The 60,948-nt window shown below is 47.0% G+C and overlaps 17 protein-coding genes and 1 non-coding gene across 21 annotated transcripts in view; 9 read left to right on the top strand and 9 right to left on the bottom strand.

Annotated features, from left to right (window-relative positions):
- The first annotated feature begins 465 nt into the window (after positions 1–465).
- On the top strand, positions 466–2,893 carry LOC9634287. The gene is made up of 5 exons (XM_024670428.1): positions 466–570; positions 636–971; positions 1,026–1,634; positions 1,693–1,875; positions 1,932–2,893. Exons 1-5 carry the CDS (start codon positions 466–468, stop codon positions 2,487–2,489), a joined length of 1,791 nt encoding a protein of 596 aa, XP_024526196.1. The 3' UTR covers positions 2,490–2,893.
- A 594-nt stretch (positions 2,894–3,487) lies between these two features.
- Positions 3,488–4,563, bottom strand: LOC112345016 (NKAP family protein-like). Its single transcript, XM_024670867.1, has one exon. It carries the CDS (start codon positions 4,530–4,532, stop codon positions 3,669–3,671), a length of 864 nt encoding a protein of 287 aa, XP_024526635.1. The 5' UTR covers positions 4,533–4,563; the 3' UTR covers positions 3,488–3,668.
- A 249-nt stretch (positions 4,564–4,812) lies between these two features.
- Positions 4,813–6,325, bottom strand: LOC9635655 (nuclear pore complex protein NUP50A). The gene is made up of 2 exons (XM_024670591.1): positions 6,263–6,325; positions 4,813–6,192 (listed from the first exon to the last, which is right to left on the bottom strand). The coding sequence occupies exon 2, from the start codon at positions 6,190–6,192 to the stop codon at positions 4,918–4,920; it is 1,275 nt and encodes a 424-aa protein (XP_024526359.1). The 5' UTR covers positions 6,263–6,325; the 3' UTR covers positions 4,813–4,917.
- On the top strand, positions 6,314–7,357 carry LOC9635654 (pre-rRNA-processing protein TSR2 homolog). Its single transcript, XM_002965799.2, has 5 exons — positions 6,314–6,526; positions 6,584–6,675; positions 6,737–6,865; positions 6,920–7,118; positions 7,187–7,357. Exons 1-4 carry the CDS (start codon positions 6,352–6,354, stop codon positions 7,103–7,105), a joined length of 582 nt encoding a protein of 193 aa, XP_002965845.2. The 5' UTR covers positions 6,314–6,351; the 3' UTR covers positions 7,106–7,118; positions 7,187–7,357.
- On the bottom strand, positions 7,211–7,888 carry LOC112344937. 2 transcript variants are annotated; one of them, XR_002991888.1, is made up of 2 exons: positions 7,346–7,888; positions 7,211–7,290 (listed from the first exon to the last, which is right to left on the bottom strand). XR_002991888.1 is itself a non-coding variant. In XM_024670592.1 (2 exons), the coding sequence occupies exon 1, from the start codon at positions 7,830–7,832 to the stop codon at positions 7,509–7,511; it is 324 nt and encodes a 107-aa protein (XP_024526360.1). In that variant the 5' UTR covers positions 7,833–7,888; the 3' UTR covers positions 7,211–7,418; positions 7,488–7,508. The 2 variants fall into 2 exon arrangements, 1 of the variants encoding a protein (XP_024526360.1); XM_024670592.1 differs by having other exon boundaries at positions 7,211–7,418; positions 7,488–7,888.
- A 58-nt stretch (positions 7,889–7,946) lies between these two features.
- LOC9635653 lies at positions 7,947–9,556 on the top strand. The gene is made up of 5 exons (XM_002965798.2): positions 7,947–8,184; positions 8,332–8,906; positions 8,960–9,010; positions 9,068–9,301; positions 9,355–9,556. The coding sequence occupies exons 1-5, from the start codon at positions 8,012–8,014 to the stop codon at positions 9,474–9,476; spliced, it is 1,155 nt and encodes a 384-aa protein (XP_002965844.1). The 5' UTR covers positions 7,947–8,011; the 3' UTR covers positions 9,477–9,556.
- Positions 9,557–10,349: 793 nt separating this feature from the next.
- LOC9634285 (josephin-like protein) lies at positions 10,350–11,036 on the bottom strand. The gene is made up of 2 exons (XM_024670645.1): positions 10,941–11,036; positions 10,350–10,877 (listed from the first exon to the last, which is right to left on the bottom strand). The coding sequence occupies exons 1-2, from the start codon at positions 11,025–11,027 to the stop codon at positions 10,404–10,406; spliced, it is 561 nt and encodes a 186-aa protein (XP_024526413.1). The 5' UTR covers positions 11,028–11,036; the 3' UTR covers positions 10,350–10,403.
- LOC112344954 (mitochondrial intermembrane space import and assembly protein 40 homolog) lies at positions 10,997–11,973 on the top strand. Its single transcript, XM_024670646.1, has 4 exons — positions 10,997–11,108; positions 11,299–11,336; positions 11,415–11,540; positions 11,676–11,973. The coding sequence occupies exons 1-4, from the start codon at positions 11,057–11,059 to the stop codon at positions 11,838–11,840; spliced, it is 381 nt and encodes a 126-aa protein (XP_024526414.1). The 5' UTR covers positions 10,997–11,056; the 3' UTR covers positions 11,841–11,973.
- Positions 11,865–13,412, bottom strand: LOC9635652 (heat stress transcription factor B-4). Its single transcript, XM_002965464.2, has 2 exons — positions 12,998–13,412; positions 11,865–12,842 (listed from the first exon to the last, which is right to left on the bottom strand). The coding sequence occupies exons 1-2, from the start codon at positions 13,394–13,396 to the stop codon at positions 12,003–12,005; spliced, it is 1,239 nt and encodes a 412-aa protein (XP_002965510.2). The 5' UTR covers positions 13,397–13,412; the 3' UTR covers positions 11,865–12,002.
- Positions 13,380–14,879, top strand: LOC112344953. Of its 2 annotated transcripts, XM_024670643.1 has the most exons (6): positions 13,380–13,420; positions 13,494–13,596; positions 13,651–13,825; positions 13,889–14,330; positions 14,401–14,440; positions 14,524–14,879. In XM_024670643.1, the coding sequence occupies exons 2-6, from the start codon at positions 13,506–13,508 to the stop codon at positions 14,640–14,642; spliced, it is 867 nt and encodes a 288-aa protein (XP_024526411.1). In that variant the 5' UTR covers positions 13,380–13,420; positions 13,494–13,505; the 3' UTR covers positions 14,643–14,879. The 2 variants fall into 2 exon arrangements, with proteins under 2 accessions (XP_024526411.1, XP_024526412.1); XM_024670644.1 differs by lacking the exon at positions 13,380–13,420 and having other exon boundaries at positions 13,490–13,596; positions 14,508–14,879.
- Positions 14,880–17,647: 2,768 nt separating this feature from the next.
- LOC9635651 lies at positions 17,648–19,426 on the bottom strand. Its single transcript, XM_002965463.2, has 4 exons — positions 19,273–19,426; positions 18,835–19,114; positions 18,534–18,742; positions 17,648–18,478 (listed from the first exon to the last, which is right to left on the bottom strand). The coding sequence occupies exons 1-4, from the start codon at positions 19,285–19,287 to the stop codon at positions 17,900–17,902; spliced, it is 1,083 nt and encodes a 360-aa protein (XP_002965509.1). The 5' UTR covers positions 19,288–19,426; the 3' UTR covers positions 17,648–17,899.
- A 257-nt stretch (positions 19,427–19,683) lies between these two features.
- LOC9634283 (pentatricopeptide repeat-containing protein At2g34400) lies at positions 19,684–21,369 on the top strand. The gene has a single exon (XM_002965795.2). The coding sequence runs from the start codon at positions 19,684–19,686 to the stop codon at positions 21,367–21,369; it is 1,686 nt and encodes a 561-aa protein (XP_002965841.2).
- Positions 21,370–21,438: 69 nt separating this feature from the next.
- LOC112344899 lies at positions 21,439–24,633 on the top strand. The gene is made up of 2 exons (XM_024670444.1): positions 21,439–22,056; positions 22,121–24,633. Exons 1-2 carry the CDS (start codon positions 21,787–21,789, stop codon positions 24,620–24,622), a joined length of 2,772 nt encoding a protein of 923 aa, XP_024526212.1. The 5' UTR covers positions 21,439–21,786; the 3' UTR covers positions 24,623–24,633.
- Positions 24,597–27,360, bottom strand: LOC9635650 (cytosolic endo-beta-N-acetylglucosaminidase 1). Its single transcript, XM_024670427.1, has 11 exons — positions 26,914–27,360; positions 26,721–26,858; positions 26,553–26,662; positions 26,389–26,500; positions 26,223–26,330; positions 26,048–26,160; positions 25,899–25,980; positions 25,765–25,845; positions 25,660–25,706; positions 25,464–25,599; positions 24,597–25,414 (listed from the first exon to the last, which is right to left on the bottom strand). Exons 1-11 carry the CDS (start codon positions 27,358–27,360, stop codon positions 24,641–24,643), a joined length of 2,148 nt encoding a protein of 715 aa, XP_024526195.1. The 3' UTR covers positions 24,597–24,640.
- A 47-nt stretch (positions 27,361–27,407) lies between these two features.
- On the bottom strand, positions 27,408–27,479 carry TRNAT-CGU. Its single transcript has one exon. It is a non-coding gene; the product is annotated as a tRNA-Thr (tRNA).
- Positions 27,480–27,563: 84 nt separating this feature from the next.
- Positions 27,564–30,172, top strand: LOC9635649 (phosphomevalonate kinase, peroxisomal). Its single transcript, XM_024670598.1, has 10 exons — positions 27,564–27,585; positions 27,635–27,782; positions 27,841–27,938; positions 28,000–28,094; positions 28,148–28,200; positions 28,266–28,631; positions 28,692–28,799; positions 28,852–29,076; positions 29,131–29,247; positions 29,300–30,172. The coding sequence occupies exons 1-10, from the start codon at positions 27,578–27,580 to the stop codon at positions 29,576–29,578; spliced, it is 1,497 nt and encodes a 498-aa protein (XP_024526366.1). The 5' UTR covers positions 27,564–27,577; the 3' UTR covers positions 29,579–30,172.
- A 280-nt stretch (positions 30,173–30,452) lies between these two features.
- Positions 30,453–32,758, top strand: LOC9634282 (cytochrome P450 703A2). 2 transcript variants are annotated; one of them, XM_024670597.1, is made up of 4 exons: positions 30,453–31,134; positions 31,200–31,238; positions 31,297–31,711; positions 31,961–32,758. In XM_024670597.1, the coding sequence occupies exons 1-4, from the start codon at positions 30,509–30,511 to the stop codon at positions 32,621–32,623; spliced, it is 1,743 nt and encodes a 580-aa protein (XP_024526365.1). In that variant the 5' UTR covers positions 30,453–30,508; the 3' UTR covers positions 32,624–32,758. The 2 variants fall into 2 exon arrangements, with proteins under 2 accessions (XP_024526365.1, XP_024526364.1); XM_024670596.1 differs by having other exon boundaries at positions 31,197–31,238.
- A 16,647-nt stretch (positions 32,759–49,405) lies between these two features.
- Positions 49,406–60,948, bottom strand: part of LOC9635645 (pentatricopeptide repeat-containing protein At4g22760) — a 16,903-nt gene continuing 5,360 nt past the window's right edge. Inside the window, exon 2 of the mRNA XM_024670687.1 lies at positions 49,406–49,986. The gene's annotated coding sequence lies outside the window, so the exon portion shown is untranslated. The remainder of the gene's footprint in view (positions 49,987–60,948) is intronic.

Below are 60,948 nucleotides of genomic sequence, written 5' to 3'. Positions count from 1 at the left end.
ACCACATTGAAGTTTCTATAGTCAAGTATTTCGTGTTTCTCTTTATTGCAGGCTATCTGGAGTTACTGTGTACAACAATCGCAACACGGGTTTCCAATGCTCCCTCACTCTTCAAAAGTGATATTCTTAATCTGATCTAACGGGGTAAGTGGGGATACAAAGACTCACAGCTGAACGGTCTGCGCTGCGCAATGTCTTTTAAAGGGTGAGGTACGTTTGAGAGGATGCGAGTTGAAATGGTTTCATAACTTAGATATAAATCAGAAGGATGGGTGGTTCACTTCCAGAAGCAGTACAAAACGCGGGATGCGGTTGAAAGAAGGCCGCTGATGATCCTCAGATTCGCGACTTGCTTGAGATCCAGCAAATCTCTTTACATATATTCCTTCGATAATATTCCTCGTCTCTCACGATCTTCTAAATAGATATTTTACATAGTAACCCTGCCCTATTATATTGGCGGCGATGGAAGCTCTAGCATTAGCGTTCTCCTGGTTGCGACGCGCTCCAGCACAGGCAAGCACGCAGGCAAGCACACAGGCAACAGGGTTGAAGGCCCTCCTCCTTGAGGTGTGTACAGCTCGCTCGTTTCTGTCATTTTTTCTTGTTCCTTGACATTTTTCGCGTGCGGGCAGACTCCTGCCGCAACAGCGAACAAGAAAGCGGAGGATTTCCCAGCGCAGCTCGAGGCAGTGATCGCCAGCAGTGACCCAGCATCAAGTGTTCCCGAGTATGGTGCACCTGTACTCGAAGAGGATGACGAGCATGACTTGCAAGAGGTAACTCCAGATGTAGCTAATCTTCTCTTGCAGCCCGTTACTCCAATCGAGCTGGAGGATTCGTCCTCGCCAGCACCACCCTCGCAGCTCGAGGCAGTTATCGCCAGCAGTCACGCGACAGCGTCAAGTGTTCCCGAGTATGATCCACCACCATTACCTGTACTCGAGGATGACAACCATGATTCGCAAGAGGTAACTCGAGAGCTTAGATGGTTTGCTTGGATCCGCACCAACCTTCTCTTGCAGCTAAAGGCGGTCATGGTTGGCGCTGTGGATTCAGTTCGGTATACTTCTCTTGGTGGCAAGACGCTTGCGATTGACGACGACGACGACAACCTGAGCTGGGAGGATATCCAGAGCTACTTTCGGACCTGGACATTCCCGTCGGTGCAGCTACCGTCCAGAGCCGAAATGCATCCGGAGGTGGAGGAACTTAAGAAGCTAGTTGGAGAGTGGACTTGGAAGCTACCGACCACTCTTCAGTCGATAAAAGAAGAAATGTGGAGTAGGCTTTTGAACGCGGGCTTGGAGGAGGACGAGGTGACGTCCCAGGAATTATGGGAAGAACTCAAAAACTTCCTGGGGTGGCATCGATTCCCAGTTATCAGTTCCCGACGGATGCTTCTGGAAGCAGCGCCAGGTCCTCCTATCTTCGTCTCCAACGAGAATGGACCTTCTCTGTTCCGCTTCATAGCTCCACTGCGACCACAACAAGATGGAGAACAAGCTTCAGTCTTTTGGCAGAGGTTGAGAGGCGATGGCACCAGCAGCGTGAGAAAGCACAGGAGGCCTCCAGACAAGAATAGTGAAGGACAAGAGCTTGTGGCAGCAATGGCCGAGGAGTCATCCCACAAGGTATGTCTCTGTTGACAGGAAGCAGATATGTATTTGTACTAAGATCTACACTGAACAGGTGCTAAAGTCTCATGCAGCAGCAGGATCTCGAAAGTTGTTGAGGCAAGCTGATGTTTCATCGACACCCGCTTCAGTCTTTTGGCGGAGCTTGCGAGGTGATGGTGTGGGATTGCACAGGAGGCTTCCATACAAGAATAGTGAAGAACTTGCAGCAGCAATGGCCGAGGAGTCATCCTACAAGGTATGCCTCTGCTGACAGGAACCAGATATATTCGTACTAAGATGGACACTTAACAGGTGCTAAAGTCCCATGCAGCGACAGGATTTCCATCTCAGAAGTTACTGGCTGGCGGCACTGGTGACACTAAGGAGGCTAGCAGCAATGCTTCACCACCACCAGCATCGCCACCATCTTTTATGTGGCGGTGGTTCCCTCGAAGCTTGGGCGAGGATGGTGGGAAGGCCAAGAGGATCAACACTGAAACGTTTCAAGAAGCTGAAGAGACTCCGATATCGAGCTCTCAGAGTTTAGTGTATGACGTCGGGGTGAGCAGCAGCAGTGCCAGTGCCAGTGATTTCATCGAGTTATTTGAAGGAGAAGGCATTAGCAGCAGTGATGCCTTTCTGAACTCGCTGCTCGAAGGCGAAGGTGGCGGCAGCAGCAGCAATGCGTATCTTCAGCTGGCTTCCTCCAATGATCTCAACTTGCAAGCGACGGCTGTGGCGGCAACCCCGCTGCTTCTTCCAATCCTTGCCGGGCTGCTGTTTGCGCTGCTCTTCCTCTTCTTCCTCTACGTCCTCTCGGTGATCAGGAGGAGGTGGGGGAGGAGGAAGAGAGAGCTCCTGCCTCACTGAGTTCCAGCTTTCGATGCAAATGCATCAGGATGTGCAGTGGACGGGATCAAGTTGTCGCAGGCATGGCTAGGTACTTGGATCAAAACTTGAAGGCGGTGGCTTAACACTCCGTGATGATCCCCGTCGGGAGTGATAGAACTTCGGTGGCAGATTTTCATCGGCTGGAGAGAAGGTGGCTCTAACGTCATCAAGGCAAGAAGTGAGCGGAGATATCTTACAAAACAGAGGTTGCTCGGGTCATACACAACTTTCTACACCAATTGATGGTGTAAGTGCAAGCTAGGAAGGAAGATCATATAAGTGTTTGTAGCATTTAAACTTTGCTGATTCAGAAAAACAGTTATTTGTTTTCTTCGAGGCTTGGTGGGAAACAAAAAACGTTGCCAAGACTAGAAGTAACACTATCACTGGCTAATTGGACAGCACCCGAGATGAGTTATTACCTTGTGTGAGAAGCAAAGGAAGCAATAGTTACAATTCCAGTAGCTTTATGCCAGAGGCTGAGAAAGGATGCGTGCGATTCTAGTCTTCGCTCTGGTTATGGCCTGGAAGCCACGAGAGTGAAAGAAACTGTTTCGTCAGCTTTGCTTGACGCTAGATGGAGCTGCGGCCATGAACATCGCCTGAAGAGTGAATGCGCAAACAATGGCCTCCATCGAGCCCCCACACAAAGGTTTTGCCACCGTTTGTAGTGGCAGCCAAGAGCGTTCCATCCTCACTGTATCAAAACAAATCTGTGTGATCAACTTAAGTTCTAGAAAAACTACGCAATGGATCCAGAGAGCCAGCTCGCACCTGAAGTCTAGCCGATCCAATCGCACAGTGTTCGTCAAGCAAAAGCAGATGTCGTGGGAAAAACATCCAAGAACGGACGGCCAGGATTTAAATTTGACCGTTGGAATCGGACGGCCAGAAATGGATAAAAGTTTATTCTCTAAGAACATTTTAAACCTAAGAAAACTGAAAATAAAGCTTATATACATAATCTCGAACAGTTATAGCTTCTAGTTCTTCGAGTAATTCGTAGATTTTCTTCCACATGATGATAAAGGATTAATACACTTGGTGTGATGATCAGAGCCCACTCTTTATCCCTGCCTTAATTGTTCTTGTTCTTGAGAGTTCCTGTTTTAATTGTTCTTGTTCTTGAGAGTTCTTGCTGCTAAATACACACGGACTCTATCCTTCGTCTACTTCTGCCCCGGTACCTTTGCCGAATGGATCGTGAGTCGGGCCAACGTCGGCACCGATATGCCGCTGGACGAGCCGCTGGAGATCCGACATGACCTTCCTCTCGCGCTTGGCCTTCTCCTCGTAGTTAAACATGGCCAGCGCTCGCTTGTCCTCGGCGCTGTACACCTGGTTCTCCTTCCGGATTCGAATCGCGTTCATGCGCTGGTGCCGGCTGCCGCTCATCACGTAGCCCAGCGACTCAAACTTCTGGATCTCGTCCGCCGAGAGACCCACCTCTCCTCTGCGAGGGATTCGCTTCCCCTGCTGGACGTACTGGGCGATGGCGTCTCCCTCTCCCGGCCGCAGCGCTCCTCCGTAGCTTATGTGCCGCTCGGTCTTGGGCGCCGGAGCCGGGCCGACCATGGGCTCGCTCTCCAGAGATCCCATCGCGGCCTTCTTCTGGGCCTCGAGCAGCCCCCGGAACTTGATCGCCTCCTCGTCAATCTCGAGCATCTGCTTGGCGGAGTCCTGTTCTTCCCCCGCTTCATCCCCGCCGCGCGCGTCGTCCGATGGCGCGCCATCGTTGAGCTCCGACGAGGGGGAGGACGACGGAGAGGAAGAGGAGGAGGGCGACGGCGATCTCGCGCGGCGGCGGCGCTTCTTCTTCTTGCTGTGCTTGCTGCTGCTGCTGCTGGACTTGGATTTCCTGTCCCTGCTGCTAGTGGAGGTTTTGTGACGCGAGACTGACCTCGATTTCTCGTGCTCGTTGCGTCGGCGGTGGCGCCGCCTGGAGCGGTGGTCGGATTCGGATTCGGAGTCGTCGCTGCTGCTGCCGCTGCTGCTGGAAATGCTCGGTCGCCTCTTCGCCATAGCCGGAAGCAAACCCTAGCCCTAGCGCAAGTGCAAGAGCTAGAATATTCTCCTTCTAGAGTAAATCGAATCTTTAAAAGCATATTCTTCTTGTAGTATATTCTACCGTATGCTCACAAACCCTAGACAGACAGCTATGACGCCAATTCACATGTGGTATAATCACGTCCACCTTGACGATGCGCAGGGTCACGTTCCAGTTCCAGGGCCAGCGCCACTACCAACGCCGGTATCACCGATGGTAACGATAGTAACGTGGTGGCGGACATGGTCGACATGGTGGCTATCACTTTGTTCTTCCGATTAGTATTTCAATCAAATATCAATGTTTTGAAGTTGATCGATCGATCGCAAGCACACAACAAAATGTAGAAAGATCGCTCGCTCACACCTGTTCTTCTTTTGGCGCTTGTTCCTCGCCACTGTTTCGTTGAGCATCTTCGCTGCCACTTTGATCATCAGCCTTTTGTTCCACCGCCGCCACCTCCTCCGCTTCCTCCGCCGCCTCCGCCACCGGCTTGATCCCCTTGTGCGCCTCAACCAGCCCCAGGAACTCTGGAATCCCGGCCGCGTCTCGCAGCTTCACGGCGTACGTGGTAAGCACAGCCTTGCCATCCTTGGCGGCGCTGGCGGCGGCGGCGGCGCTGTTAACACACGCAAACGTGACGCTCCGCCCGTCCATCTTGCTCATCCTCATGTCCGGGAAGAGGCTGGCGTTGAGCAGCAGCTTCAAGTTCCCCCTGGATCGCATCACCAGCCGGGCCTTCTTCAAATCCTCGGACAAGTTGAGCTTGAGCTCGCCTTTACCCCGCTCCTTCCAGCTCTTGTCCACGAACTCGTACAGGATCCCATCGCCGGAGAACGCCGCCTTTTCGTTCTCCTCCCCCGTCTCGACCGGAACCTCCTGAAGCGACACCGTCGGGTGTCCGCCGCCGCCACCTCCACCGCCGCTGCTGCTCGATGGCGGCGCCGCCGTGTCGCCGCTGCTCGGCGGCGCCTGTCCAAAGAGTGGGAACTTCCCTCCCTCGGCTGGCGTCGCGGTGGTGGTGGTGGTGGAGGAGCCAAAAAAACCAAAACCCATTGCCGGCGAGCTCCCGAAGCTAAACGATGATCCAGTCGTCGAGAAGGAGAAACTCGAGGTGGAGAAGGCCGTGCCGAAAGATCCAAATGCGTTGGCGCTGGAGGAGACTTGATCGAAGGATTTTGGTAGCGCCGCTGCCACTGGAGCTTTCCCTGGATTGCCACCCTCCTTCTCCCCATTCTCGTTTGGAGCCACCTCTTCCTTTGCTTGCTTCTCTTCCTCTTCCTTGGCGTTGCCGTTTCCATTCGCATTCTTTCCTCCATCCTTCGCATTCTCGCCCGGATCTTTCACTGACGAATCCATCACCGGAGCTGGAGCTGGAGTGGAAGAAACCAACGGAGGAGCGGTGCCGGGAGCTACGAGCTGGATGTTTGCGAACAAATTCGGCCCCGATGGCGCCGCTGCCGTGGAAGAACTCCGCCGGACCTTGACAATCTTCCTCGTCGCGAGTACCTCGTCGCTGGCCCTCGCGAATGTCCCTTGCTCCGATGGAGAGGCATCCTCCTCGTCCTCGTCTGCCCGATCGTCCTTGGTAATCTGCCGAAGCGCGCCGCGTTTCTTGTTGGACGCATCGGCCATCTGCAAGAGTGGAGAGGAAGCTAAAGATCCAGACAAGAAGCGCTCGCTCGCCAAGAATCCACCGACATACCTCTTGCCGCTCCGAAAACCCTAGCTCCTCCTTGCCCTAGAACACGGAGCAGCTAGGGTTCTAATTCTGGGTTTAGGGTTCTTGCAAGAATGGCGCGATGGAACGACGAGCGCCTTGGAATGCTGGCCGAAGGGATCCGGCTGTGCTTCTCGCGGTGGACGGCGCTGCAGCTGGCCGTGGAGAATGAGTGGGGCGGCCGCAATTCTGTCCAGAAATCGCAGCAGCTGGTCGAGGATGTAGTTTCCTTCCTCACTCAGACCAAAGGTACGAGGAAATCCTCTCAAATTCGTCTCAAATTCTCAAATTCGGGCAAATTCCCAGGAACGCTCTATATCGACGATCTGGAAGCATTGCTCGAGGACGCAATGAGTGAATCGTTTAACACGGATCTGGAAGATGGAAGTCACGAAGAGGTAAATGGTCGGTCGTAAATTTTGGAAACGCTCGACTCTAGATGGTTTTGTGCGAACACAGGTAGCGGAAATAGTGATGTTCTTGAACGAAGAATGCGGTGTCGGGAACTTCGAGCGCGTAAAGAGCATGGCTTTGTCGGCGAATCCTAGCTCCGGAGCTCAGAAAAAATCGATTTGCAAGGATACAGAGGTTGGGCTTTTCGATCGCCAGAGAAACTTGACAGTGGCAGCGTTTTTCTCGCAGGAAAGCCACGATGACGAGAGTGAAGAGGTCGCAGAGCTCTCATCGACGAGCAACCTTGAGAAAGAACCAGCGAGCATTCCCGAGACAATGGACATCGATAAATCGAACGAAACCGAGGCCGCAGAGGACGATTGGACAGTAGTTCAATCTCGACGAAGTAGAAGAGGAGGAAAACGACCAGCTTGATCATCATGCTGCGGTAAAACTAAAAATCTACTGCGTTTACCAGTTGCGAATTACTCACTGCTCCAAACTTTGCTATCACAGATCGATCGATCGTGCTCACGCGAAGACGAAGAAAAGGAACTTATTCATTCCACCAGTTTTGAGCATCATAGCGGATCTATCGAAGCAAAATGTTTTGGATGATCCTGCTCAAGGAGTTACAGAATGAAAACGAAAGAGAAGAGAATCTAATTATTTCACCAGTTGCGAGAAGCAGGCCCACTGCTCCAAAATTTCTTCTTCACAACGCCACTTAATCGATGAGAGCCCAAGTCTGTCGATGAAGAACACAAAGAGAGAAGAGAAGAATGCCGCATTGGAAAAAAGGAAGAGTTTTCCTCACCTGGAACAGAGCTCTCGATGCTCATTGCACCGAATCAAAAATCTGCTTGAGCCTGGTGGGCAATGGCGGCAGCTTCTTGCCATCCCGGCTCACCTCATCCAGCACGCGCTGCCGGAGGCTCATCAATCCCTGCTTCAATCGCCGGTTCTCCTCCGCCATTCCATCGGACAGGCCGCAAAGCCCCGTCCTGTGCTCATTGAGGAGCTCCTCTGCCTTCTTCATCTTCACCACCAGCATGATTCCTGCCAGCGCCGCCGAAATCGCGCCCAGGATGTGGCCATTGCGGTTGAGTTTGAGGAAAACCCTGGCGCCGATCGTCCTCCGCGGCTCTACGCTCTCGGCCATCGCGACGATCTATCATCGACGAACCCTAACCCTAGAGTGTCCGGAAGTTAACTGTGGCCCTTGGTCGTACAGTTAATCAAAGAATGCTCGATCTTTGGGGGTTTGCGCAGCTGGCAGCGTTTCATTGGGCGGAGGGTTTCTTCTGTGGTTTGAATGGGGGTAGAATGTAGGATACTAGTATGGAGGAGCTTGGCGATGGCGATGGGGAGCTTGGCGCCGGCGATGGCGGTAATTCGCCGATAATCGATCCCCTCATCCAATGCGAGTCGCGGATTCTGGACGATGAGGCGGAGCTGTGCTGCTGCGTGGCGACCGGTTTGCCCCATGCGATCAAGGAGCAGCCGGAAGCAAGGTATGGTCTTTGGCGCCTGGCGCTGAGATTTCGTCTTTCTTGAGCGATGCCTCGCGGTTCTTGCGCGAATCTTGCCACATTTCGACGAATTCTCACCGATCTCTCTCTCTCTCTCTCTCTCTCCTCTCCCTCGCTTCTTTCATCCAGGGCGTACAAGCTGGGCAAGCACAAGTGCTCTTACAATCGCGTGAAGCTGATCATCCGAGACGCGCTTTCCTCGAGCGCGAAGCTGAAAATCTCCGAGGCTGTCCAGATCCCAGTCGGGCCGGCTGACGTCGACGATCGGCTTCGAGAGAGCTGCTTGAAATTCCAGGTCCGTTTCACCCAAGGGAACAGGATAGATCTCTTCATTCTCCTCGTCTACTCGTCGCCGATCGAGGATTACCAGGAAAAATCTACGCAGCAGCAGAGCTACAAATGGATCCCAGTGACCCGCTCCAAGTGCAAGAACTCCAAAAATCCTTGCAAAGGTCCGGTTCTTCGCGGACTCCAGCGCTTTGGCACGCAAAAATCTCCAAGGAACTTGTACGTGGCGATCGACGAAGCCAGCACGCATGTCTGCCCGGTGAAAGGAGAAGCTTCTACTTTTCGATTCTTGCTCGCTGCCTATGACGACCAGCGTCTACTTCTCGGGAGCACAGTGTCCAGCCCGATCAGAGTTTTCTGTAACAACGACACTCCTCTCGGTGCTGCGTCTCTCAAGATCAAGTGTGACATCAAAGGTATAGCTTGCTTGGTGGTTTTCATATCGAACTTACGTAAGTTATTCCATCAGGTGGCTGGCAAGCACGAGAGAAACAGAAGAGAACTAGGACGCCTTTCGCAGGTATGAGGCAGTAGAACAGACTTTTGTGATCGTCTAAGACAATCTTCGTGGACGCAGATTTGACGAATACCTCCGAATGGATAAAGAAATGCAGCAAAACAACGGGCTCCTGCCAAGCGAAGACTGCATTGCCCGATCGAGTCGAGGCTCCCAGCGATGATCGAGAGCTCAGGGATCACGTCGACCGAGAGCCCGAGAAATCCTTGCAGAGGCCGCGGTTTGAGCCTTTCGAGCAGCTCCAGAGCCTTTTCTCGCCCATCCAGATCGACTACCTCCAGAAGCAAAATCCAGGTAATGGTTTCTCTGAAAAACTTTGGCGTGACAGTAGAGTTTGCCGTGTGTAGATTTCCTCTACAACTTCGTGCGCTACTCGAGGGAGTTGTATAACACGTACTACAGAGACACCGCCAAGGAGATCACGCGCCCCACTGCAAAGAGACCTTCCATCCCCAAAACCGAGTTGTAAAGACAACTACCATTGTTTTAGTTAAGCATGGTGGTATTGTCCATACATATTTTAAAAATAAACATTATCCTAGAGCGTTTTATTTTTGCCACAAAAGTATTACTATAAATATGTGGGGTTTGAAGCTTGAGATTTATTCACAAAAAGTCAGCTAGTTCAACATGGCTTCAGCAAAATCTATCTTCTTTCTTTGCTTCTTCGCTTTTGTTTTGGCCGGATGTGTTCTTGGGAAGAATTCTCCTCCGACTCCAGCTCCTGGTGCTCCTGAACATGTCACTTTGACAGATCCTGATGGAAGTAAGATTGTTTCTTATAATTTTCTCTTTCAGAGCAATTTTCCCACAAATAACTTTTCGGTTTTTTGTTTTTTAGATCCTGTTGAAGCATGGCGAAGATGCTTTAGTGGTCATGATGGAAAGACTCAATGTTTTTACTGGGATTGCCATGCTCCTCTTGCTCCTCCTCCAACAAGCTCTTAATCTGTTTTCTTAAAATCAGTTTTCTTATATATGTTGTTAAACGTCTAAATCTTGTTAACCAAATCCTATAATTTTGGTTTTAAAAGTTTTAGGGTTAGAGATGGTGGCAGAGTTATTTCGGCCAGCAATCAAATATTTTGGTTTGGGCGTCCCTCTCGTTCTCTTTGCAGGATATCTTTCATCAATGGAGCGTGAATTGGCGAATCACCGGAACGGTCAGTGTGCCGCGCTGGCCCGAGAAGAAAACCAGGTGATCAAGGAAGGCCTCGCCATTCTGAGAAAGAGAGTGATCCAAGAGGCGGAGCGCGATGGCGAGGATTTGCCCCCTCTGGGCACCAGGATCGACCGAGTCTTCAATGCGATTCTCACGGAAGAAGGCTGGAGCGAAGAAGTATGATCGATCGAATCGGCCGCGTCGGTTTGGATCTGGGCAACAGCCTAGAATCTCCTATTCATCCCCTTGTTCTTCCTTTCTAAAAACGAAGAAGAGCTCGGCTCCTTGATCGCGTAGGGAGTTTAGGAAATCTCTGACCTCGCCGGCGCCGCGCATTGCCACTGGCATCGGCAAATCGCTGTCGAGGTTGTACCAAGATCCGTGGACGCGGCGCAGAGCGATCCAGTGGCGGCTCCTCCACAGTCCCAAGAACCTCTGGCTGCTGGTGTTGGCGATGAGGCCCGCGAGATTGGGGCGGGATAGATCGTCGTCGGCGATGGCGCTGCGTCGATCGTGCCAGCGCGCCTCCAGTCCCCGGCTCGACAAGGCGGCGATGAGGACATTGGCATCGTAGTTCCCTGTCAAGGGATTTCTGTGCTGCTTGGCCGGCAAGAAGAAGAGATTTCGCGTGCTCCAGGGTGTGGCGTGCTGCTCCTCCAGAGAATCGGCTATGGCGTCGAGGATCTGCCGAGTGAATCGATCGTGGCCCTAGTAGCGGCGAGAGAGGGGAAGAGAAGAAATATTATAGGGTTCTTGCTTGGCATTGCTTACCTGGAGAAGATTGTTGAGCGCGTGGAGAAGGCAGAGCTGGAGGCGCTGGCGCTCGTGATAGATCGCCATTGCTGAATCGTCCGCCATAGCATTGCCCTAAGAGCTCGAGCCTAGCGATGGGGATGGAGCAGCAGGGAAACGAAGAGGCGGATCAAGGTGTTGCGCAAGGTATTTGCTCTCGCGATCGTGATTCCTGTCTGTCGTGTGATATTTCGTGGATCGAGAGTGCTTTCTTGTGATCGGTGAGTGGTTTCTGGTGATCTTTCGTGTTCTTGCGTGCTTGTCACTCTTTTTTCATTAGAAGATACAGGCTTTTCCTTTAGTTAAGAACTATAGACTAAAACTTTTTCTCTCGCAGAAGCTACTGTCCAACCGGAGAACGAGAAGGAGCCAGAGGTTCGTGATGCTTTTTTTCTTGCCTTTCGAAAATGCCGTGACTAGAGATTCTCACATTCTTCGTGTTGATTGATCCAGTCTCTCGACGACATGGCGCGCAAAGCTCTGGAATGTCCCTGCGTCGCTGATCTCCGTGAGGGCCCCTGTGGAAAGCAATTTAGCGAGGCTTTCGTGTGCTACTTCAAGAGCACGGCCGAAGAGAAGGTACGTAGCTCCATGCTCATATCCAAAGCTGTGCATGGCAGAAGCAAGCGAGGGAAAAAGAAATGGAAAAGAAAACGAGAGAGAATGCATCGCATCGTCTTCGTGCCTTTTTTCATTGTCAATTTTTATGTCCAGGGGTCAGACTGCATTGAGCCTTATCTAGCCATGCAAGCGTGCATGGAAGCAACCCCAGAGTTGTTTGCAAAGCATGATCCAGATGATGGAAGTGATCCCAACGTAGGTGAAAGACCACCATCTAGAAGAAGAAGATCCAAAACTCCTGCAAGCAAACAAGTATGATCACGTAGATCACATACAAGACTGGGCGATTGATTTGCTGCCTGTGGCAGATTTTTCTTTGCTCTTTTTTGTTCTTTCCTTCTAACGACTTTCGTTACAATCAGCTAAATCGTCGCGTACTTTTTTGCATCAACGGGTATTGGGTAATTATCACCTGGGAAGTCAGATGAATATTTTCTCACTGACAGATTTGCAAACTTTTAACCAACAGGGATCCGTGCCGAGCTGGAGTGAAATATCCGGCCGCGGGCTCTTTAGCCGTGCCTGAGACGACGAGTCGCTGCTCGGGGAGTGTGGCCTCTTCTTCCCGTTGAGAGGCACTCCAAACAGCTTGGGCGAATCATCGGACGAGCTCGATGAAGTGACTTTGGAAGAAGCATCGGTCGTAGAGGACGAGAGCTCCTTGGCCTTGCTCTCCAGCAAGCACAGTGTTGGGACCTTCGGTGGAGTGTCTTTCACGTAAGGCGTAGAAGCGGAAGTCGGCCTGGTGGCAGCCATTGAAACGATGGAAGAGAGGCGGCTGCTGTGTGCGACTCTGGTGGCAGGCCTGCGATCCTCGACAATTTCCTCGAATCTTGGAGAAGCCGGTGGCGGTGGCAGCAGTGGTGGGAGGGTGTTGTACTTGAGCCACTTGATGCAGCTGAGATCCTGCTGGAGGGGCATCCGAGCTTGGTTCTGCACGAACAGGAGGACTTCGTCGTTGAGCCTTCGGAGGCGGGAGAGCTCCGACATTAGAATGCAGTTGTCCCGGCGCAGTCGCTCGTTCTCGTCGCAGATGGACACTGCTGCTGTGAAGTGTGGAGCCCGTGGGGATGGGACTGGAGAGGTGGTGGTGACGTGCGACCAGAGGATATCTTCTGCAGTGCTGGTTTGTCGGATTGGTTGCATCGTGTTCGGCTGCCCGGTCTTCCTCCGGTGAATTTCGCAGAGGAGGTCCTGTTGTCCCTTGCGGAAGTACTCGTTTGCGAACTCCCATCTGTCCGAGACGATCTTTCGAAATCCCTGCGAGTCGACAAGAACGAAGTTCAGTGCGCAACATCATTGACAAAATGCTGAAGCTGAGTACTGCAAGTGATCGACAACTGGCGAAGAACTAAGGGACTGAACTCCAAAGAACTATGGAGGAGGTGTGGAAAGAAAACGTATGGGAGACTCACGTAGGTGTTGAGCTGCCGGACGAAACTGGAGAAGTTATTGTGCTTGAAGTAATTCGGCAAGATATCCTTGGCGAATTCCGGGGGTCGCCAGACGACGAACGTGGTACCGTCTTCGCTCCAGGAGACGACGTCGTCCGTGCTGGAATCGTCAACGAGATGGAATGTCTTGGTGAGGAAGGGAGCTGGCACCGAGCGGTGCGAGTCCACTGCTAGCAGTCCGCCTTCGCTTGTGTCGAAGGAGAGTTCCATCCTTGCTCGAAGGCAGAACGATGGAAGACGGAAATTCTGCGGCTGCTGCTGCTGATGATGATGCTGCTGCTTCTCCAGCTTTAGATTGGAGGAGTCCAGGACTTGAACTTGCTGATTTTCTTGGACAGTACCAAGGAACTCGAGGCGCATCAATTCGGACAAAGAACGCCACGGGTGAGTGAACTTTCTTTTCTTCTCCCCCTTTCAGACTGATATAAGTTTCTAACTAGCTAACTCCCTGCAGCAGTGGCAGCAGTGAATGGCGAAGTGCGCAAAGATTCACATTACGAGCGGAAGAATGGTGTCCGTAGAAACGCCTGATTCTGCCACACATGCGAGAGCTCTGCCAGGTTCGTCTTGCCTTCGAGCGCGGTAGCTAACTCTCGCAGAAAGAATCCCCGCAGCACGCTTCAGTACAAAGAAGGGAGATGCTGCGAGCCAAGATTTGCGAGACGCGAAGCAATCGTCCAAAGCTTTTCTCCGCGGCCACACTCACGCACGAAAACGAATGAAGAAGAAGGAGAAGAAGGAACAGGAGTACCTAAGAAGGAGAAGGAGAAGAAGAACTCTTCTATACAGGTGCTCCCAACACACACGCTAGACTTTAAAAAAAACTTCCACTAACTTAGTTCGTTCTTCCAGACGCGTGCGGCGAGCTGCGGCGGCTCATGTGGCCAGTGCGAGGGAAACGCGTCCGGCGGCGCCCGTCACGGACCGTCCGCGGACTTGTGAAGGACAGGCGTGGTCCCCCCGGCATTTTTATTTCCTGCCACCGCGCGGTGGAATATGTGCCGGCATCTCCCACGCAGCCAAAGTTTTCGAGGTATGGGGGAATGTTGTCGTTGAATTATGTGCGTGGCGAAGCATCCGTGATGATGCTGCTTTTCGGGACTCGGCTGTGTTGCTCGTGATGAGCTTACTAATTCCATTGATTGCAGGGAAAAGCGGAGATGGAGGGGGGATGATTTGCGAGCAACGCTTTCATATGACTTTCATAAATGCGGCGACGAGTCGTGATCATCCTGGAGCGCAGGCGCGCAGGAGTGAGTTGCCAGATCTCCTTCCTCCTGGCAGACGAAAGAAGGTTTTGTCTTAGAAGCTGAGACGAGTTGTTTTCAAGCCGACTGATCAAAGGCCGCTCGCTGTTCTTACAGGCGTGTGAATTATCTCCGGCGTGGAATCTCACATTTAAAGGTTCGATCTCTCTATCATCTCCAGTTTTATTCGCGAGAATCTTATCAAACAATTTACGTCCGGTCAGTCTCTCGCGCGCGCAGGGGGTGGCGTTAAACTTGCGTGCATGGAAAGAAAGTGGAAAGAGGGTTCATGCATTGAACTATCGATGCACGAGAGAGGGTGTGAATTTCCTTGTACCCGAACCGGCGTGAGGGATTGAGCAAAGACAAAAGAAGGAGAAGAAGAAGATGAGAAAGCATTAAAAAATCGATCGAGCGAGAGGAAGAGAATTTTCAGTCCTTTCGGCTCGAGAACCTTGCCTGCTGCTCTCACTTGAAGAAGATGAAAGAGAGAAGCAAAAAAACTGTGGACTCCCCAGGAGGAACTGACAAGATTCGTCCTCGAAAGAGAGAGCTTTTGCGCGGCACAAAACTTTGTAAAATCCTATAATATCTTCTCCGATGCAAACGATCCAAGGATCCAAAAGATCCAATCCGATCATCCATGGCTCCAGCCACGACAAAGTCACATGAGAAAAGTCTATAGTGTGTTGTTTGTCCAGAAGGAAAAATCTATAGAAAACAAAGATGGTAGAAGAAGTTGAGTGAAAGGTCTTGATAATTGCAGCATAAAAGGCCAAAGACGGCGAGGTTAGTAGCATGTTCTGCGGAATCAAGGTGTCTTGTTGTGCTCGTTGTTTTGCTGTGATTATTCCCTGTAGATTCCATGCGTACTTGCATGGCACCCCGTGAGCTTTGGGAAAAGATGCCCCTTGCAAGAGTACACGGACAAAAGCGCAAGATTTAGAATAGTATACGTTTCTTGGCTGCGGGAAATCTCCTATTCTAAAATACCAACTTTAGGATTCGTTGTTTTTGTCCACGTCCTTGTCTTAAGAAGCTTGCACTTGTCTTGTTGTACGTTCGCATTCCAAATCGCAAACAAACGAGCTCGGGTTTTAATCTTTGCTTCTTCTCTGGGGGAGTAAAATTTATAAAAACCAACAACGTCGTGGGCTGATGCCTCGAGAGTTGTAAGCCTCAAAGAAGCTGGTTTTGTTTATTCCCCCCAAAAAGCTCTCTCTCAGTCTCTCTGTGTGTGTGTGTGTGAGGTATGTTTGCAATTGTCGCCACTTGATTCATTCCTTGTGAATCCTGCGCTGGATTTACTACAAGATTAAGTCGCTGTACATTCCTCCTGCGCGCGGCCTTGGAGAATCTTACCCTTTGAGACAAAAAAATAGAAAAACGAGAGAAGAAAGATGGAAAGAACAAAATAAAGGATAAGGGGATCCATCCATCCACAAGAGGAGGGCTCTGCGACTGCCATGTTTCTAGGTCACGAGAGTGCGTGGGGTGGCGTACAATTGGACTGGAACAATGCCTGTGCCAAACGAGCACAGCAAACAAATGTGTTTCCAGGAAGAAAGGGATGGGCCGAGTTTCTCGAGTGGTCCAGCACGGGCATTTTGCCTCGTCTTCCCTCCAGGTGGATGCTTCTACTTGGATGTTCATAACGTTCTTGTCTGGATTACAAGGCAGCTTTTGTTAACAGCAGCATTAGAGAGTAAGAATACGTGTTTTGACAGCGACGAATTGCATTGAATCAGACCACCACTCTTGGTCCCTCTAATCAACAATTTGAAACTGTAATACTCTTGATCCTTCTAATCTACAATTTGAAGTTGCAAAAAAGAGAGGATGTAATCGTACAAAACTTTTGGTGTAAAAGTCACAGGCTCCATTATTGTTCACCTTCTACTGTATACACGTCCACACCTGTATTTCTCAGAGCTTCATTTTCTCTCGCTCTCGGTGCGCTTTTTGCAATAAGAAAGAGTGTCTTACAAATGTGTAAGGTGTTTTTGGTTAGTATTACATCAAACTTAGTGTCGGTCGGGTTTCATGGACGCGGCTATCGAGAAGGTTGAGGAAGTGCTTTGATTATTTCAGGAGGTCGTAACCATACTCCGCTCAGGCGTTCTACGTCTCTTGAATGGCAACTCGGGGGTTGGGAAAGTTTGCTTTCCTCTGGTACTTCATCCTAAGGATGGGAATCGATGAGCCCAACTCGGTTTTAATACTCGAGTCGGGGTGGCTGATTTGGGAGTCATGCGTCCGCATCATCGACATAAAGCAGTATCCATTCAACGCCATCGTTGCTGACGTGTAAGCTTCCATCTTATCAACGAGAAGTACAACTACGGGCGAGTCATCGGACAGCGGGCTCTCCTTGCCGCATCTCCCGACGTGAATAACACGAAAGAAGCTATGAAACACCGCCAGACTTATGTTCGCTACATGGCTCCATGGGACAGGGACGAGTATGACGCACTTGTGCTATCCTGGAAGCAGCGGGCCGAGAGACTTCCGGAAGAACACAAATCAGCGATATTCAGAAGGGTCAGCGCTGCAAACATGGTCTACGATTGGTTTGGAGGCATTCCTCGGTCTGGGACTGGGAAAGTGAAGCAGCTGACAGAAGAAAACATTGGCCAGGACGTGGCCATTGCTCTTGGGAATACGAAGTTGCAGCATATAGATGTAGATGCCATATTGCCAAAGCATTCAAGTTTCCAGAGATGTACTTGGTTCTCAAAGTTCCACTTCACATTCTGCTTGGAGAATGTGGCGGTCTTGTATGTTCACCATCAACAAGGTCAGAAAGTTTCGTCGGGCTAGCCACGAGTTTTCAGACTCGTACTCCGTGCTATGGGGTTTCATGTTACGTGATTGCCCAGGCAGTGTCGCCCAGCCCCAGTGCTTCGAGGAATCCGAGATGGACACGGCCGAGCTGCGGGAGCTCGTACCAGGAGAAATCCTTACGTTCAACTGGTTAGCTTTAGAAGAACTTAAATGTGTACATTCATAAACCGATTTCTTTGTTTACTTGACAGGGTGGGAACGCTGATCGGTATCTGTGGAGGCCTCTGCGCAAAAACAATGCAGATTTTGACTTTGTGTTAGCACCACAGACGCTGGGGAAGATTACACACGACCCTCCTTCGCTTGAGTATTTGGCCAAGGCTCTTAGAGCGCGGGAGGAGGAGTTTGGGAAGAAAGTTCTGGATGTTCTGCTGTTTCTAATACCCTCGGAAAACTTTAGCCAGTTAGGGTTCCAACATTACCGGACGTCGAGAAAGCAGCAATCAAACGAGAACGTGGATTTGTTCCAAGACATTTGCTAAACATTAAGTTATTAGCATTATTGCGGTTATGACCATTGTTTAGAATCTTATGCTATTTCCCTGAGAGAAATTTATTTAAATTTGAATTAGAATAAATACAGTTTTCAAGTTGGCTCTTATTGTTGCTTAAAGAAGAAAAAAAAGAAAAAAGTAAAAAGAGGTCTACTAGCTGTCCTTCGTCAGTTCATGATCTCTCCCTTGATTACTTCAAGAGAAAGAGAGAGAGAAAGAGAGGGAGAGAGAGAGAGAGAGAGAGAGAGAGAGAGAGAGAGAGAGAGATCTCACATCCATCACGTACACTGGATTGGAGCTTCCAGTCCTGCCGCCGCTGCTCCAGCGCTCGCGAATGCCGAGCTCACGTGAAACGCCGAGTGCCTTACGGGCTGCTCCAGCTTGAGCGACAGGATCGATGGCCCTCCCGTCGCTGCGAGTTCTCTGTCCTCCATAATTCTCACTGGCCCCGTCGAGATTGATGCCACTGGCTTCACAACGTTGGACTTGAGCGGGCCGAGGGCCTCGTTTTGCTGCTGCTCCGAGGACATAGCACTTGCCTGCGACCTTAAATCTAGCCAAAGCGCTGGAGCTGGCGCATCGATGGCGATGCCTCGAGTGGCAGCAACAGCGCCAGTGCCGGTGCCTGGCACTGGCTCTTCATTCGTTGCCACTGGATCATCCTTGTCCTCCTCGAAGTTAGCGCCGTTGCTCGGGTTACCGCCCTCCTGTGATGGGAAGAACACCTTCTCTTCCATTATCTTCTCCAGCGGCGGCGCCACTGGGATCGCAACGCGGTCGTGTCCCAGTCCCAGCTCCAGAAAGGACGTTTGCAAGCTCACGTTTTTAGCGAGCGCCGAGTCTGGCAAGCTCAAATCCTGAAGAGAAGGAAGTAAGAGTAAGAAACCAAAGAGCGTATTTGAAAGAACTTACTTGTCCAGGGGAGATATCAAACAAGCTCGAGCGCCTCTTTCTCTTGCTTAAGTTGCTCTGTCTAATGAAATACTTCTGTGCATGCGAGGCAACCTGCGTCGGGGTCCTAGTCGTGACGAAGGTCTTCGAAATGCCCCTCCAGTCACCCTTTCCTAGCTTCTGTAAGCCTAGTAAAAACAACCTGTGCTCGTCTTCTGTCCATGGAACTCCTGTAGGAAAAAAAAAAAAAAACAAACAAACAAATTGGCCAGGAAGTCAGCCTAGAACAAAGAAAGATCGAAGTTTTCTTCCAACCACGCACCTTTCCTTCTTGCGCGAGCATTGGAATTCGTCTGGACGAGGCCATCTGAGACGTAGCCATCGGTGGTATCCAGATGCTCTTGCATGCCAATGTTGTTGGAGGAGGCGGTCGCATAGTGAGAGAGGTTGCTCAAGCTGACGCTCTTCCTCATGCCCTCGCTGCTCAAAAGGTCCACTCCAAACAATCGCACACCCCTGCTCGGCCGCAAATTCTCGTGGTCGGAATTGGAGCAGCTGCAGCTGCTCATCTCGTCGGGCATTTCCAGCGCCATACAAACGGGCTGCCGCCAAAAAAGTCGAAGAGGAAAGGAATTAGAAACCACAGAAATTCAGCACACAGCAGCAACGCAAGCACACGCACGAATCAAATCACACTTCAAGTGGCCGCCAGCGAAATGGACCTAAAATCTGGGAGAGGAGAGGAGAGATTTTCACAAACCGAATCGCCAGGCATTCTGTTGCTCGCAAGAGCGTCGGCAAGCGGCCGATCTCTAGCTCCCTTCCAGCGCTGCCGCCCTCGCCTTCTCTAGAAATCTGTGCCCAAAAGCCCTAATGCCCTCTCCTCTCCCTTCTCTCTCTCTCTTCACTCTGTATGGCACAGGGTCGCCGGCATTAAGACCATCCGCGTGGAATTGTGGTGGAATATTCCTCATCCAATCCAACGGCATTGAGAGCGACACGTGACGCCAGTTTCTTCAGAGGATATTCTCTAAGATTCGCTCGTCTCTCTCCCATGCAAAACCCTAGCGGGGATTTTTCTTGTTCTACGTCGCTCGCTTCTCCTCCTCCGTCGGCGACATGGACGCGGATTCTTGGAATGCTTGTGGATCGTGGCCGATCGAGGGAGGCGATGGCGCTCTTCCGCCAGATGCAGCTCGAAGGGATCGCTCCCGACCGCCGGATGTTCGTGGCGCTCGGGAATGCGGCCGCGGCAGCCCGGGATTTGGAGCAGGGCCGGGTAATCCACAGGTGTGCGCAGGAATCCGGGTATTGCCGCGATTCACAGCTCGCGACGGCGATCCTTAACATGTATGGCAAATGCGGTGATATTCGCAGCGCGCGCGTTGTGTTCGATGCAATCGCGGCGCCCGGCGTGGTTGCCTGGACCGCTCTCATCTCCGCGCGCTCGGAATCCAGGGAAATATCGCCCGGCAGTAGCGAAGGAGCGATCCATCTCTTTCGATCGATGCAGCTCCAGGGAGTAGCGCCGAATGCCGTGACATTCCTGGCTGCTCTGTCCAACTGCAACGATCTCCGCCTTGGGATATGGATCCACTCCCTCTACGACGACTCAAGATCAAGAACAGGGATCGAGCTGGAGGAAATCGACGTCGTAGTGGGCACCGCGCTAGTGGCGATGTATGGAAGGGTCGGTTCCTTGAGTAGCGCCTCAAGCGTCTTCCTGGTCATGCCCGAGAAGAACACTGTCACTTGGAACACTATGATCGCAGCATATGCCCAAAATGGGCATCACAAAGAGGCACTTGGAGTTTACTGGAGAATGCTCCTCGATGGACAGCACAGGCCGAGCAAAGTTACGTTCCTGGGTGTCTTCCAGGCCTGTCAATCTCCCCAGTTTCTCGTTCACGGCAGGTCGATCCACTCCCAGTCGACCGAAAAGGGATTGAGCCACGACACCGCAGTCGCCACCACCATCGTCAGCATGTATGGAAAATGTGGGAACTTGGATGGCGCTCGAGAAGTCTTTGCTGGAATCCAGAACAGGGACTCCGCTTGCTGGACAGCGATGATCGGTGCCTGTGCAGACAATGGTGACTCGGCTTCCAGCGTGATGCTCTTCAGGAAGATGGAGCATGAAGGAAATCCCGTGAGGAAAGTCACTCTTGTGGCTCTTCTCAACGCTTGTGCTGCCGACTCATCGTTCCTGGAAGTTGGTCGAGCTCTTCACAAGCGGGTGGTGGTTTTGGGAGCTATCTCAGACACCTTGGTGGCGAATGCGTTGCTGAGCATGTATGGGAAGTCTGGGAAGCTGAAACAGGCCTGGGAGATCTTCCTCGCAATCTCTTCTTCCGTGGCTTGGGATTCGTCGGCAATGCTCGTGACTTGGAACACTTTGATAGCAGCCTTCGCAGTACACAGCGACCCTGCCAGCACTCTCGAGCTCTTTCAGATGATGCTGCTGGAAGGCATTGGAGCTGACGGTAGAACTTTCATGGGAATGCTCGACGGTTGCACCCATACTGGCCGTGTCGAGCAAGGCTGCTACTACTTCGGCCTCATGAGGGACCACTGGATAGTTCCCGAGAAGGAGCACTACGGCTGCCTTGCGGACCTGCTGGGACGGGCGGGGTGGCTGCTCGAGGCCGAGGAGTTCATCAAGAAAATGCCCGCGTCGGTGGTGGACGACTTCAAATGGATGTCTCTGCTGGGGGCTTGCAAGATGCACGGCGACGTCTCGAGAGCGGAGCGTGCCGCGAAACAAGCGGTGCAACTCAACTCGCGAAACTCGGCTGCTGCGTACGTTGCACTCTCGAGTGTGTACGTCGCTAATTCTACAAAGCTCCATCGACCATGATCCGGAGAGGGAGATGTCCGTTACCAAGTGAGCTCGCGGTTGGGTTTAGAAACTTCTTGCGGACGGGAACAGGGTCTTCTTTCGGCTCAAGATAAGGTCCCTGTCACCCAGAAGGCCTCGGCGTTAATGTCGAGGTGGTGGACTCCACTATTCATCTCGATGTGAACTCCACGCAAGGCTACTGCCAAGTCCGGATCTGAAGCAAGCATGAGCGTACCTGGCTGCGACGAGGACGCTCGGCTCACCAAACACAAATATTCAAATCTGGAGGTATAAAGCGTTCCAACACGGGCTTGGAAAATCGGGTGCCTCACTGCCAGGACCACTGAAAAGCCAAGAGGAATGTTGCTGTTGCGGACTGCTCAGGCGTGAGCTGTGGCTTTTTCTGCACTCCAGCTTTTCAGTTGCGGAGAGAGAATGGATCTGCCAGCCAAAGTTCTGATGCAAATAGCAAGGCGGAAGCTGATGATCAAGGCCATGCCTTCTTCGTATTCGGGCTCCTCCTTGTATGATTCTGCCACGTCCAGCGAGAGTAGCTCTATCAGAATCGTGGAGCAAGCAATTCAGGTACTGGAAAGGCTCATCAGGCTGTGTAACAGCAGCACCGCTGGGAGCTCTTCGATCGTTGGCGCGAGCACCGCGAGTTTGAGGTTCAATCACGCACAGTGCAGATTCCTCGACCTGCAGGTACTGTTGAGTTGATACTGTTTTGCCTCCTGGCTAACTTTTCCTCTCTTGTCCTTTCTTGAAGAGCTTCCATGACAATCTGAGGAACTTGGTTGACGAGATGGCGAGCTTGGACTCGACTTCATGCGAGCAATGCAGAACAGCGGCCGTGGAAATAGCCAAAGTCACTCGCGACGCTGAGGTTCTAGTGTCCTACTGGGTGTCGTCCGGGCAGGAGGACGCTGAGGACTCGTGGCTGATGAAAGCAATCGTCTATGCGGCGGACGATGGGATCTTCGTTGCGCAGCAGTACCAGCACCAGCAATGGTGTGTGTCAGTGATGGAAGTTGTCCTCGCGCAGTTCAGAGCAGGGAGAGACGATTCCTTCAAGCACCAGAAAAAGAGGCTAGGTACCGGCAGCTATCAGCACCACATCCCATACTGGATGATAGAAAGAACTTTCGAGATAGCAGAGGAAACACTCAATGCGGAAGCAGACCGTGGATTGATCCTGGCAATGCGGCTGGACCGCAGAAATCTGCTAGACAAGCTCCGGAAGATGAAGCAAAAGCACGACGGCTTCTTTTTCAGGGGCCTGGCTGTTTTTAGTTCGAAGAGCAGGAAGGAGAATCGGGTGGCGGAGATTACCAGCTATCTCATAGCCAAGCTGGATACCGAAGACGACGGGTTTGAGTCCTACATCGAGAGGATTCACCAGAGAGAATCCTGGGCATTGGATAATATCACCAGCAGAAGAACGGAGAATTTGCTACTCGGTACAGGTTTCTTTGGCATCGTTTACAAGTCCGAGTTTCTTGGATTTCCTGCCGCGCTGAAAGTAACGGCTTTTCTCAGCCGAGAGTCCTTCTGGAACGAAGTGTCGGTGCTCGCGAGTCTCCGCCATCCTCGCCTGGCTCAGCTTCTCTTTGCGAGCATAACAAACGACGACGAGGAATTTGGAGAATGCCGGTTATGGACAGAGCTGCTGAGGAAAGATCTGGACAGCGTTTTAAATCTCGGCCAAGGTCCTGTTCCACTCCCAGTAGCCGTCGAGATCATGCTCCAAGTAGCGGAAGGAATGGCTTTTCTACACAGGAGAGGGGTTCTCCACCGGTGTCTCAACGCTTTCAACGTGTTACTCGTTCCCAGCACGACCGACTCGAGGCGGCGGAGAAGATCTTCGAGCAGCAAACACGAGCTGGACGAGTTCATCCAAGTGAAAATCACCGACTATGGATTGCCAAAGACGAGGCTGGCAGGATCCTCGTGGTTGCAGAGCGTAGCTTCTGACGACGACGACCAGGAAACCTTCGAGAGTCAGCAGCAGCGGCATGATGTGCCACCGTTCTGGCAAGCTCCGGAAGTCTTTGAGCAGCAGGAAGCCAGTTCCTCCGGCGAGGCTACGTTCACGAAGAAGTCCGACGTCTACAGCTTCGGTATGCTCTGCTTCCAGATACTTTCGAGCCGCAGGCCATTCTCCGATTACGATCAACTCACGACCGAGTCGCAGCTCTTTCAACTGGTGAGCGTCGAGAGAGGCAGGCCCGACATCCTTGGGCATTCTCCGGCGTTCCTGGCGGTGCTTGCTCGTAGATGCTGGAGCCACGAACCAGAGCAGAGGCTGTCCTTCACACAGGTTTGCCTGGCGCTGAGGAGCCTTAAGGCGATCATCGCGAGAAGGCAGTCATGGCAGCACCAAGATATCCTTCCTCTTACGATGTCCGACTTTAGCCAGCTCGCCAGCCACCTTGGAGTGAAGTTCCTCGTCGACGTCATTCTCATGCACAACGAGAAACAGCAGCGACAACGAGAAGCTGGCGAAGGACTCTTCATATCGATGCTTGAGAAGGAGAAAGGACCGGGTTTCTGGCCGTTTCCAATGGACAGCTTCGTGCTCTGGCTGGCGAGCTCCGTGGAGCAACTAGAACACGAAGATGGATTCGGCGCGGCCGCAGAGATCGCAGGGGACTTGATGGCGAACTGGATCGGTCCCGGCCACGAGTTTGAGCAGGCGGTCTTCTGGTACTACAAGGCCTCGTCTTGCGCGGGAGGAGGATCAGCGAGGTGGAAGCTCGCAATGTGCCTGGAGAGCGGCCTCGGGATAGCCAGAGACGAGAAGCGAGCGCTTGGGCTCTACAAGCAGGCCGCTCGAGAAGGATGCGCGAGCGCTCACGTAGAGCTCGGGAGGTGCTACCAGTCGGGAAGAGGCGTGGAGGCCAGCGATCCAGACAAGGCCGTGGCTCACTTTGCGAAAGCTCTGGAGATTCTCGAGAAGACGAAGAAGGAACAGAGTAGCGACGGTGGCGACGGATCTTCGCTCGACTGCGTGGAGCTTTTGATGAGGATGCTGGCGATGGCGGGCCGGGAAGAGGACAGTGTCTGGGCCGCGGACAAGCTCCAAGAGATTGCTGCGAGGAGCAGGCTTGGAAGGGTCGTTGTAGCGGGACCGGATTGTTGCAACGTGAGAGAGCTGGTTGGCATGCTCGGCGACTGGCAGATCAAGGAGGTGTCGAGGAGACGAGCCAAAATGGTGCTGGAGAGGCTGGCGGTCGAAGACGATATCCTCCAGCAGGCGCTACTCGCCTAGAGTACTTTATTTTTTTTTTCAAAGGACTTCGACAGTGAGCGTGAGAGCTTCATTCCAGCCCTGGTGAAAACCAGCAGCGTTGCGAGGCTGGAGGCGGAAAACCAAGCTGGAAGTCTCGTGAGGAACTAGAAGCGAATCCACGTAGAAGGCGTCGACGAAAGCAGCTCCAAGGTACTTGGCTTTGCTCGTCGTCTCTTTTCCCACCATCTCGACGTATGTGTTGCAGCGATCGGCCTGGAAACCACCTCCAAACTCCCACTTGAGCGTGAGGCTGACGAGCTTATTGCCATCGGGGCTTGTGGACCACTTGAGATCGTCGGCTCGGAAGCTCGAAACTGTCGGTGGCGCTGGCGGTTCTGCTGTGATCCTCAGGTGGCCCAAGTGAAGCTCGTATGGTTGAGTAGCGTCCGGCAAGAACTTCCGCGTCAGTGAAGACGAGGTAAGCCGAAAAGAGGTCTGTGTATCGGAGGAGCTTTCGGCCGCCAGAGTGCCTGTGATCTCTTCGAAGTCCAGAGGAGCGTTCCTGGTGGTGCTCATGCCGTAGATATTGGTTACCACGGAGCTTTGTTCCACCTCGATCTGGTACTCACTCACATTCCAGGCGTCATCCGAGGTACCGGAGCTCTTCGTCACTGTCCGGTGTGGCTCAAAGGCACTGAAACTGGAGGAGCTTTGATTCGTCTTCTTCTCTGAGGTGCCGCTGTGCTCGTTCGAGAGAAACACTACGCGAATTCCTCCAGGGCCTTGCAACTTAAGAACGAGGTAAAAGATTGCGTTTTCCTTGGACATGACCTGCAGCGCAACACTGTTAAGATGAGCTTGCGAGGCTTGAGAACGCTACCGAGAAGTCAATGGAGAGAGTAGGATTTGCGAGAACCAGGTGTGGATCATACAGCTTAGTGATGCGAACGTCGGAAGCTTTGAGCTTTCCGAGGAAACGGAGGCTCGATCCACCGCTGTAAACTCGATCCACTGATCTGAAAATAAGAATGTGAACAATCTTTGGGATAACTTCGTTTTCTCAGCGAAACTTTTACCTTACAGTAACTTCAAACTCTGGATCTAGCGCTCCAAGCAAAAGCGGCTACCAAAACCAAGATTGTTATTGTCACAAGCAAAAACAATAGAAGAGGAAACCATACTTGAAGAGCTTGGCATGAAATATTACTCCAGGGAGAGTCTGATACCTGGTCACCATCTACATAGACGGCTTTCCCGAAACCCTGGCAAAACAAACGTCATGAAAACTTTGCTCGCAATGATTTTTACTACTTACCTGGCTGAAATCCGAGAAGAAAGGCAGCGTGACAGGATATCTGTGTGATACGGGCCAGGCATTGTGTATAGAAGCCCAAAACCTTCCACAAGAAGGTTCCGAATGAGAAACAAAAAGAGAGGAAAAGACCGAGTTAAACTCGTAGGTACCTGATTTGTGCGTCTTCGAAAGTTGGCCCAATATTTTTCTCGTAGACCCACCCGGGACCAAACAATGCTGCCGAAACACCGGCCTCCAGCGCTACTTTCAAGGCAACGTTGCTCTAGACAAGCAAAAGTTACCAGAGTTGGTCTCTTGAAACGCAATGCAAACATTGTTGCTTACCTGAAATCCTCCTCCTCCGAAAGTGTTTCTCCCGAAAACGTCCACTCCCATGTAAACGTCGGAGGCTCGATCGCCAGCCACTTTCGCCGATTTCGCTGCGTAGTCCCTCTGGAACAAGGCATAAGAATGAGATATTTCACGATTTGCTTAGAAGTATGATATACACCTTCCATGTGTAGTTAATGAAAATCCCATCGCAAGCATCAAAGAAGCGCTTGTTCTTCTCTGTTAGCATGTCTTGCCATTGTAGTTCTCCATCCACAGTAACTGCATCATACCTTGTTCATGGAAAGTGAGTACCAAAGAAAGCAAGAAAACTATCAATCTAACCATATCACCAGCGAGCCCGGAACAAGGTCGTGCATGACTTTGGTGAGCTCCGATACAAACACCACGAGAGTGTCGATTTGCTCCACCGGAACAGTGTTTTCAATGTTTAGCTGAAACAACCAAAAACGTTTCTATAAGACAAAGGGGAAGAAAAGTTTGTTTGCTCACCAGCCATCCATCAAATCCAAACTCCCGAGCAACTTTTGCTAGCCGAGACGCATACATTCTTGCCGAATCCTTGGATTCCAGAAGCAACTTGCAAGTTTGAGCCCCTTGATCCCACTCCGTGATGAAAGTTCCCAAGACCTGCGATATAATCTCGTCAGAAAAATGGATGCCAAAGAATGGTGAAGTTTCTTACCTGGACTCCATGCCTGTGACCAGCGTTGATCCAACAGGGAGGAGGAATAGTGATCAAGGAGTGCGAGAAATACACGAAAACATCAATGCATTGCCAGTGCCAGAGCGAGTAAGCATTGTAATTGCCATCGCCTTGCACGAATCTATCATCCTGGTAGCCTCCTTTCATGTCGTGGCACACCAACAGCTTGGATTTCCTCTCCTTCTTCCCTCCCTGCAGCGCCAGCGGCACCGAGCATTGCTGGAATGGGAAATGGAAGCTCTGGAACACGGAATCATCCCTGAGCTGATCCAAAGAAGTGAGCGGGAAAGAGATCGGCAATGCCGGCTGCTTCAGATCCATTGCCGCCACAAGAGAAGCTGCCGCCACTCGAGCGCGATCTATCCCTAGCTTTCGCCTGAGCTTCCGCACTAGCGCCTTCCACAGTCTCTTCCACTGAAGAAACATTGAGAAAGTCCACTAAATATGAGCCCTAGAAATATTTAGAACAGTTTTGCTTCCAGTGAGGATCGAACTCACGACCTCTCGCTTACGAAGCGAGCGCACTACCACTATGCTATGAAAGCCTTAATAACAAGTGGCTGCTTAATTACTTTGTTATTATGATAAGTAGACAACGAATCTATAGAACCCTAGAACAGAGGTTTCTTTCTTTTCTCGCGTCATGACAATGTAAGCGCCTTGTGACTTCGCCTCGATCTCATTCACATTTCCATTCCAGAGTCTCGGCTCCAGGCAAGGTTTTGATCGCCGGCGGATATTTGGTGCTGGAGCGGCCGAATCCGGGGCTTGTTCTCTCCACATCGGCTAGATTCTATGCCACTGTGAAGCCGCTGCACTCGATCAGCGATGGCGCCAGCAAATTCTGGGTAAGATTTCTCGAAATCTTGCTGTTGGGACGGTGATCTGATCGTTGTGAGCTCGCAGTCGTTCATCGATGTGAGGGTTTCTTCTCCACAGATGGATTCCGAGAGATCATACAAGCTCCTACTTCGGACTTGCAAGCTAGACATGCCTTCTACGAAGTACACGTTTCTATTTTCTTTGATTTGTTCTCGAGTAGTACTCGGATTTTTGCTGTTCCAGGAAGAACTTTGTGGAAAATGCGATCGAGTATGGAGTTGCTGCGGCACTGGCTGCAGCGAATAATCGTGATGCTGTTTACGAACGTCTTCTCCAAGGTATGAATTTTCATGATTTTCAGAAAAAATCTCTATTGTAAGTTGTATGCCAGGACTAGACATAGAAATCAAAGGCAGCAACGATTTCTACTCGTTCAGAAATGAGGTATTTCTTTTTCTGATGAAAGTTTAGTTTAGTTTTTTATTTTCTGTTCTCTTTCTCGAATGCAGCTAGAGGCAAGAAAGCTTCCTTTGACGGCAGCATCCCTGGCATCGCTACCACAGTTCCATGCTATCACACGCAACATTGAAACATCTGGTGGAACGTCGCCTGAGGTGGCTAAGAGTGGCCTTGGCTCTTCAGCGGCCATGACTACAGCCATTGTTGCGGGGATTTTGGAGTACTTGGGTGTTATTCAGCTCGGTTCCGGGTCTGTTGAGTATCTCGACGTAGTACACGCGGCTTCTCAAGCAGCACACTGCCATGCACAAGGGAAAATTGGCAGTGGTTTTGATGTCAGCGCAGCGGTCTATGGAAGCCAGAAATACGTGCGCTTCTCACCGGGAGTGCTAAGTCCAGCAATGGATCCCGTTGACGTAAGCTTTTTGATTTTAAGAGTTATAGAGTTTGAGTTCAACTCTTGTTTCGCTTTCCAGGACAATGGAAAACCAAAGTCGCTGGAGAAGGCAATGAAGTCAGTACTGGACATGAAAAACTGGAATTCGCAAAGATCTAACTTTGCTCTACCTCCAATGCTTTTTCTGGTTTGTCCTTCGAGCACAATGAGATAAATTCTAGTGCTGTTCAATTTTTCAGGTACTGGGCGAGTCTGGACGTGGTGGATCACACACACCGTCAATGGTAGGGGCTGTCAACGCTTGGCGCGAGAAGCACCCGAATGCGGAGGCCTGTTGGAGGACCCTAGCAAAAGCAAACGAAAACGTGGAGGCGGACCTTTTGCGTTTAAAAGAATTACACGAAACGGATTCGGAAGCTTATACACTTGTACTTGAAGCTTGCAGCAGTTGCGGAGAAGCCAAGGTGAACCACCTTATTTCTACAACTTTCTACTTACTGCCTTTTCTTTTTATGCAGTGGAATGGGCTCAAAGATTCGGACAAGGACGTTGTGTCAGCTCTTCTGAAACTCCGTCAAGATTTCAGCATTGTAAGGTCTCTTTTAAGACAGATGGGAGAAGAGGCTAAAGTACCGGTATGTCAATCCTTTTCTTTCAGACAGAGCTTTCATTTTTGTTTTCAAACAGCTTGAACCAGGCCCACAAAGTGAGTTGCTAGACGAGACAATGGAACTTCCGGGAGTACTCTTTGCTGGAGTCCCTGGAGCTGGGGGTTGGGATGCGGTTTTTGCAATCACCATCGGCAAAAATTCCAGACGTAAGGTAGAGCAGAGATGGAGCGAGAGGTCTGTCCTTACACTGACAGTCGAGGAGGACCCTCGCGGTGTTTGTGTGGAGGAGAAAGAACCAACTGTCCAGGATGGTACCGGGTTAGAGAATCAAGTGGCATCAATTCTACTCAAGTGAAAGAGAGGGTCCGAGGTGGTCGGCAGCAAAAACAAGTGGCTCGTTTTCTATACAAGCAACACAGGATTTGTGCGTCGCGGCATTCTTTCAGCACAGACGTAGCAGCAGGATGGATTAGAGTTTCCGGAAACGCGTCTTGAGATCAAGCGAGAATGTTGCCTGTGGTGCCGAGAACAACGTTGAATCAGCCAGTACACCAGTCATCTTTGAGCGGCGGTGCTATATAAGTTAAAAAGAGGCTCGCAGCACCCGCTTTACGTGAGAGGCTCCAGGGCATGCAAAGTTAAGAAGAAGAGGGGGTACAAGGCTATCGGCTGCGTGATTCCATTTGGTTATTGTCATTCATGGGCTAAAATGAGCATCCGACGGTAGCCAGGGCAGGCGTGCAATGACAGGCCAAGTTGGTATGTTTGTCAGAGGAAGACATTGCAACTCTCGAAAGTAGGAAGGAGTAACAATTCAGCGGCTTGGGAAGACTGAGAAAAAGAGGAAAAGAGATGGCGGGCGCTCGGACTTGAAATGGCGGTGCTGCGGCTTGTTCGAGCTACCCTGCATCGCATCTTATCTACTGACGATGTGAGCTGGTTGAAAACTCTCATTTAGTCGGCGTCACTCGGGTTGTTCGCCTGGTCAATCTCTTTAGAGCTACTCGTTCACTCGCCTTCGGCCTGGTCGTTGCTGCTTTTACGTCGCTAAAGTCAGCAGTGAAAAGCAGGAAAAATCCAGCGGATTTTATAAATTGGTGGAGTGGTCGCTCTTCAGAATCGGTGGCAATTCTGGAAAACTTCGAGGTTTTGGACAGATGCCAGTTTTGCTACCAGCAACAGTGACGTGAGGGAGGACGTTTTCAAGGACTGCAAGCCAAAAGAAAAGGTTTCAATCGGAGAGGACGTACGTCAGGGGACTTGGACGAGAAAGGAAGTCAGGAGAATGGACTTGGCTATGGGCTTCTTCCAAGATCCTGTCCTTCGTACAGACGTGGTGCTATATCTTCCAGCCTTCGGACATTTGCAATACCTGGTGCTGCTCGGCCTTCTGCTTCTGGCATACTTCTCGGCGCTCAAGCACAACAGATTAAGATTCGTGAGCAGCAGCAGCAGCAAGGATGATTCGTGCTCGAATAAGAATTCGAATTTGGCTGGGCTGACGCTGCCTCCAGGGCCAATGCCGTGGCCCATCGTCGGGAACCTGTTGCAGACGAGTCCGATTCCTCACGAGAGAATGCTGGCCATGAACAAACGCTACGGTCCGCTCGTGTTTCTCAAGTTGGGACGAGTTCCAGCGGTCGTGACCGATGATCCAGCTATCGTCAAGGCCATTCTCAAGAACCAGGATGCGGTTTTTGCGTCCCGGCCAGCCAGCATCGCGTCGCAACACTTCACCTACGGTGGCAACGACATCGCGTTCGCTCCTTACGGAGCACATTGGCGAGCCATGCGCCGGATTTGCACCCTGGAGCTCCTGGCTCCCAGAAGGCTCGAATTGTTCAAGCAGGGACGAGAGGAAGAGATTGCTCTCATGGCTCGAGCGGTGTGGACGACGAGCATAAGAAAAAGGTTCGTAGCTTTTCTTTTCTCTGATGAAAAACATAATTGTTTTTTTATAAAAAATTTGTCAGCAGCGACACCAGTCACGCGGATACAACCAAGGCGATCAACAGGTTTGTAAAACTTTGTAAGTTTTCTTGTGGAGTTCCTATCTAAAGTTTTGAGTATCAGGACGGATTCGATCACCGAAAACAACATAGTCGAGCTACGCCACCTGTTTGGTTCACTCGCGAGCAACAATCTCGCTCGGATGCTTCTGGGCAAACGATTTTTCGGGCCTGGAGTCACCGGGCCTCGAGATGGAAGCGAACACCGATCTCTTATCTACGATGCCTTCGCGCTCGTCAACGCGTTCAACCTGGCCGACTACTTGCCTTTCCTGAGGTGGCTGGACGTGCAAGGCTACGAGAAAAAGATCAAGGACATAATGAACAGAACGGATAGACTGTACGATGCCGTGATCGAAGAACACCGCCGCAAAAGAACGAGCGCGGAGAAAGACGGTGATTCCACCACCAACAAGTTCGTCGACGTGCTGCTGGCGCAGAAAGGATTGAGCCACACGGTGATCAAGGCGATTCTTGTGGTAAGTCATTCTTCTTTCTTTCTTTGCTTTATTGTCGTCCTTTTGGACATTTTTTTGCCTTTGTCGTGTTGGGTTTCCAGTTGTTTCTTGTTCTTTGCTTGAGTATCTTCCTTCCCTTTAGTATTTGTTCTCACATCTTTTTGCTTGTTCTTTGCGTCTTCCTTGTTCTCACACCTTTTTGCCTTTGTCTCCTTCACTTTTCCCAGTCCCTCCAGTTGTGCCTGATCGTCCCGTGACTTTGCTTTGCAGGACATGGCAGCGGCAGGCACCGACACCACCTCCATCACGAGCGAGTGGACAATGGCCGAGCTGGTCCGCCACCCAGCGGTACTCTCCAAGGTCCGGGACGAGATCGAGCGCGTGGTCGGGGGCCGGCACCGCGCGGTACGCGAGTCGGACCTCAAGCACCTCACGTACCTCCGTGCGGTGGTCAAGGAGGTCCTCCGCCTACACCCCGTCGGCGCCTTCCTCATACCCCACGTTACGGTCCAGGACACGGAGCTGGCCGGCTACTTCATCCCCAAGAACACCCGTGCGCTCATCAACACGTACTCTCTGGGAAGAAACCCCGCGGTGTGGGACAACCCGCTCGAGTTCCGGCCAGAGAGGTTCTTGGGCGACGAGGAATCTACCACGAGAAGCGATCGAGAGGTCGAGGCGGCGGCGTCCTCGTCGCTGTTTGATCCAGAGTACCGGATGGTGCCGTTTGGAGCTGGAAGGAGAGGCTGCCCCGGGGCTGCTCTGGGGACATGCATGATCATGTATGGAGTGTCCACTCTGGTGCACGGATTCGAGTGGGCGACCCCGGAGGGACGAGAGATCGACGTGAGCCCGGCGTATAACAGTGTGATTTTGGACAAGCCGCTCAAGCTCGTCCCAACGCCTCGGCTAGCCGAGCACGTCTACCACTGACCGGCTTCGTACGACACCGGGGGGCTACGTGCCGTACGCGTTTCATCTGGAAGAGAGTGCTGCTTGGCGAAAAAACGTTGTTCTCGTCTAGATCGTAAATGGAGAAGCTCCTTAGGCAGCATTTTTTATTTCAAATAGTGGCCGTTGATGGTAGGGCTCCATTCCTGGTCGTCCGATTAACATTTAAAATTGGAGCTTTTGACTGCCTGAGTTGAACTTCACGTACGAAGTGGCTCTCTGGATCCATTGCGTAGTTCTTCTAGAACTTCATGTTGATCACATAGATACAGTGAGGATGATAAACGATGGCAAAATCTTTGTGTGGGGGCTTGATGAAGGCCATTGTTTGTGCGTTCTCTCTGGACAAGTCTAGCTTTGGGCCGGTCTTGCTGTGCCTCTCCAGTTCCCGGCACGGCACTCGTATGGCATCAATAAGCTCGCGTTTCTGACCGGAACATGTCCTGAGAGATATCAATGTTTCGGTTACGAAAGCTGGGCTGGTGAAGTAGCCACTGCCGGAGGAGAGCTTCAGCGCGGTCACTCCGGAGGGACTTGCCAGCGTTGAAGGGGCCTTACCTGGAAATGCGTTGGTCAGGGCTGGAGTGATTGGGCTCTCTGTTCAAGGCAGTCCTTGAGATTTGGAAACATCTTTTGGCGTCCTCCAGGAGTTGTGTCGTCGAGCTTCGAACATACGGTGTTCGTGGCATCTTCACCTCCTCAAGCTCGATATCTAGATGAGGGGCAGCCGTGCGTGGAAGTCCTCAGCACTGGGAACTCCAAGGAGGCATGAGCGTGGCGGAAGTGGAACGGATCTAGCACGATTGGTGTGTGCAGGGAGCACTCTTTTTCCTTTTCTCTGTTTTGTTCCAGTGCTCTTTACTATAATATATCTAACGCTTGAAACTAACCAAAACCAAACTAGACCTAGAAGTGAGTGGAGATATCTTACAAAACAGAGGTTGCTGGTGGTTCTGGAGCTTTCTCTGGTCATACACAACTTTCTATACCGATTGATGGTGTAAATGCAAGCTAGGAAGAAAGATCATATACTGAGTGTTTGTAGAATTTAAACATTGCTGATTCAGAAAAACAGTTTTTTGTTTTCTTCGAGGCTTGGTGGGAACCAAAAAAAGTTGCAAGACTAGAAGTAACACTTGGATGGCAAGATGAGTTACTACCCTATGTGAGATGTAAATGGAAGAAAGCATAGTTACATTGCTTGTGAAAGGATTCGTGCAAAGCCTTTTCTAGTGCATCTCTTCCCGTCTCCAATCTTTGCTCACTTGGTTATGGCCTGAAAGACAAACGAAAGGAAGAACAACTCTTAACCAGTGAGTGAGTTTTGTCCACCACAGAAAAAGAAGCTCTTGGGATGGTCTGCGCACTTCAGAAGTTTTGACATTACCTTTTCAGCAACAAAGTAAAAATCATGATCGACCATAAAACACTTTTATACTTTCTTAATAAAACCTTCCTTAACAACAAAATTGCCCAATAGTTCTTACTCCTTCAAAAATATAATTTCAAGATTATCTATAAACCTAGCAAATAACACAAACAAGCTGACCATCTTAGCCATATTACGATAAGTGAACAACCAAAGTATAAAATGGATAACTTCCCCGACTTCAACATCTTGCAAATCCATACTTCATCAACCTAGATACATGACATCTACCACTACCTAATAACAATGAAAATACCAAATTAATACACTACTTCTGACCAGCACAAGCAATTTTTTTTAAGGATAAAACTATATTCAATCATGGGAGGAAGACCGTACAAGAAAAGATGAGATAATATATTATGAAGATATGTATAGCATGAAGAAAGTCAAGATTTACTTGAAGAAGCTCATTATAAATAAGCAAAAAAACACTTTGCAAAAGAAATCACAACTCAAAAGATTTTACAAGCTAAACTTTAGTGGCCAACACTCTAGAATAATTCAGCAAAATTTTGTTAAGAATATGATATTTATTAAAGAACCAAGCATGTGCCAAAAATGCAAAATCAAGGACTTCATCCAACAACTTCTCTCAAACCACTTCAATAATTTTGTAGAATCATTTACAACAAGTTCCAAGTGAAACAAATACATTTTCATAACTACTAATTACATGATAAAGTGGGTTGAAGCTCAATTAATAAAGGTTGTAACAAAGAAAAACACAGTAAAGTTCATCTATGAAAATATCATCACAACGAACAGTTTACCTCAAGAACTTGTTATAAATCGAGAAACACACTTCATTAACAAGACTATCAACATTTTGACTCAAGAATTCACAATCAAATATAAGGCTTTAACACCATACTATCCTCAAGGAAATGGTCAAGCCTACAAACAAGACCCTCAAAAATATACTCAATAGGATCATGAAGATGAATTGAAAAGATTGGGACAATCATATCCACAATGCCTTTATTAAACTATTTAGAAGGTTTTAACAAATTTAACATTATTCAAGCTCGCCTACAGTTTGACACCTCTTAAGTACATCGTTTTTTCATTGCGAATGGCAATACACTACGCAATCAACCAAGAAGAATTAATCAACAATGATAGAATAGTTTGACAAAAAACAACTACAAGCAATTTGAACACTTAGCCATTCAAGCTAAAAAAAAACCATGATAGAAAAAGACAACTCAAGAAAAGTGAAAAATTCAAGGTTAAAGATCAAGTTGTATAGTTTCAAGGAAACATAAAGAAAATTAGCTCAAAGATACAATCAAGATGGGAAAGACCATTCCTTATTCAACAATCCAAAGCTTTAGAAATGGTAACACTCAACAAAAAATATCTCCAAACCATTAACCTCAATAATATTAAGAAATATTGATCAATCAACACTAACTTTATCAACAAAATTCTAAGAAGAAGTGAAGATTACAACTTTGAAAATCAAGAATCCAACATTGAAGAAAATCATAAACATGACACTTAACAATTCAAGAACTTATAACATAAAACTCAAGCCTTCAACAAAAAGACAAAATCAAATTAAAGAAATTTGAAGAAATCAAATTCAAGAAATCAAGCTCAACAACTAAACTCAAAAAATCAACTCAAAGAACAACTTCAATGATCAAACATAAGGAGACAATTTCAAGAAGATTCTTGAAAATCAAACTTGAAAACTCAAAAAGTATTTTCAAAGTTCAAATTCAAGAAATCAAGAAAAGATATCACTATAACTGACAATCATTACAATCCACTAAGATTCAATAATAAATATGCATAAGATCAAGAGAAAAAACGCTCCAACAAAAAAACAACATCAAGAAAGAGAAAATTCAAACTAGAGATTCAAACCACTCAACACTTGGTCAAATTTAGAGAAAGGGTAAAATTTTTGACCCTAGTGCTTCCAACTACAGTATTGCATACCAAGATAGAAAAACGAAAATATGAAAGTCGGACATGCAAGTGTGCAAAAGAGTTCATTTTTAATCCCAAGGCACTCAGCACAATTGGGATGAGTGTCCTCTCACCTTACAATCCTACTTGGAAGAGGATTAAAGAGCTTGATATATGGTTAATTCTCAAAGATCATAGAAAAGTTGTATGACATCAACATCACTAAGAAACTTCTCCTAACATACAAGGAAGACTTCATTCACACCAACGATTACAAATTGTCTTGAGCACTAAGTACTTTGCATGAACAACTTTATAAGTTCTTAAGTTTCTTTTGAACACCAAATACTTCATATAAACATTCAAACTTCTATAAGTTCCTAAGTTTAGACTTTTCGGGAGGTCACCCAGCCCAATACTATTTAAACTCAAAAATGTTTAACCTAAAATATCCCAAAACCCTTAACTAATTGGAAAAAGGGGTGCACTTTTATTATGGGCCCTTTTCCTTTATATTTAAACCCTATAGATTGTTTCTCAAATCATTTTCTTTGGTTGCTTACAATTTCCCACCGGTGAAGAGTGACTGACATTGATTCCATGCATGAAGGAACTCCACTAAAGTGTATCAAGGTACTTGAGAACTACAATAGTGGAAATTTTTTACAAATGAGCAACGTGATTGACAAAGCTAAGTTGCAATTCAAGGTTTTGATCTCCACACTAAAGATGTGTAAGTCCAAAACTTTTGCCAGTAAAGCAATCATGATTCTCTAAGATGACTTGTAGTAGAAGACACAGTGCTACCTTTGTGACAAGCTCATCAAGGAACTTCATATCACAATGATAATAATCCAAGACAACCTCAAATGCAAAACACTCGTCCCTTCATTGCAGCATTCATTCTGAAACTCAACATTACCATTCTGCTACAAATCAAAGAGATAGCAACAAATGATAGCAACAAAAGACTAAAGAAAGCCACAAACACATAGATATCATACATATGAAGAAAAGGGGAATGTGCTTAAAAAAAATGAAATGATTTCCTATTGGCAATAAATTATCATTAGGATCCGCCCCCACAAAATAAAGAAGATCATCCTTAAGGCAATATTGAAAATATAAATGCCAAAATGACAAGTCACAATAAATAATGTAAAATTCTCAAACTTATTACGAACCCTTCAGATAACTCAACCTCACCAAACCCTTAGGACCCAATAAATTTGTTACATTAGGCTTGGCTTGGGGTGACTTTTGACTTACAGGGGAATATTAAGGTAAGCTATATATGACATGTTTATTACACTTTCATATAACCTAATAAAAAGCATCACATGATTGGGGAAAATTCTAGATAACTACACTCCCTTCCAACTTTTTTATGCATTAATGTTGTGCATCCAATCTAGCTCAAGCAACTAGCGTTAAAGGCTTAGATTCCACTTTGCAGCTCCAACTAACTCTTGGAAGGAGACTAGAGAGCATGCAACCCTACACAATTAACTGTACCATCTTGATTGTATCTTTAAACTGATTTTCTCTATATTTCTTTGAAACTATAGAACTTGATCTCTAACCTTGAATTCATCAATTTCTTAAGTTGTCCTTTTCTATCATAATTGGCTTTTCTTATAGCTTGAATGGCTTTAAGTGTCCAAATTGCTTGTAGTTGTTTTTTGTCAAACTTTTCTATCATTGTTGAGTAATTCTTCTTGATTGATTTTGTAGTGTATTGCCATTCGCAATGAAGGAACAATGTACTTAAGTGGTGTCAAGCTGTAGGCGAGTTTGAATGATGTCAAATTTATTAAAACCTTGTAAGTAGTTCGATAAAGGCATTGTAAATATAATTGTCCCAGTCTTTTCGATTCATCTTTATGATCCTCTTGAGTATATTTTTGAGGGTTTTGTTTGTAGGCTTGACCATTTCCTTGAGGATAGTATGGTGTTAAAACCTTATGTTTGATTGTGAATTCTTGAATCAAAATGTTGATAGTCTTATTAATGAAGTGTGTTTCTCGATTTATAACAAGTTCTCGAGGTAAACTGTTCTTTGTGATAATATTTTCATAGATGAACTTTACTGTGTTTTTCTCTGTTACAACCTTTATTAATTGAGCTTCAACCTACTTTGTCATGTAATTAATAGTTATGAGGATGTATTTATTTCACTTGGAACTTGTTGTAAATGATTCTACAAAATTGTTGAAGTGGTTTGAGAGAAGTTGTTGGATGAAGTCCTTGATTTTGGCACATGCTTGGTTCTTTAATAAATATCATATTCTTAACAAAATTTTGCTGAATTATTCTAGAGTGTTGGCCACCAAAGTTTAGCTTATAAAATCTTTTAAGTTGTGATTTCTTTTGCAAAGTGTCTTTTTGCTTATTTATAATGAGCTTCTTCAAGTAAATCTTGACTTTCTTCATGCTATACACATCTTCATAATACATTATCTCATCTTTTCTTGTACGGTCTTCCTCCCATGATTGAATATAGTTTTATCATTAAAATAAATTGCTTATGTTGGTTGGAAGTAATGTATTAGTTTGGTATTTTTATTGTTGTCAGGTAGTGGTAGATGTCATGTGTCTAGATTGATGAAGTATGGATTTGCAAGATGTTGGAGTCAGGGAAGTTATTCATGTTATACTTTGGTTGTTCACTTGTCGTAATATAGCTAAGGTGGTCAGCTTATTTGTGTTATTTGCTAGGCTTATAGATGATCTTGAAATTATATTCTTGAAGGAGTAAGAACTATCGGGCAATTTTATTATTAAGGATGGTTTTGTTAAAAAAGTATAAAAGTGTTTTATGGTTGATCATGATCTGAGAAGGTAATGTCAAAACTTCTAGAGTGCATAGACCATTCCAAGAGCTTCTTTTTTTGTGGTGGTGTAGTTCATCTAAGCTGAATTGAGTCTTTGACTGGTGTAGTAGATTGGTCGATTTTGTAGTCTTCTTATTATCATGAAAGAATCACTCTGATTGCATAGTTTTAATTTGAATATTACTCCAGTTTCATTGAACAAGTATTGAAGCTCTTGTTAGTGAATTCTTAAGTGTGTTGAAAAGTTTTTAACATTTCTGAGTCCATTTGTAGACTTGATTCTTCTGTAAAAGCTCGATGAGTGGTTTGGTGATCTTTGTATAGTTTTTGATAAATTGTCGATAGTATCCTATTTTGCCAAAGAAAGTTCAAAGTTCAGCAATGTTTATTGGATGTTGTATATTAGTGATAATGAGAGTCTGTTTTTGTTAATAAAGACACTTTCTTTGCAAATGATATGTCCAAGTGGAACTCCAGACTTCGGGGAAGAAATTGCATTTCTCAAGATTCAAGGCAATGTTGTTTTCTTGATATCTGATAAAGCATTTCTCGAGATAGTAAAGATGGTGTTCTTTACTGTTGAAAACATTAAAGTTGTCCATGTAAACTCACATGAATTCGGTAAGGTATTCTCTAAAAGTGTCAATGATAACTCTCTAGAAAGTAAATAGTGTGTTAGAAAGATCAAATAACATACATAGATATATATAAGTGCCTTATGGAGTGATGAAAGCTATTTTGTACTAATTTTTAGGTGCAATGTCAATTTAGTTGTATCCTTAGAAGCCGTTAAGGAATGAGGACATTTTGTATCTCACGACTATATCTAGAATCTTACTAGAGAAGGAAATTGAGAATATATTTTTGTAGTGCACCCTATCTCTCTCTCCTTAAGCCAACTGGAAAAAGGGGCAATTGCTTGATGAGAGAGCCTTTAGTGGCTATTTTATACCCATTTACCTTAAGGCTCCAAGGACCCACGGTAACAGTATATTCAAGTCTCATCCTATGATCACTTGCACTATACTCACCCCCCTTTTAGAGATGTCAATGTCCTCATTGACTATTAACTAATAACCCTTACTGAACCAAGGGCAACCAACACCTCCATTAAATCTACTAATCATTCCATTAGGCAACTAGTCATCCACCCGTACCGTAGTCCCAAAATCATTCTATTGTGAAGATTAGCTATTCTATGTGAGATAACTAGTCATCCACCTGTACCGCAGTCCCATGGTGGATACCTTCATCTGTGGATTCAAATTTAGGGGTAGGAATATACTTTGCTCAAGGGTATATTATATTTTTAAATAGCCACTAATCAATAGGAATCAAACTCATGCCATTTGCTCTAATACCACATCTATCTCTCTCCCCTTAAACCAACTGAAAAATGGGCAATTGTTTGATGAGGGAGCCTTTAGTGGTTATTTTATCCTTATTTATCCCCCAAGGTTCTAATGATCTACGGTAACAGTATATCCAAATCTCATCCCATGATCAGATGCGTTATAGTTTTTTTCCGTATGGTGTCATTGAGCTTTTTGTAGTTGAGATAAATCATGAGTTTATTATTCTTCTTAAAAACAATGACTAGTGATGATAACCATTCTAGATTTTGGATTAAGTAGATGAAACCGACTTGCTCAAGTTTGTCGAGTGCTTCTTTGACTTTCAATTGCATGTTGAGGTTCATTTGGTATGTTAATTGTTTCCATGGTACAGTCTAAAAAAGAAATTCAATTTGATATATATAGATCTTAAAAGGGATTCCTCTTAAATTTGTGTAAGACCAAGCAAAAACATCTTTATACTTGTCTAGAATGTTAATTGCTCTACCTCTAAAGATCTGATCTAAATCTCTAGTGATAATGGTTCATCTTTGGTTCCTAAGCTGATTTCTTCAGTTGGTCCTTCAAGATTGAGAATTGGTTTGAGTTAAAAGCCTTCTTGTCGAAAAGTTAGTTCTTCCTTAAAGTTGATTTATTGCTAAATTAGTTGGTCAGGTTTAATTCCTGGTCAGTCATACTATTTCTTGATCTCTGTTGATATAATCTTAAATGTTGAATTTTCTCAAGTTAGGAGTTTTCCTTGAGTTCAGTTTATTGAGTTTCAAGTTTCGTTAAGCGAATTGAATTAAGTTTTGGAATAACTCAATTGAGATCAACTTTAACAAGGGACTTTAATTCTAAGTCTGCTTTTATGATTTGTGCTTCTTTATAGTTGTTAATGCCTTCATTCCAATCGTAATGTTAAATAATAGTTGGTCAGAATTTCTTTAAAATTTTCTCTGTTGTACTTGTGGAGATTCAAGGGACTTTTTGATGCTTTCCAAAGGCAATTGTGTTCTTCTGCCAGTACTTTATAGGAACAATGTTTTTTATCTATCTTGAGTATGATGAAAATCATTTTGAACTCTTGATTGTTAATCTTGATTAAAATGTTGTGAATGGTTCCAAATGGTTGTACACTTTTATCATTAGCCATTTTGACTTTAAAGGATGCTAGTTAAATTGGTCTAAGTCCCATCACTTTGTATACTAAACATTTAATAATGTTGACACTTGCACTCCCATTGATGATTGTTTGAGGAATTTTGTTGTTTCTTATCTTGATTGGTATGTATGGGACATCTTTGTCAAAGTTGCTAAGTTAAATAGTAGATTCATGGATTGAAGTGTTGTCAATCTTTTTCTTTACTTAAGCTGATTATGTTTGTGCTAATACTTGACAAATTTTGAGTAATTGTTTCTTCAAGTATAAGGCAATCTGCAAAAGAGCTCATCCCAATGCCTCGGCTAGCCGAGCACGTCTACCACTGACTAACTCCATACAACATCGAGGGCCACGTGCTGTACATGTTTCATATGAAACAGAGTGCTGCTTGGTGAAAAAATGTTGTCATCTAGATCGTAAATGGAGAAGCTCCTTTGGCAGTGCTTTTTATGTTTAATTGGTGGCCGTTGATGGTAGGGTTCCATTCCTGGTCGTCCGACTAACATTTAAAATTGGAGCTTTTGACTGCCTGAGTTACTTCACGTACGATGGATCCTCTTCTAGAACTTCATGTTGATCACATAGATACAGTGAGGATGGTGAACGATGGCAAAATGTGTGCGATGAAGGCCAGTGTTTGCGTGTTCTCTCTTGCCAGGAGGCCGCAGCTCCATCTAGCGTCAAGTAAAGCTGACAAAACTCGCTCACCAGTTAAGAGCTCTTCTTCCTTTCGTTCGTCTTTCAGGCCATAACCAAGTGAGCAAAGACTGGAGACGGGAAGAGACGCACGAGAGAAGGCTTTGCACGAATCCTTTCACAAGCAATGTAACTGTGCTTTCTTCCATTTACATCTCACACAGGGTAGTAACTCATCTTGCCGTCCAAGTGTTACTTCTAGTCTTGCAACTTTTTTTGCTTCCCACCAAGCCTCGAAGAAAACAAATAACTGTTTTTCTGAATCAGCAATGTTTAAATTCTACAAACACTCAGTATATGATCTTTCTTCCTAGCTTGCACTTACACCATCAATCGGTATAGAAAGCTGTGTATGACCAGACAAAGCTCCGGAACCACCAGCAACCTCTGTTTTGTAAGATATCTCTGCTCACTTCTTGCCTTGATGACGCTAGAGCCACCTTCTCTCCAGCCGATGAAAACCTGCCACCGAAGTTTTATCACTCCCGATGGGGATCGTCACCTTCAAGTTTTGATCCAAGTACCTAGCCATGCCTGCGACAACTTGATCCCATCCACTGCACATCCTGATGCATTTGCATCGAAAGCTGGAACTCAGTGAGGCAGGAGCCCTCTCTTCCTCCTCCCCACCTCCTCCTGATCACCTAGAGGAAGTAGAGAAAGAAGAGGAAGAGCAGCGCAACCAGCAGCCCGGCAAGGATTGGAAGAAGCAGCAGGGTTGCCGCCACAGCCGTCGCTTGCAAGTTGAGATCATTGGAGGAAGCCAGCTGAAGATACGCATTGCTGCTGCTGCTGCCACCTTCGCCTTCCAACAGTGACTTCAGGAAGGCATCACTGCTGCTAATGCCTTCTCCTTCAAATAACTCAATGAAATCACTGGCACTGCCGCTGCTCACCCCGACGTCATACACTAAACTCTGAGAGCTCGATATTGAAGTCTCTTCAGCTTCTTGAAACGTTTCGGTGTTGATCCTCTTGGCCTTCCCACCATCCTCGCCCAAGCTTCGAGGGAACCACCGCCACATAAAAGGTGGTGGCGATGCTGGTGGTGGTGAAGCATTGCTGCTAACCTTCTTAGTGTCACCAGTGCCGCCAGCCAGTAACTTCTGAGATGGAAATCCTGTGGCTGCATGGGACTTTAGTACCTGTTCAATGTACATCCAGCATATAGTACGAATATATCTGCTTCCTGTCAGCAGAGGCATACCTTTTAGGATGACTTGTCGGCCATTGCTGCTGCAAGTTCTTCACTATTCTTGTATGGAAGCCTCCTGTGCATTCCCACACCATCACCTCGCAAGCTCTGCCAAAAGACTGAAGCTGGTGTCGATGAAACATCAGCTTGCCTCAACAACTTTCGAGATCCTGCTGCTGCATGAGGCTTTAGCACCTGTTCAGTGTAGATCTTATTACGAATACATATCTAATTCCTGTCAACAGAGACATACCTTGTAGGATGACTCCTCGGCCATTGCTGCCACAAGTTCTTGTCCTTCACTATTCTTGTCTGGAGGCCTCCTGTGCTTTCTCACGCTGCTGGTGCCATCGCCTCTCAACCTCTGCCAAAAGACTGAAGCTTGTTCTTCTCCATCTTGTTGTGTGCACAGTGGAGCTGTGCAGCGATCCACCCAGCGGAACAGAGAAGGTCCATTCTCGTTGGAGACGAAGATAGGAGGACCTGGCGCTGCCTCCAGAAGCATCCATCGGGAACTGATAACTGGGAATCGATGCCACCCCAGGAAGTTTTTTAGTTCTTTCCATAATTCCTGGGACGTCCTCCAAGCCGCGTTCAAAAGCCTATTCCACATTTCTTCTTTTATCGACTGAAGAGTGGTCAGTAGCTTCCAAGTCCACTTTCCAACTAGCTTCTTAAGTTCCTCCACCTCCAGATGCAATTCGGCTCTGGACGGTAGCTGCACCGACGGGAATGTCCAGGTCTGAAAGAAGCTCTGGATATCCTCCCAGCTCAGGTTGTCATCGTTGTCGTCGGTGTCGTCTGCAAGTGTCTTGCCACCAAGAGAAGTATACCAAACTGAATCCACAATGCCAACCATGACCACCTCTAGCTGCAAGAGAAGGTTGGTGCGGTTCCAGGCAAACCATCTAAGCTCTCGAGTTACCTCTTGCGAATCATGGTTGTGTACAGGTAACGGTGGTGGATCATACTCGGGAACACTTGACGCTGCCGCGTGACTGCTGGCGAGAACTGCCTCGAGCTGCGAGGGTGGTGCTGGCGAGGACGAATCCTCCAGCTCGATTGGAGTAACCGGCTGCAAGAGAAGATTAGCTACATCTGGAGTTTCTTGCAAGTCATGCTCGTCATCCTCTTCGAGTACAGGTGCATCATACTCGGGAACACTTGATGCTGGGTCACTGCTGCTGATGATCACTGCCTCGAGCTGCGCTGGGAAATCCTCCGCTTTCTTGTCCGCTGTTGCGGCAGGAGTCTGCCCGCATGCGAAAAATGTCAAGGAACAAGAAAAAATGACAGAAATGAGCGAGTTGTACACACCTCAAGGAGGAGGACCTTCAATCCTGTTGCCTGTGTGCTTGCCTGTGCTGGAGGGCGTCGCAACCAGGAGAACGCCAATGCTAGAGCTTCCATCGCCGCTAATATAATAGGGAAGGGTTACTATGTAAAGTATCGATTTAGAAGATCGTGGAATATTATCGAAGGAATATATGTAAAGAGATTTGCTTCAAGCAGCTCGCGAATCTGAGGATCATCAGCTGCCTTCTTTCAACCAGAAACCCGCGTTTTGTACTGCTTTTTGGGTCTGTAAAACAAGTGAGCGAGGGTATGAAACCATTTCAGCTGGGCATCCTCCAAACGTACCTTACCCTTTAAAAGACATCGTGCAGTTGTAGACAAGTTAGATTCACTTCTACATTTCTAAAGTGGCTGGTGAGGTAGCGTTGGAAATCCATTATGTTGCGATTATGGTACACAGTGAATAACTCCAGAGAGCCTGCAATAAAGAGAAACATGAAATATTTGACTATAGAAGCTTCAATGTGGTGTGGCTGGTGGAAAAACTAGAACAAATTAACTGGCAGCATCCCTCTCAAATTCCTTTGCACGATGGAGGGTGTGTAGTTGCAACTTTTAGTCAAACAATGTTCCGGAAGGAGCCCCAGAACCTTATCCAGCTCTGCCTTATTAGTTGTGATGGGGAAGTGTCACGCAAGGGGGTATCGCCCGCTCATCTATGAAGATTCCATGGCTTTATGATCACGATAGCAACCTCTCTTCTTGATTGCGAGTTGGTATAAATCGAGTACCGATCTCTTCAGTGAAGGCTTCGCCTAGCTTTGTCTTACTTACGATGGAATGTACTCTTCGCATCTGCAACTGACAAGGTCAAGGGTTCATCAGCCAAGATCACTACTACAATCAAGCCATAAACCCGAGCAAGAAGAAACAAGTGGACAACGGAAACTCAACTTTCAAGCCAATAATTTGCCAAGATCAAGCCAAGATTATTGCCAAGAGAAGTTATAGAACAAAGAGAGGCCAAGAGCACTGAAACCAAGAAGAGCTAGGAAGACCAAGAACAAGGTAAAGTCTACAACTTCTGAAGAGCTTGAAGATTGTATGAAGCATGGAGTAGCGAGCATCATTAGCAAAGCTCACAAACCCTTGCATTATGCATCCATCAGTCTCACGCTTCAAGTGAGAGACTATCAACAGATAAATAAATAGATAGAGTAAATGTACTCCTACATGGATCGCGTTCAGTGATTTCAGGAAAAATGGGTTTGATGTTTTGGCCGATAAAGGGCAGTGAAGAGAGGGAAAAGAAAGCATAGAAAATAGCTGTCATATGTATGCAAGTTTAGGATTGCTCGCTCGGCTTGCGAGCAGCAGCAATGAGCCCAAGGTGTGTTTGTTCAAATTGCGTTTCCCAAGGCAGCAAAAGGATTTGAATTTTTCTCTCACGCAAAAGCTCAAAATTCAATTAGACAATTAGGGCTAGGGTAGGTTCTGATGGGACGGAATGCTTATCTGAGCGTTGTGAACACTGTTGTGCGGAGGCTAGACCTTCGATTGTGTCGTGTGTGGGATCAAGCCTGCAAGGCCGCAGATGTCGACATGTTCATCGCCAGAGTCGAGGTGATCGATGACTGTTATGATCCCTTTCCCCTCCTTAGTATTATAGAGGGCCCCTATTCTGGTATCACTTACGCCGACCTCCGCTCTCGCGTGGATAGCTTGGATGAGAAAACGCACCGAGATCTCGTGAAAGCAGTACGCGCTAAAGTCAAGCGGGACGTCAAGCGGCAGATGCAAATGCCCAAGTTTAGCAATTCGCTGGCGAAGCTCATCCGGAGATCACCGTGGAAACAAGGGTTGACACCGTCCAATGTGTTTTCCAAATCCACTCCAGGTGCTAGAGAGTTTAAGGAGCGAATGGCATGCTGGGCGGAGCAGGATTTGTTCAGATGTGCAAGCGACATTGATAGGACGAGGGAAGTGATGCTGCGGTTTGAAGCCCGGATGGTTGAGGAGCTCGAGGAGCTCGAGGAGCTCGAGGACGGCTTGCTGTGCAGCAAGCTGTTGCAAGAGAGGCCAGGGGAAATGGATTTCTCGGCGAACAGCTGCTACGAGCCCGACGTGTATCACCAGCTAGTGGAGTGGATCGAGGGTGCAAAGGAGTACCATCGCGAGATCGAGATTAAAGATTACACGGTTTGGGAACCGGATTGCTGCGTGAATCTCTTCAGGTTTGAGGTGGCGCACATTGAGCAGCTGCTGCGGGATTACAAGGCGCAGGAGGGAGCAGCGCAGGAGATCGTGGCGAGGAGGTGTGAGCCCATTGATTTTGAGGAAGAGAGGGATGTTTAGACACATGAGGAGTAGCCGCCGCCAGTTATATGCTGATGGACTTGCTCTACCGGATCAGTTTCGGTGGAGAGAGATGATCGATGATTCATGATACAGAGATTTATAAGATGTTGAGCGCGTTTTTGGTCAAGAGCAGTATCGAACACACGCCATGCAACAAGCTAGAAGCTATAAAATTTCTCGCCTTGAGGTAAAGAAGTACACAAGTAGTGTGTTCCTCCATGCTTGGGAGGGACTGTCATTTGCAATAATCTTCTAGGTGCTTGTGGTAGCGACATTGCTAGATGAATTGAGCTTGGATTGTGACGTCAAGAATTAATGTGGTGCATGATCACTACGTCTAGGCCGTCTGAAGCAATGACCAATCTCCATTTGAGAAATGTGCCAATACCTGCTGCAGATCATGGCTCAATGGAGCTGGAGCCCGAAGCTCTACAAAGATGCCCTGTCAAGTGGGATCTGGCAAATGCGCAGAGTCTCTTCCAGGCGATCATCCAAGATCCGAATCACAGGTAACTTCGAACACTCGTGAGTTCAAAGAAACAAACAAATTCACCATAAGACGGAAAGCTGCAATGTGAGTGAAAAAAAAAAGCTTGCCTTTGATCATGTTTTCTGACATAGCCAGAGGAAGGCTTTGGGGATCGAAGGATGTCGTCCTTTGGAATCCACCTGCTCACTTGGCAAGCTCAATATCTCACGCAAAGCGTTTGAGCACAGCCCACGACACTGTAAGAATTTGCTCTCCATACAAGAGAGTTATTGAAGAGAAGCACCATGGCACTGGCATTTTCTGAGTTTGGAATGCACGCATACCAACCTTTCGTTTCAACGAAAGAGGAAGATCGACGTTGTCCCGGATACATCCAAGAGGAAGAAAGGAAGCAATATTCGGTCAAGCTAACGCTAGCCTTCTTGGCTTCTCCTCACTGCAAAACAGGCAACACGGGAAGGTTTTGAAGAGCGAGTAGCTCAAAGAGAAGAACGAATGCGAAATCCTTTTCACTCAAGACGAGGGCTCACGCGTCGAACTGGGACGAGGAGGCAGAACTCGTAAAGTATATATGCTCTCTATGACATGATCCTAAGTGGCAGTAGCGCCACCTCACTGATCCAGGTGTACTGCTTATTATGTATATTTGGCTATGGCGCTTCGACGTTCATGCTCTCCGCAAGAGAGACAGTGTCGCAGCCACCACAGGTTAACTGTCAGCTTGTTATCTTGTGAAGAGATATGCGAAAGCTACAACGGATGGATGACTCAAGAATTCGACTGAGGAGGCGGTGGCCAATTGTCCCGAGAGATCGGCCTCTTGCGCCACTATGGAGAGGTGACGCAGTTCATGAAAGACTACGAGAACAACAGTGGACTATATCACGTTGGACACGGTATTCTCGAGTCGGTTTCCAGCAGGCCAGCACGAGCTTCTTCTCGAGCTGGATAAGTATACCAGGCACTGGGAATGGCAGGAGTTCCAGGTCCAATCTCTGCCTGGTCGAGTTATACTTCGATGTTGCGTCTTCTTCTTCCGAGCCAGGCAAGCTCCTCGATCACTGCACCTTATGCCGGGTTCTCGAGTGGTCGGCTCTGAAGTTGACTGGGACCAGGAAAATAATGCTCTAAGAAGCAGCAGCATCGAAAGGGATGCCGGGTGGACTTTCTGGGCTTGCTTTCATTCGGTCTACCGGTGTGCTCGCTGGCAATCAAAGAAAGGATTTAGTATCAAGATGGACAAAAGGATATTGTTGGAAATGGGCAAGTGCACCGATGCTGTGCAATCGCACGAGTTCAAAGTGCTCGGGATGTTTATATCGAGCCCTGCCAACTTTGCCATCTTGCGCTGGAGTTTTCCTGAAACCCGACGACGATCCTTCGCTATCACCAGGAAGCGCTTGCAGCGGAGACGACGAGGAGCTGAGAACTTGGAGCCCCGAGGAAAGTCAGGAGCTTTCAGGGTGTGCCGCTGCTCTCAAGCAAGAAGACGTCAAGCAGGACGTCAAGCGGCTGATGTAAATGCCCAAGTTTGGCCGAGCTCGTCCGTGGAAAGTTGGAGCTTATGGAGCAGGATTTGTTTATGCGCAAGAGATGAATCACATCGGGGAAGGGAAGTGATGCTGCGGTTTGAAGCCACTGTAATAGTCCTGCTGCTGCTGCTGCTACTGCTCTGATGTTTGCACGGGAGTGTCCGGCTGGGGAGCTTCGAGCACCATGTGCATGCTGCGGGAGAGGCCATGGGAAATGGATTTCTCGGCGAACAGCTGCTACGAGCCCGACGTGTATAACCAGCTGGTGGAGTGGACCAAGGAATACGGTCGCGGGCGTGTGGAGGTTTCATGGGAACCGTGGAGCAGCGCAGAAGATCGTGGTGAGGAGGTGCGAGCCCAGGCGATTTGAGGATGTGTCGCCGCGGTATATGCTGATGGACTTATGTTGATAGGCAGCGCAATTATGATGAACTTGGCATTCTAGCTCCCTCCATGTCTAGAACGTTGGTTGCAAACTTGTCCACGTGGAGAGGTCTAGCGGTTATGGTGAGGTCTGAGGTCTAGTTTGGTTTTGGTTAGTTTCAAGCGTTAGATATATTATAGTAAGGAGCACCGGAACAAAACAGAGAAAAGGAAAAAGAGTGCTCCAATCGTGCTAGATCCGTTCCAGTTCTGCCACGCTCATGCCTCCTTGGAGTTCCCAGCGCTGAGGACTTCCACGCGCGGCTGCCCCTCATCTAGATATCGAGCTCGAGGAGGTGAAGATGCCACGAACACCGTACGTTCGAAGCTCGACGACACAACTCCTGGAGGACGCCAAAAGATGTTTCCAAATCTCAAGGACTGCCTTGAACAGAGAGCCCGATCACTCCAGCCCTGACCAACGCATTTCCAGGCAAGCGCCCCTTCAACACTGGCAAGTCCCTCCGGAGTGACCGCGCTGAAGCTCTCCTCCGGCAGTGGCTACTTCACCAGCCCAGCTTTCGTAACCGAAACATTGATATCTCTCAGGACATGTTCCGGTCAGAAACGCGAGCTTATTGATGCCATACGAGTGCCGTGCCGGGAACTGGAGAGGCACAGTGAGACCGGCCCAAAGCTAGACTTGTCCAGACGATAATAACCACGCATGCACCTGAGCTGGTGTCAGCGCTGCCTGTTTCGCAAAAACTTACAACGTAGGCTAGTTCCTTCGCAGCTCGCGTAGCTTCCACTGGAACGCCTGAAACACCTCGAGTGCCCTGGCAGCATGCTAGATGGGTGAGGCTTTCTTCGGTCAGTGAAGATCCTTCTATCATGGTCCGAATTAGCTTGAAAAGCTGGACATTGCCATAAGTCAAGAGGGAAGTGAACACAAGAAGCATAGAAACTGTCTTGTATTTGCCCAATGCCAAAAAAAGAAGCTTCCTTCCATTTTCCTCATTGAAGAAGTTCCCATGCTGCCCACCTCTTGCCTTTCTGGTACAGAGAAACAGCATCAAAGATGGATGCTGGAGAAGGAGGAGGCGGAGCAAGCTGATACATCACAGCCGGGATCTTGTCTTCAATCTCTAGCACTTTCCCGTAATGCCCCTTGTGGGCATATGCTTCCAGCTCAGGAAGTTCCTAGCTGGACACTGCAGAAATGCCTCTCGAGCGCACTCGACTCGGCCAAGCATGCCGTAGTCTCTGATGATGCAGTTCCACACCCACGTCTTCTCGTCTTCCATTCGCTTCTTTGAAATCTCTTTGCCAGCAGTTGCCGCCGTGGGCAAGTGCGTGCCCATAGGCAAGTGCGCTCGGGAAGAAAAGAGCCTTGGAGACTCTCGGCACTGCTTCATGCGGGAAACGCCTGCGATGCGATACATTTCTTTCCCCTTGGTCTCTCTTCAATCGATTAGGGTTTTTGGGAGCTCCCGTAGAGCGACGACTCTCTGCGTGACGCCTGTATGCGATCTATCAACGAGAGTAGAAGCCGATTGGAGCCTTCGGCCCGCACAAAAGAAGCGCAGGTTAGAAGCTGCTTTCTCTCTGCGCAGGAGTCCCATCTCCCGAAGCTCTACCAAGATGCTGCAAAGCGGGGACCTTCCAGGCGATCACCCAAGATCCTTTGTCGATCAAGTCACAGGTGACTTCAAACACTTGGTGAAAGCTTTGCTTTCGAAATTTCTTCTTTGAGTTCTTACTTGCGATGGGGTTTTTTTCTGCAACACTGTAAGAATATATAGTGTTCTTCCTATCAGGGAGTTGCAAGGCGCATGGAGAAACTCGTCGAAGTTTTGATCGCCATTGGAGACGAGACAGGCTGCATCTCAGTCGTGAAACGTTTCCATCCTTCGCACACTCGCGCGCTTCATACCAAGAGAGTTATTGAAGGCAAGCACCATGGCACCGGCATTTCGGGGATGGACAGTTTGGAACCGGCACATCCCAACCTTTCGTTTCAGCGGAAGAGGAAGCTCGACGTTGTCCCGGATACATCCAAGAGGAAAAGAGGAAGCAGTACTTGAGGAGCCGTCTTGGCTTTTCCTTATCAAGGCTACTCTGGAGTCACTGCAAAACAGGCAGGAATGGAAGGTTTTGAAGAGTGAGGAGCTCAACGAGAAGAACGGCTGCTATCTTGCCAATTCTCGCGTTCTCTTCTCGGTGCAAGGTCCCGATGGAGCAGCAGCGAGACTTCTGCCAAGCTGACAGATGATCTTCTTCTCAGAAGTCGAAGACAGCCATGCACACGAACGTCGAAGCACTCGGCTACGGAGCCTGATCAAAGGCGAGGAGGCGGTGGCCGATTGTCCCAAGAGCTTGACACAACCTTTCATCATCGACAGCTCGCGTTTAGAGGTCGAAGTCGATCCCGAGGCTTCAGGTATCGCGCCCTGCGTAGACGGCTGCTTGGCATATCCGGCTTCTGAGAGCTCGGTCTCAGCTAGTGAGGTGACGCAGTTTATGCAAGACAGTGGACTATATCACGTTGGATACGGTATTCTCGAGCGCGTTTCCAGCAGTGGTATAGACTGGAAGGAGCAAAGCGAGCTTCTTCTCGAGCTGGAAATGTGTACCAGGCACTGGGGTTTTTCCTGGCCGAATTATACCTGGATGCTGCGTCTTCTTCTGCCGAGCGAGGCAAGCTCCTCGATCATGCAACTACAACATATGCCCGGTTATCAAGTGGTCGGCGATTGGGACCAGGAAAGTAACGCTCTACCAAACAGCATGCCGGCTGGATTTTCTGGGTTCGGTTTCATTGCGTTACTGCATGCTCGGAAGTGCCTTTGCTTGCTTCAAGCACAACACACGGCAATAGTTTTGCCTCACTGTAAGATGTGGCTGAGCAGCAGCTGTACGAGTTTGAAGTTGGAGATTGCTGACGGTGGCCAAGCTGGACATAGAAGAGAAGTATCCGGAGCTCATCCACATATGCATCTCGAGGGAATATCCCCATATATCCGCACTCTGAATGTTGTGAAAAAAGGCACGTTAGAGCAATACGCTACTCCACCCATTAGGAAGAAGAGGGGACTTGTTAGAAGTGTTTTGATATGAATAAAACTCATAGATGCATGAGCTTTTTTTGAGACTTTACATGATGGGGCTGCGTGGTGAAGCAAAAATGAAGAACTAGATAACCTCTATGTGTATGTTGCTGCTGTTATATGTAATAGCATTGAAGATGAACCCTGTTGAAGGGATTAGGCAAGATGTGGCCATCTATCACTTGAACGTAAAATAAACTTTGCACCAGTGATGCTTTTCACCTGAAATGGGCCGCTCCAAGCTGGTTCTAGCTTTGGTTGATGGGTTCAGATATTTTAAAGCCAGATGAGATCCCTGTCTGAAAAGTTGAGCCATGTGTCTTCCTTTGCTGACAAATGAGTTATTGCTGGTATAGTCAATTGTGCAGGGCTGCATGCTCTCTAGTCTCCTTAAGCTCCAAGAGCTGGTTGGAGTTGCAAAGTGAAATTTAGGCCTTCAATGCTAGTTGCCTAAGCTAGATTGGATGCATAACATTAATGCATAAAGAAGTTGGAAGGGAGTGTAGTTATCTAGATTTCTCCCCAATCATGTGATGTTTTCTATTAGGTTATATGAAAGTGTATACTCACACTATAAACATGTCATATATGACTTACCTCAACACTTCAAAGGTCACCCCAAAGCTAAGCCTAATGTGACAAATTTATTGAGTCCTAGTGAGGTTGAGTTGTCTAAAGGCTTTATAATAAGTTTGAGAATTTTGCATTATTTATTGATGATTTGTTATATAAGTATTTACATTTTCAATATTGCCTTAATGATGATTTTCTTTATTTTGTGGGGACGGATCCTAATGATAATTTACTGTTAATGGGAAATTGTCTCATATTCTTTAAGCACATTCCCCTTTTCTTTGTGTTTATGATGTCTCTGTGTTTGTGGCTTTCCTTAGTCTTTTGTTGCTATTATTTATTTCTATCTCTTTGATTTGTAGTAGAATGGTGGTGTTGAGTTTCAGAATGAATGCTACAATGAAGGGACGAGTGTTTTGCATTTGAGGCTGTCTTGGATTATTATCATTGTGATATGAAGTTCCTTGATGAGCTTGTCACAGAGGTAGCACTGTGTCTTTTACTACAAATCTTCATAGAGAATCATGATTGCTTTACTAGCAAAAGTTTTGGACTTTCACATCTCTAGTGTGGAGATCAAAACCTTGAATTGCAACTTAGCTTTGTCAATCACGTTGTTCATTTGCAGAAAATTTCCACCTTGATACACTTTAGTGGAGTTCCTTCATGCATGGAATCAATGTCAGTCACTCTTCACTAGTGGAAAGTTATAAGCAATTAAAGAAAACAATTTTAGAAAAATCCATGGGTTTAAATATTGTCCTTCTCATCTTGATTGTATCTTTGAGTTGATTTTTTTTATATTTCCTTGAAATTATAAAACTTGATCTCTAACCTTGAATTCTTCACTTTTCTTGAGTTGTCTTTTTTTGTCATGGTTGGCTTTTCTTTTAGCTTGAATGGTTTTAAGTGTCCAAATTGCTTATAGTTATTTTTTGTTAAGCTTTTCTATCATTGGTCATTGATTCTTCTTGGTTGATCGCATAGAGTATTGCCATTTGTAATGAAAGAATGATGTACTTAAGTGGTGTCAAGCTGTAAGCAAGCTTAAATGATGTCAAATTTGTTAAAAGCTTATAAATAGTTTGATAAGGGCATTGTGGATACAATTGTCCCAGTCTTTTTTATTCATCTTCATGATCCCTTTTGAATATATTTTGTAAGGTCTTGTTTGTAGGTTTGACCATTTCCTTGAGGATAGTATAGTGTTAAAGCTTTATGCTTGATTGTGAATTCTTGAGTAAGAATATTGGTAGTTTTGTTAATGAAGTGTGTTTCTCGATTTATAACAAATTCTTGAGGTAAATTGTTCCTTGTGATAATGTTTTTATAAATGACCTTTACTGTGTTTTTCCCTATTGCAACATTTATTAATTGAGCTTCAACCCACTTTGTTATGTAATTAGTAGTTATGAGGATATATTTGTTTTATTTTGAACTTGTTGTAAGTGGTTCTACAAAATTGTTAAGTGGTTTGAGAGAAGTTGTTGGATGAAGTCCTTGATTCTACATTTTTGACACATGCTTGGTTCTTTAATAAATGTTATATTCATAACAAAATTTTGCTGAATCATTTTAGAGTGTTGGCCGCCAAAGTTTAGCTTGTAAAATCTATCGAGTTGTGATTTCTTTTGCAAAGTGTTTTCCTGCTTATCTACAATGAGCTTCTTCAAGTAAATCTTGAGTTTCTTTAGGTTGTACACATCTTCATAATACATTGTCTCATCTTTTCTTGTATAGTCTTCCTCCCATAACTGAATATGGTCTTATCTTTAAAATGAATTGCTTGTGTTGGTCAGAAATAATGTATTAGTTTGGTATTTTCATTGTTGTTAGGTAGTGGTAAATGTCTTGTATCTAGGTTGATGAAGTATGGATTTACAAGATGTTGGAGTTGGGGAAGTTATCCTCGTTATACTTTGGTTGTTCACTTGTCATAATATGGCTAAGGTGGTCAACTTGTTTGTGTTATTTGTTGGGCTTATAAATGATCTTGAAGTTATATTCTTGAAGGAGTAAGAACTATTAGGCAATTTTGCTGTTGAGGATGGTTTTGTTGAAAAGGTATAGAAGTGTTTTATAGTCGATCATGATTTTTACTTTGTTGCCGAGAAGGTTATGTCAAAACTTCTAAAGTGCATAAACCATTCCAAGAACTTTTTTCTCTGTAGTAGTGTAGTTCATTTAAGTTGAATTGAGTCTTTGACTGGTGTAGTAGATTGGTCAATTTTGTAGTTTTTTTATTATCGTGAAAGAATCACTCTGATTGCATAGTTGGAGGTGTCGACTTGAATGTTGAAGTCTTTGCTCCAATTTTGTTAAAAAAATATTAAAGTTTTTGTTAATGAATTCTTAATTGTGTTGAAAGGTTTTTAACATTCTTGAGTCCATTTGTAAACTTGATTCTTCTTGAAGAGCTGGGTGAGTGGTTTGGTGATTTTTGTATAATTTTTGATGAATTGTCGATGGTATCTTATTTTGCCAAGGAAAGTTCAAAGTTTGGCAATATTTGTTGGATGTTGCATATTGGTGATAATGAGAGTCTTGTCTTTGTTAGTGAGGATGCTTTCTTTGCAAATGACACATCGAAGTAGAACTCCAGGCTTCGGAGAAAAAATTGCATTTCTCAAGATTCAAGGCAATGTTGTTTTTTTGATATCTAATGAAGCCTTTCTCAAGATAGTAAAGATGGTGTTCTTTGCTGTTGAAAGCACTAAAGTTATCTATGCAAACTCACATGAATCTGGTAAAGTATTCTCTAAAAGTGTCAATGATAACTCTTTGGAAAGTAAATGGTGTGTTAGAAAAATCAAATGGCATACATAGATATACATATAAGTGCCTTATAGATTGATGAAAGCTATCTTGTACTAATCTTTAGGTGCAATATAAACTTAGTTGTATCCTTAGAAACTGTCAAGGAATGAGTACATTTTGTATCTCACAATTGTATCAAGAATCTCATTAGAAAAGGGAATTGAGAATGTGTTATTCCATATGGTGTTATTGAGCTTTTTGTAGTTAAGATGGATCATGAGTTTATTGTTTTTGTTAAAAACAATGACTAGTGGTGATAACTATTCTAGATTTTGGATTGGGTAAATGAAACTGACTTTCTTGAGTTTGTCGAGTGCTTCTTTGACTTTCAATTGCATGTTGAGGTTCATTTGGTATGTTGATTGTTTCCATAGTATAATCTGAAGAAAAAGTTCAATTTGATGTATACAGATCTCGGGAGGGATTCTTCTCAAATTTATGTAAGACCAAGCAAAAATATCTTTATACTTCTTTAGAATGTCAATTGCTCTATCTCTAAAGATGTGATCTAAATCTCTAGTGATATGAAACATCCATGGTTCATCTTTGGTTCCTAAGCTGATTTCTTTAGTTGGTTTTTCAAGATTGAGAATTGGTTTGAGTTACGAGTCTTTTTGTCAAAGAGTTAGTTCTTCCTTAAGGTTGATTTATTGCTAAATTAGTTGGAGATGCTCAGGTTTAATTCCCAGTTGGCCATACTATTTCTTGATTTCTGTTGATGTAATCTTAAGTGTTGAATTTTCTTAAGTTAGGAGTTTTCCTTGAGTTGAGTTTCTTGAGTTTCAAGTTTTGTTGAGCAAATTGAATTAGGCTTTGGAATAACTCAATTGAGATTAACTTCGACAAGGGACTTTAATTCTAGATTTGCCTTTATGATTTGTACTTCTTCATAGTTGTTAAGGCATTCATTCCAATTGTAGTGTTAAATAATAGTTGGTCAGAATTTCTTTGGAATTTTCTTTGTTGTACTTATGGAGATTCAAGGGGGTTTTTGATGCTTTCCAAAGGCAATTATGCTCTTCTACCAGTATATAACAACATCAACTATCTTGAGCCAAGTTCGTCCAAGAAATACTTCATAGGAACGATATTCTTTATCCATCTTGAGTATGATGAAAGTCACCTTGAACTTTTGATTGTTGATCTTGATTAGGATGTTGTGGATGGTTCCAAATGGTTACACACTTTTGTCATTAGCCATTTTGACTTTAAAGGATGCTAGTTAAATTGGTTCAAGTCCCATCACTTTGTATATTGAGCGTTTAATAATGTTAACACTTGCACTACCATCTATGAAATCTCAGTCACTGGTTAAGGGCTGTTCTTTTTTTCGTTCATCTTTCAGGCCATAACCAAGTGAGCAAAGATTGGAGACGAGAAGAGACGCACAAGAGAAGGCTTTGCACGAATCCTTTCACAAGCAATGTAACTGTGTTTTCTTCCATTTACCTCTCATATAGGGTAGTAACTCATCTTGCTGTCCAAGTGTTACTTCTAGTCATGCAACTTTTTTTGCTTCCCACCAAGCCTCGAAGAAAACAAAAAACTGTTTTTCTGAATCAGCAATGTTTAAATTCTACAAACACTCAGTATATGATCTTTCTTCCTAGCTTGCACTTACACCATCAATTGGTATAGAAAGTTGTGTATGACCAGACAAAGCTCCAGAACCACCAGAAACCTCTGTTTTGTAAGATATATCCGCTCACTTCTTGCCTTGATGACGCTAGAGCCACCTTCTCTCCAGCCGATGAAAACCTGCCACCAAAGTTTTATCACTCCCGTTGGGGGTCACGGAGTGTTAAGCCACCGGCTTCAAGTTTTGATCCAAGTACCTAGCCATGCCTGCGACAACTTGATCCCGTCCACTGCACATCCTGATGCATTTGCATCGAAAGCTGGAACTCAGTGAGGCAGGAGCCCTCTCTTCCTCCTCCCCCACCCCGAGAGGAAGTAGAGAAAGAAGAGGAGGAGCAGCGCAACCAGCAGCCCGCCAAGGATTGGAAGAAGCAGCGGAGTTGCCGCCACAGCCGTCGCTTGCAAGTTGAGATCATTGGAGGAAGCCAGCTGAAGATACGCATTGCTGCTGCTGCTGCCACCTTCGCCTTCCAACAGCGAGTTCAGGAAGGCATCACTGCTGCTAATGCCTTCTCCTTCAAATAACTCAATGAAATCACTGGCACTGCCGCTGCTCACCCCGACGTCATACACTAAACTCTGAGAGATCGATAATGAAGTCTCTTCAGCTTCTTGAAACGTTTCGGTGTTGATCCTCTTGGCCTTCCCACCATCCTCGCCCAAGCTTCGAGGGAACCACCACCACATAAAAGGTGGTGGCGATGCTGGTGGTGGTGAAGCATTGCTGCTAGCCTCCTTAGTGTCACCAGTGCCGCCAGCCAGTAACTTCTGAGATGGAAATCCTGTGGCTGCATGGGACTTTAGCACCTGTTCAATGTCCATCCAGCATATAGTACGAATATATCTGCTTCCTGTCAGCAGAGGCATACCTTGTAGGATGACTTGTCGGCCATTGCTGCTGCAAGTTCTTCACTATTCTTGTATGGAAGCCTCCTGTGCATTCCCACACCATCACCTTGCAAGCTCCGCCAAAAGACTGAAGCTGGTGTCGATGAAACATCAGCTTGCCTCAACAACTTTCGAGATCCTGCTGCTGCATGACGCTTTAGCACCTGTTCAGTGTAGATCTTAGTACGAATACATATCTAATTCCTGTCAACAGAGACATACCTTTTAGGATGACTCCTCGGCCATTGCTGCCAGAAGGTTCTTGTCCTTCACTATTCTTGTCTGGAGGCCTCCTGTGCTTTCTCACGCTGCTGGTGCCATCGCCTCTCAACCTGTGCCAAAAGACTGAAGCTTGTTCTTCTCCATCTTGTTGTGCGCACAGTGGAGCTATGCAGCGATCCACCCAGTGGAACAGAGAAGGTCCATTCTCGTTGGAGACGAAGATAGGAGGACCTGGCGCTGCCTCCAGAAGCATCCGTCGGGAACTGATAACTGGGAATCGATGCCACCCCAGGAAGTTTTTGAGTTCTTCCCATAATTCCTGGGACGTCCTCCAAGCCCGCGTTCAAAAGCCTACTCCACATTTCTTCTTTTATCGACTGAAGAGTGGTCGGTAGCTTCCAAGTCCACTCTCCAACTAGCTTCTTAAGTTCCTCCACCTCCGGATGCATTTCGGCTCTGGACGGTAGCTGCACCAACGGGAATGTCCAGGTCCGAGAGAAGCTCTGGATATCCTCCCAGCTCAGGTTGTCATCGTTGTCGTCGTCGATTGCAAGTGTCTTGCCACAAAGAGAAGTATACCGAACTGAATCCACAGTGCCAACCATGACCGCCTCTAGCTGCAAGAGAAGGTTGGTGCGGTTCCAGGCAAACCATCTAAGCTCTCTGAGTTACCTCTTGCGAATCATGGGTTTGTACAGGTAATGGTGGTAGATCATACTCGGGAACACTTGACGCTGCCGCGTGACTGCTGGTGAGAACTGCCTCGAGCTGCAAGGGTGGTGCTGGCGAGGACGAATCCTCCAGCTCGATTGGAGTAACCGGCTGCAAGAGAAGATTAGCTACATCTGGAGTTCCTTGCAAGTCATGCTCGTCATCCTCTTCGAGTACAGGTGCATCATACTCGGGAACACTTGATGCTGGGTCACCGCCGGCGATCACTGCCTCGAGCTGCGCTGGGAAACCCTCCGCTTTCTTGTCCGCTGTTGCGGCAGGAGTCTGCCCGCACGCGAAAAATGTCAAGGAACAAGGAAAAATGACAGAAACGAGCGAGCTGTACACACCTCAAGAAGGAGGACCTTCAATCCTGTTGCCTGTGTGCTTGCCTGCGTGTTTGCCTGCGTGCTTGCCTGTGCTGGAGCTCGTCGCAACCAGGAGAACGCCAATGCTAGAGCTTCCATCGCCGCCAATATAATAGGGAACCGATTTAGAAGATCGTGAGAGACGAGGAATATTATAGAAGGAATATATGTGAAGAGATTTGCTTGGATCTCAAGCAGCTCGCGAATCTGAGGATCATCAGCGGCCTTCTTTCAACCAGCAACCCGCGTTTTGTACTGTTTCTGGCATCCTTCTAATTTAAATCTTGGGTCTGTAAAACAAGTGAGCGAGGGTATGAAACCATTTCAGCTGGGCATTCTCCAAACGTACCTTACCCTTTAAAAGAGATCGCGCAGACCGTTCAGCTGTGAGTCTTTGTAGACAAGTTAGATTCACTTCTACATTTCTGAAGTGGCTGGTGAGGTAGCGTTGGAAATCCATTATGTTGCGATTATTGTACACAGTGAATAACTCCAGATAGCCTGCAATAAAGAGAAACATGAAATATTTGACTATAGAACCTTCAATGTGGTATGGCTGGTGGAAAAACTAGAACAAATTAACTGGCAGCATTTCCTTTCACGATGGTGTGTAGTTGCAACTTTTAGTCAACCAATGTTCCGGAAGGAGCCCCAGAACCTTCTCCAGCTCTGCCTCATTAGTTGTGATGGGGAAGTGTCACGCAAGGCGATGCTGCTGGACTTTACTTCGTGTCCAGGCAGAGTGTCAAGGAGGGTTATCGTCTGCTCATCTATGAAGATTCCATGGCTTTACAATCACAATTGCAACCTCGCTTCTTGATTGCGAGTTGGTATAAATCGAGTACCATATATGCGATCTCTTCAGTGAAGGCTTTGCCTAGCTTTGTGTTACTTACGATGGAATGTACTCTTCGCATCTTGTGCAACTTCGGAAGCAGGTTGCAACTGACAAGGTCAAGTGTTCATCAGCCAAGACCACTACTACAATCAAGCCATAAACCCGAGTAAGAAGAAACAAGTGGACAAAGGCAACTCAACTTTCAAGCCAATAATTTGCCAAAAGATTATTGCCAAGAGAAGTTATAGAACAAAGAGAGGTCAAGAGCACTGAAACCAAGAAGAGCTAGGAAGACCAAGAACAAGGTAAAGTCTACAACTTCTGAAGAGCTTGGAGCTTGAAGATTGTATGAAGCATGGAGTAGCGAGCATCATTAGCAAAGCTCACAAACCCTTGCATTATGCATCCATCAGTCTCATGCTTCAAAGTGCGAGACTATCAACACAGAATATAGATAAATAAATAGATAGAGTAAATGTTCTCCTGCATGGATCGCGTTCAGTGATTTCAGGAAAAATGGGGTTGATATT

The sequence above is a fragment of the Selaginella moellendorffii genome, unplaced genomic scaffold (assembly GCF_000143415.4).
Source record: "Selaginella moellendorffii unplaced genomic scaffold, v1.0 SELMOscaffold_6, whole genome shotgun sequence".
NCBI classification, from domain to species: Eukaryota; Viridiplantae; Streptophyta; class Lycopodiopsida; order Selaginellales; family Selaginellaceae; genus Selaginella; species Selaginella moellendorffii.
This window is presented reverse-complemented; position numbering and strand designations above follow the sequence as displayed.

Bases quoted from the DNA above. Each gene is read 5' to 3' on its own strand.
- LOC9634287 (XM_024670428.1), top strand. From the start codon at position 466: ATGGAAGCTCTAGCATTAGCGTTCTCCTGGTTGCGACGCGCTCCAGCA. The intron at 571-635 runs GTGTGTACAGCT...GCGTGCGGGCAG, and splicing joins TGAAGGCCCTCCTCCTTGAG to ACTCCTGCCGCAACAGCGAA. The intron at 1,876-1,931 runs GTATGCCTCTGC...GACACTTAACAG, and splicing joins CCGAGGAGTCATCCTACAAG to GTGCTAAAGTCCCATGCAGC.
- LOC112345016 (XM_024670867.1), bottom strand. From the start codon at position 4,532: ATGGCGAAGAGGCGACCGAGCATTTCCAGCAGCAGCGGCAGCAGCAGC.
- LOC9635655 (XM_024670591.1), bottom strand. From the start codon at position 6,192: ATGGCCGATGCGTCCAACAAGAAACGCGGCGCGCTTCGGCAGATTACC.
- LOC9635654 (XM_002965799.2), top strand. From the start codon at position 6,352: ATGGCGCGATGGAACGACGAGCGCCTTGGAATGCTGGCCGAAGGGATC. The intron at 6,527-6,583 runs GTACGAGGAAAT...GCAAATTCCCAG, and splicing joins CTTCCTCACTCAGACCAAAG to GAACGCTCTATATCGACGAT. The intron at 6,866-6,919 runs GTTGGGCTTTTC...TTTTTCTCGCAG, and splicing joins CGATTTGCAAGGATACAGAG to GAAAGCCACGATGACGAGAG.
- LOC112344937 (XM_024670592.1), bottom strand. From the start codon at position 7,832: ATGGCCGAGAGCGTAGAGCCGCGGAGGACGATCGGCGCCAGGGTTTTC.
- LOC9635653 (XM_002965798.2), top strand. From the start codon at position 8,012: ATGGAGGAGCTTGGCGATGGCGATGGGGAGCTTGGCGCCGGCGATGGC. The intron at 9,011-9,067 runs GTATGAGGCAGT...TCGTGGACGCAG, and splicing joins AACTAGGACGCCTTTCGCAG to ATTTGACGAATACCTCCGAA. The intron at 9,302-9,354 runs GTAATGGTTTCT...TGCCGTGTGTAG, and splicing joins CCTCCAGAAGCAAAATCCAG to ATTTCCTCTACAACTTCGTG.
- LOC9634285 (XM_024670645.1), bottom strand. From the start codon at position 11,027: ATGGCGGACGATTCAGCAATGGCGATCTATCACGAGCGCCAGCGCCTC. The intron at 10,878-10,940 runs GTAAGCAATGCC...CGCCGCTACTAG, and splicing joins CGCTCAACAATCTTCTCCAG to GGCCACGATCGATTCACTCG.
- LOC112344954 (XM_024670646.1), top strand. From the start codon at position 11,057: ATGGGGATGGAGCAGCAGGGAAACGAAGAGGCGGATCAAGGTGTTGCG. The intron at 11,109-11,298 runs GTATTTGCTCTC...TTTCTCTCGCAG, and splicing joins GGATCAAGGTGTTGCGCAAG to AAGCTACTGTCCAACCGGAG. The intron at 11,541-11,675 runs GTACGTAGCTCC...TTTTATGTCCAG, and splicing joins AGAGCACGGCCGAAGAGAAG to GGGTCAGACTGCATTGAGCC.
- LOC9635652 (XM_002965464.2), bottom strand. From the start codon at position 13,396: ATGCGCCTCGAGTTCCTTGGTACTGTCCAAGAAAATCAGCAAGTTCAA. The intron at 12,843-12,997 runs GTGAGTCTCCCA...GTCGACTCGCAG, and splicing joins TCCGGCAGCTCAACACCTAC to GGATTTCGAAAGATCGTCTC.
- LOC112344953 (XM_024670643.1), top strand. From the start codon at position 13,506: ATGGCGAAGTGCGCAAAGATTCACATTACGAGCGGAAGAATGGTGTCC. The intron at 13,597-13,650 runs GTTCGTCTTGCC...GAATCCCCGCAG, and splicing joins ACATGCGAGAGCTCTGCCAG to CACGCTTCAGTACAAAGAAG. The intron at 14,331-14,400 runs GTTTTGTCTTAG...CTGTTCTTACAG, and splicing joins CTCCTGGCAGACGAAAGAAG to GCGTGTGAATTATCTCCGGC.
- LOC9635651 (XM_002965463.2), bottom strand. The intron at 18,743-18,834 runs GTGCGTGGTTGG...TTTTTCCTACAG, and splicing joins TGCTCGCGCAAGAAGGAAAG to GAGTTCCATGGACAGAAGAC. The intron at 18,479-18,533 runs GTAAGTTCTTTC...CCTTCTCTTCAG, and splicing joins TTGATATCTCCCCTGGACAA to GATTTGAGCTTGCCAGACTC.
- LOC9634283 (XM_002965795.2), top strand. From the start codon at position 19,684: ATGGCGCTCTTCCGCCAGATGCAGCTCGAAGGGATCGCTCCCGACCGC.
- LOC112344899 (XM_024670444.1), top strand. From the start codon at position 21,787: ATGGATCTGCCAGCCAAAGTTCTGATGCAAATAGCAAGGCGGAAGCTG. The intron at 22,057-22,120 runs GTACTGTTGAGT...CCTTTCTTGAAG, and splicing joins GCAGATTCCTCGACCTGCAG to AGCTTCCATGACAATCTGAG.
- LOC9635650 (XM_024670427.1), bottom strand. From the start codon at position 27,360: ATGTTTCTTCAGTGGAAGAGACTGTGGAAGGCGCTAGTGCGGAAGCTC. The intron at 26,331-26,388 runs GTGTATATCATA...GCCTTGTTCCAG, and splicing joins TCATTAACTACACATGGAAG to AGGGACTACGCAGCGAAATC. The intron at 25,415-25,463 runs GTAGCGTTCTCA...GTTGCGCTGCAG, and splicing joins CTCTCTCCATTGACTTCTCG to GTCATGTCCAAGGAAAACGC.
- LOC9635649 (XM_024670598.1), top strand. The intron at 27,783-27,840 runs GTAAGATTTCTC...GTGAGCTCGCAG, and splicing joins ATGGCGCCAGCAAATTCTGG to TCGTTCATCGATGTGAGGGT. The intron at 28,800-28,851 runs GTTTGTCCTTCG...TCAATTTTTCAG, and splicing joins TACCTCCAATGCTTTTTCTG to GTACTGGGCGAGTCTGGACG.
- LOC9634282 (XM_024670596.1), top strand. From the start codon at position 30,509: ATGGACTTGGCTATGGGCTTCTTCCAAGATCCTGTCCTTCGTACAGAC. The intron at 31,135-31,196 runs GTTCGTAGCTTT...AAAATTTGTCAG, and splicing joins ACGACGAGCATAAGAAAAAG to CAGCGACACCAGTCACGCGG. The intron at 31,712-31,960 runs GTAAGTCATTCT...TTTGCTTTGCAG, and splicing joins TGATCAAGGCGATTCTTGTG to GACATGGCAGCGGCAGGCAC.